At 42.0% G+C, this 56,219-nt stretch overlaps 2 protein-coding genes across 2 annotated transcripts; both read left to right on the plus strand.

Annotated features, from left to right (window-relative positions):
* The first annotated feature begins 828 nt into the window (after positions 1–828).
* On the plus strand, positions 829–4,435 carry LOC105916600 (aromatase). The gene is given in 9 exon segments (NM_001309992.1): positions 829–1,074; positions 1,154–1,304; positions 1,387–1,541; positions 1,625–1,789; positions 1,868–1,982; positions 2,062–2,170; positions 2,256–2,418; positions 2,666–2,907; positions 4,123–4,435. Coding segments are annotated over 9 exon segments (1,554 nt in total). The 5' UTR covers positions 829–878; the 3' UTR covers positions 4,381–4,435.
* A 10,760-nt stretch (positions 4,436–15,195) lies between these two features.
* Positions 15,196–42,218, plus strand: tnfaip8l3 (tumor necrosis factor, alpha-induced protein 8-like 3). Its single transcript, XM_012851163.3, has 2 exons — positions 15,196–15,576; positions 41,123–42,218. Exons 1-2 carry the CDS (start codon positions 15,531–15,533, stop codon positions 41,683–41,685), a joined length of 609 nt encoding a protein of 202 aa, XP_012706617.2. The 5' UTR covers positions 15,196–15,530; the 3' UTR covers positions 41,686–42,218.
* Positions 42,219–56,219: the final 14,001 nt, after the last annotated feature.

Below are 56,219 nucleotides of genomic sequence, written 5' to 3' on the forward strand. Positions count from 1 at the left end.
CCCCCAAAAAGCAAAAAAAAGAATAGAAAGAAATTAAAGACTTTAAGCTGTTTAGTATGTGATTGCACTCAAAACTGTGGAAAAAAGATTCTTAAGGCAACATCTGAGACAAATACATGTAAAACTTTTGATTTTCTACACAAATGTTTGATAAAAGTGCCTTTTTTAGTCCCATTTCGACCATATTGACAAATATATAGCTCCTAATTTAAATGATATAACTTTGTATTTTGAGTGTTGCATTGGATAAGTAAGGAAACAGCTTATAGAAAGCTCATGCTCTAGTGAAATGTTATGTGAATAATGTTTTAAAAAAAAAGAATTCCTGAAATGGTTTTCAGGATTTCATCGGAAAGCTATTTGAACTCTTGATCTGACGGCACTCAAAGCCACAGACCTTGTAAAACAAAAAGTGAGGATCTAGTTAACCTGAACTTCATCATTCCTGCCTCTAAAGAAGAAAAGCAGCTCTTAATTTAGCAGGGCAGATAAAGCGCTCAAAATGGCAGCGATAACACCGGGGTTCCCATATGCTCTCCAGCCAGCTGTTGAGTGCAGGATCGCATTCCTTCGACGTTCAAAGGACGTCCGATGCTTCTCATCTTCGAGATGTCAAACAAAAACTCACGCCAACTTGCACCCGCTCAACTAAGACCTGTACGCCCAAGGGCACCGGCGCAAATCCAGCTTCTCAAGGTCTTCTCTGTATTGTTTACCATTTTTCCAAAGATGTTGTGGCTTTTGTTTTACCCTGACCTGGCTCGTCACCAGCTCAACGCGGCTATAAAGGGAAAGCCCAGACAGCTTCCATCATTTTACACTCTTCGGGTTTTGAGGAGCTACGCTGAGATTGCTTTAAACCTCCTCCTTTTTTTTTCATGGATTTGATCTCTTCCTGCGGTGGGACCATGACTCCCGTGGATCTGGATGGCGTGGTGGAGGACCGGGTCTCCATTGCCTCAAACGTCACCGTGAGCCTGTCACCTGGAATCCCACTTGCAACGAGAACGCTCATTCTGCTTGTTTGTCTGCTGGTGGTGGCCTGGAGCCACACGGAGAAAAACGCCGTGCCAGGTAGGTTCGGGTTTCATTTGTTAGCCTCAACAAGGAACTACACAGAAGCTCCAATGTCCTGTCGTCTACCACAATACAGGCCCTTCGTTCTGCCTGGGTCTGGGTCCACTCTTGTCTTATTTGAGGTTTATCTGGACCGGCATCGGCACAGCAAGCAACTACTACAACAAGAAGTACGGGGACATTGTCAGAGTGTGGATCAATGGAGAGGAGACGCTCATACTCAGCAGGTTGGTTTTCTCCGTTAACTTCGAATACGCTGCACCGAGTCTTTTTTACATTTCACAACAGCTTTCCCTTCCTTCCCATCAGGGCCTCGGCGGTTAATCACGTTCTGAAGAATGGAAACTACACCTCCCGTTTCGGTAGCAAAAAGGGACTCAGCTGCCTCGGCATGAACGAGAGAGGCATCATCTTCAACAACAACGTGGCGCTGTGGAAAAAGATACGCACCTATTTCGCCAAAGGTATCACCTCCGAGCTTCAAACCAGCTCTGCAGCGTGCAGATAATTAACGCGGCTGTAGATCACAAAAGAAATCCTGCTTCAGCCCTGACAGGTCCCAGCCTGCAGCAGACGGTGGAGGTTTGCGTCTCGTCCACGCAGACCCACCTGGACAACCTGGACAGCCTGGCCCAGGTGGACGTCCTCAGTTTGCTGCGCTGCACCGTGGTGGACATCTCCAACAGGCTCTTCCTGGACGTGCCCCTCGACGGTGAATTTCGCCCGGCACCTCACGACACAAAGCGGTGGTGAAACCGAACACGCTAGACTAATCAGTTGCTGTCTGCAGAGAAAGAGCTGCTGCTGAAGATTCACAGATATTTCGACACGTGGCAGACTGTGCTGATCAAACCCGACATCTACTTCAAGCTAAGCTGGATCCACCAAAGACACAAGACGGCAGCGTGAGTCGGCGTGCCGCCATATGTCCATCTCCAGGGGTTGTGTTTGATCATAAGGCACCATTTGTTTATCTTCTCACAGCCAGGAGCTACGGGATGCCATAGAGGGCCTCGTGGAGCAAAAGAGGAGGCAAATGGAGCAGGCAGATAAGCTGGACATCAACTTCACTGCAGACCTCATATTTGCACAAGTGAGTAACAAACAGGTTTCCAAACAAAGAATTGACACCTTTTTTTTTAAAGTTTCTTCCTAACCCCTTGTGTGTGCCTTTTCAGAACCACGGCGAGCTGTCGGCGGAGAACGTGACGCAATGCGTGCTGGAGATGGTGATCGCGGCGCCGGACACTTTGTCCATCAGCCTCTTCTTCATGCTGCTGCTCCTCAAACAGAACCCCCACGTGGAGCTGCAGCTGTTGCAGGAGATAGACAAGGTCATAGGTGAGCTGCTAACAAACACAGGTTGCAACTCACCCATTTTGTAGTCGTGCATTGCAAAAACTATAAGCACCTGATGTTTTTGCACATCAAATTATGGACCTGGTCTCAATTTTTTTAATTACAGGCTGTTAGATTTTATTGTAAAGCTCTCTGCACTGAATCCAGACATTTGTTTCAAACATGTATGATTATTTTTGTACCAAACATTGTATTACATGAGCAGTAAAGTGTAAAAGTTTCTTTGAAGGTGACAGAGAGCTGCAGAACGGGGACCTTCAGAAGCTGCAGGTTCTGGAGAGTTTCATCAACGAGTGCCTGCGCTTCCACCCAGTGGTGGACTTCACCATGCGACGCGCCCTGTCAGACGATGTCATAGACGGCTACAGGGTCCCGAAGGGCACAAATATCATCCTGAACACTGGCCGTATGCACCGGACAGAGTTCTTCCACAAGGCCGACGAATTTAGTCTGGAGAACTTCCAGAAAAATGTGAGTGGGGTGAGGATATTTCAGAGCACGAGCATGCACCAGGTCCAAAAAAGAAAATCTTTAAGACAGCAGTAGTTGGTATTTGAGTTTAGTTGTTTATTATGTGTGATTGAAGGTAAAACTTTATTGTTGAGCTCTTGGATCCATTTGGTTTAACCAGATTAAACCCCACGGCCGAAGATTGAGGAAGGCAAATAGGGAGACCTCTTCAACATCAGTCTGCAAAGTAAATGACAGCGGAAGGAAATTCTACGGAGTAAGATAACTGTCAATATAAACGTATGTCTAGGTGTCTGTATTTGTAAATGTAAGTCAATAAACGTGAATACATTTAAGATTTGTATTTGTTCCTTGTTGTTAACTCATACATATGTGTGACATCAGATGTTTCATCTGTGTGAATAGAAGTTTAGAAGTTACAGATGCAAGTTACAAAGTTACAACTTTGTATCGATAGAAGTCACAAATTTACGAGTAGAACCCCTGATGAAACGATTACACTCCTTACCAGTTGGTGGCGATAATGACGTGTGACATCAGATGTTTCATCTGTGAGAATGCAACTTCTCTTTTCTCCGTGTTCTTCCTCTTATCGTTTAATGGTGGCTGGTTAACAACTTTCAGGTGCATTACCGCCACCAACTGGAAGGTGTGTTACAGCTTCATCAGCGGTTGCAGATTCATGCTGGTAAATGTGTGATTGATGCTTGTATTGTTGGCAAAGTTGTAATTTTGTAACTTGTATCTGTAACTTCTAAACTTCTATTCTCATAGAGGAAACATCTGATGTCTTAGGTATGTATGAGTTGACAACAAGGAACAAATACAAATCATAAATGTATTTGGTTTATTGACTTGCATTTACCAATTCAGACACCCACACATACGTTTATATTGACAGTTATCTCACCCCATAAAATGCTCCTCACGCATGTGAAAACCAAAACCGGTTTTAGCTTTTTTACAGATTTAGACTGGCAGCATTTTACTCACCGTTGTAAGAATAGATTTTTTATGATGACTATTGATTATTAATATTAGAGCTGCATCTTCAGGAAAACAGTAATACTGCATAATGACAATCTGCCTGAATGATTGCAAACGGCAGCGTTAAGTCTTGCAATTTCTTTACATAAAGAAAAACAACTTGATGAGGGTTTCTAGCCAACTCTCTGCACTGTCCTCCCCCTTAACACGCCGCCTGTCCTCTTGCAGACTCCTCGTCGTTACTTCCAGCCATTCGGCTCAGGCCCTCGCGCCTGCGTCGGCAAGCACATCGCCATGGTGATGATGAAATCCATCCTGGCGACGCTGCTCTCTCAGTACTCCGTCTGCCCCCACGAGGGCTTGACCCTGGACTGCCTCCCACAGACCAACAACCTTTCCCAGCAGCCCGTGGAGCATCACGAGGAGGCCCAGCAGCTCAGCATGAGATTCTTACCCAGACAGAGAGGAAGCTGGCAAACACCTTAAATGCACCATGACTTTACAATTAATGTTATATAAATATGCTCTCCATCACTAAGGTTTTTTTCATCGTCTTATGACTGTACAAAGCACTGATGTTTCATTTTATGAGTCATATACTGTGTGTTTTTGCTTATCTTGCTATGAACTGTACAAAATGTAGGTGTCTATATGCTAATTCTGAAGTAAATGTAAATTATTATGTCACGGTTTTGTGTTTATTTCTTCCCTTTGGTGGTTTTACCAATATGAAAATTGACATGTAGCAAAGGGAAGAAAGAAACGCACCATTCATGCCACTGTTCGAAATAACACAGATTTTTGTATAATAAATATTTATCAATAAAGCAAAAAAATGAATACAGATGAAGCTCCTACACAGAAAGCTTTTTTGCATCAGTGATTACAGAGACGTTCAGTCTGAAAAAAAACAAAAAAATATTAAGAGTAAGTGATGTAGGTAAGGACCACCTACTGATAAAAGAAGAATCTTACAATTTGAAAAGCCGTATTACAATTTTTAATTTCCTTTTTTTTTTTTTGTATTTCAAGATATTGATCAGGAGAGGGTGCTACAGCACCTTCTAAAAGGCTGTGGTTTCATCCTTCAGCTGCTCCGTCTAAATAAAGTAACCAATCTGTTCATTATGCTCAATTGCTCTTCCTCTGGGCAAATTTCACAAGCAGATGCTTCACTTACTTTTTCACTCTCTCGCTGAGGAATTGAACAAAAACAACCTCAAGAGCTCCTCTCGAAAGCTTGCTTGCTGTAGGACGCCCTTAAGATAATGAGAGGGATGAAGGTTTTAACTGCAGAGCAGAGTCCCACTGGAGATGTCAGTCGTCAGCTGTCTGTCAGGGATGCAAGACAGCGAAACATCCCAAATAGATGAGTGGGCTCCATTCTACTGACACAAAACCACCTGAGACCTGCTTTTGCTGATTAAAGTGCGTCGAGGAAAGAAAAGACACACATAACTGTTTTTTTTTTTTTTTTTTTGGAGCTAAGGTTTTTGTTTCGTAGGCTGTTGTTGGTGTCTTTCTTGCATGTTAAGTTGCCGCCGTACATCCTTATCCACCGCAAAAACCAGGATCCTCCCGTCGGGTGAAAACAGGACCACATCAAAGAATGAACTCCCTCACCTCTGTAAGGGAGACAAAACTCATTAAAATGTAGAAGAAATAGGCATCGCATTAAAATACAAATGAGAAATAACCACGAAGGCGGATAAAGAGACGTCTTTTTATGCATTAAAATTGTGCGGAAAAAGTAACCCTATTGCTGTGGAAACGGTGTGTAAAGTACAGAAGTAGTGTAAAAAAAAGAAAAAAAAAAACATGATGTGATTTAATTTCCAACCTGTTCACACCTACTGTTTGAAAACAGCAGCAGCTGCTGGAGAAACACCGAGCCGAGCGCCAGGTAGGGATGTCACTGACTTCCTGTTAATTTTTGACAGTTCCTAATCTGTGTTTTGTTGTGTTTCTCAGGCTGTTTTTGCTCTGCTGAAGTATCTTGACACATACTGGGAAGAATGACCACAGCAGCCACAGGTGAGGATGAGCAGGATGCCGTGAGAGGCTCATTTAAGTTGGAAATTAATAGCAAATCTGTGCTCAGCGGAAGTGTTTTCTCCTGACACAAAGTGACAAATGTGTTGACACTTACTGAAGGGTACAGAAGTGGCTTCAGGCGGAAGACGTGCTGAAAAGATCACATATTCACAGCAGGGCCCAAAAACAGTCATCTGTCATCACCGTCTATCTCTCCATCGGTCTGTCCGTCCGCCGGTCCATTGTAGAACATGGTGGTGGTGAAAGCATGCTGTGGGAATGCTTTTCTTCAGGGGGGGCAGGGAAGCAGGTGACAACCTGTTAGGGGCTGCAAAAGGGATTGGGACAGAAGTTCACCTTCCAGCATAACGATGATACAAAACGTCCTGCCAGAACTATAATTGAATGGTTTCAATCAGGGCGTATTAAAAGTGATAGAATTGCCCAGTCAAGGTTTAAATGTAAATCCAATTGAGAATATGCAGCAGAATTTGAATTTCTTTGTTCACAGAAGCTCTCCATACAATCTACGTGAGCTATTTTGCAAAGAAGAATGGACAGAGGTATGTTAATACAGCGAGTTGGGCAGAGCTGATGGAGACGTACCCCAGAAGACTTGCAGGTCTAACTTGCGGCGAAAGGTGGTTCCGTCGAAAGTATTGACTCATTGAGGCTGAGTGCAAATGGCCGCCTGAACCGAAAGCCTCAAATTGCTTTCTCAGTACAGAAAATAAGACAGAAGAAATTCTTGAGCGTCTTCAGCGAGAATAATGGGGACTAAAATGGAAAATAACAACCCAAAATGCGGCTCTCCACTGATGGATGCCAGACATCTGCTAAATAGATCTGTGGTAAGATTTAGTTCACATGCACTGCTGGCGGTGTGTGCCCCACTTTAGGCAACTCTTTTAAGAAGGAAGTGAAAAACGCTTGTGTTTTCATTTTCTTTCGGCTGTGCTTTTTTTGTGACAGAAAGATTTACTGCATGCAGTCTCATGTTGCATTTTTTTTTTCATCCAGGTTTAAGATGTCTGTAAAATATCTGTATTGCACATTGCTGAACTGGATTTCACTTTGAATACAGAAATGTATTTTTTTTTGTGTGTGTGTGGTTATTGGAGGCCCAGTGCTGTATATTTTCATCTAATCCAGCTGCCTAATTGCAGATTCATGGAGATTGGATAACAGATGGCTTTTAAAATAACTCCTGCCTTACAGCCCATAGCAGCAAAAAGTTTACACGGTCCGGCCTCCTTCTCTGATTGACAATCTGATTGATTACGCTCTGCTAAGGACCCACTCGAATGCAGCCAGCAACAAACACGCACCCACACATTATTTTCAGCTCAAATTCTTAAATGCCAGCGGCCATACTGTCTCTCTGTTTAAGTCCCCTGCTGGATTAGTGCTTCATTAAAAAAAAGGAGCATTGGTGGTCATGGAAACATCCAGCAGAAAGGAAGAACTGGCAGTGTACTCATCTCCCGTCATCGTCGCAGTGCTGTCACTGTGAATAGTACCTCCTACAGTCAGCAGTGACACTGTTTTCCATGATGCTCACAGACATTTGCCTTTTTGCATGCTTCCCTACTTCCCCGATGATGTGTGCGCCGATTTTCTGCACATTTCATAAGAAACTGGAACAAAATATCTCACCGAGCTCCAGTCCTTCTCATCAGGCTGGTTTGTCTGAGGAAACGCAGACTGGAAAGGCTCTTTGCCAGTTAGAGAACTGGATCAAAGGCCAACTTTCACTTCGTGGGCTTTTTATGGAGCTGACTTGCCAAAGTCAGCTCATTTGTTTCCTGCTGAACAACGGAGGAGACTGGTGACACTCGTCAACCCAGCGTGATTTTCTCTGTGGTATTTTCTTTTTTTTTTTTGAAAAAACAAGGCAGTGGAGGTTTACAGAGTTAAAGATTGCCCTTAATAATCTTAAAATGCCTCTTAATATCTAAATACAAGATATAGCAGCTTTAACGGCAAAAATCTGTTGCCAAACCAGACTTTTCTATATAAGTGAATCTGTAATCACCTGAATCTAAGCACCTGTAGGTGTTTGCCAGAGTGGGCTTGTATATATGCTCAGAAGTGGTTGTGAGGACCCATAGAGCTGCCCCCCCAGAGAACCGAGGCAGACACCAGGGAAACCAGAACCCCCAGACACCCAAAAGGACCCACAGAGCAAAGGAGCCTAAGAGGAACTAACACATGGAAAGCTGCCTCCTCCATCCCAGGGAAGAGCAGAGAGGAGCCCCAGAAGAATGCATTCCTAAGAACCCCATTAGTGCTGATGATGAGTGTTCCCTAAAAGCATAGATTTAGTGCTCAGCTAGTAGGATATACACAGAGTCCAGAAAGACTGCGGTGGGTCCACTGATAAAAATCTGTTTTGGTTCCATATTTTTTGGTTCTCCAAACAAACAAAGGTACGGCAGACAATCATTGTGCTGTTCTATTTCAGGGCATGAGCAATGTGTGCTTCTATTCAAGTCCAAACAGCTCTCACATCCACTCTCCATTTCACATCAGGTCAAAGGAGAATGCAGCTTTATTGGCAGGATCAAAGAAGCGCAGCTTGTTATTACTGCCATTTTATTTTTTATTTTTTTATGTTTCGCTTTTTGCCTCTGTAGTACATGAGTCAACGTGACATGCAAAGAGACACCAAATGCACGCAGAGTCAAAGATAAGTGAGCCTCGGGCAGTGGGAAGCAAGGCTAATGCCATCTGGTCCCCAGTGTTCACGCTGAGCAACAGTCCGCTCCACACCTGGGACGGTGGTAATGGCTGTAAATTCTGTCGGACCACCGACTGAACTCCCACCTGCCCCAACACAACCAGCCTCTCTAACAAAAATTAATTCATGTTGATTAAAAAGAAACCCAACACAATTGATGTTGGCGGCACCAGAGAATTATGAATGGGGGGGGGGGGGGGGGGTGCAAAGGGGGAGTCCAGAGTTTTTATAGGAGGGTCCAATGGAATTTGACGCAACAAATAATAATAAAATAGATATGAAGGATTTACTGATCCAAGGCTAATGGGTAGATTGTGAAATGAATGCTGCTGACTGCTAACTAGCTGCTTTTAATGATTCATCAAATATAGGCTTAGACTTAGACAACTTTATTGGTCATTTTGTATGCACAAAGTGTGTACAGAATGAAATTTCATTTGCACACATCAAATATCAAACAAGAAGCTCAAACTAAGATCAAACAAACCACAGAAAATCTCTTTACCATAGTGGAAAATATAACTTCATATATAACAAAATATATAACAAAATATAACATCATCCTGGACCCTCAACTTTTGTTTTGTTATTAGGATTAACATTTTGGTTACTAATACTGTATAAATAAAATGGTACCTGTGTTTTATTTTGAATAAACCTGCATCTTTGTTTAATTTGTTTATATAATATTACATATTACACTTATTGTTCAGAAAAATAAATTAATTTAATTAATGGTAAATTTGTGATCTGTTGCTATGTTTTGAATCGGCAGAGAAGATGCGTCAGTGGAGAGGGAGGTTCACATTTTAACTCACTGTGTTATGTGTTATATTTTCCCAGTTTATTGCGCAAATCCTTTTTCTGTCAGCAGAGAATTGGACTGCAGGAACGAAAAGGTAATGTAGTGATCTAAATTAACTTTTAATGAGTTTAGCTACTTCAGGAATAAACGCTTTGATTTTCACTGAACCCAGCTCCACATCATTTTCACATCTTGATGCAAACAAGCTAGAAGCTCCCAGAGAGGGTTCCTATTGTTTTATTAATCATAGCCAGAGCCTTTAAGTCTACCTGTGCATTGTGTCAAAGTCCTTCTACGCTCTGTTCCTCAGAGGAACCTGCTGATGCTCATAAGAGTAAACCTCCACTTCATTTATCGAGGGGGGAATAAGAGCTTTTATTGTCACTGTGTAACCATAATACAATTTTTAATAATTATAGCCCTGTTCAAGTAATGAACAAGACAGGTTGACAGCCCTGGACTGCTAGTCCACCCCTGCCTGCACGCGTCGTTGTACCGTTGTGATGAACATGTCCACAAATTACCATTTTTTTCAGCCTTCTTTCTCTTTTGACTCATTGTCAGATTATGGTGGGGTGTCTATGTATAATAAAGCTGTCCATTTTGATCACTCTTCCCAGTGGCTTGTAACTAGTGACTGGCCAGCGGCCCGAGGGGCGCACAGTTTGTAATCCGACCAATCAAATTGCCTGATAATGGAGCTGCATATCCATGGGAATGCTTTTTCTTTTTCTTTCTACAGAGCGTGTGACGCAGATCCAGGGCCAGTTTTATAGACACGAGAGCACACAGAGCAGGCAGTGAAAGCTGCAACTTGATCTGACTTTGGATCAGATGAACAACCAACAACAAAATGTGAATCTAGAATCAGCAATAATGCTGGACTCGGGAGGGGAGGCTTAAGGGGGAGTCATGGCCCTTTTTAGGGGATGGGGCAATACAACCCCCCCCCCCCCCCCATCCCGCCTCTGTTGATGATGTCCCAGCACTTTTTTATCGGTTATGGTGGATACATTTGGAAATATAGGTGCTTGTAAAAGATAGTGTTGAGCCTGTAGGGGTAATGAGGGCCCCATCCCTGCTGATACTGGGACACATCACCAGTGCATAGAGGCAAAGACAGTTCTAACCCTTTAGTCTACACTGCAAAAACGGAGCTAAAAACATGTCACATTTTCTTGAACTTAGTGTATTTGTCCTTGATTTGAGCAGGTAAATAAGATGATCTGCCAATGGAAGGAGTATTTTGACCCCTAAAATAAGATGATTAGATATACTGCACTTGAAATAAGATGACAGAGATGAGTTGTTCCTATTTTAAGTGCAAAAATCTTATTCCATTGGCAGATTATCTTATTTGTGTGCTCAGATCAAGGACGAATACACTTAGTTTAAGAAAATTCGACTTATTTTTGTTTCGTTTTTGCGGTGTATTAAAAGAGTGCCTCCAAATCTACAGCAGTAGAGGAACACCCATGGATAGAGAGGAAACTCCAGAAAGAGCTGCTCACAACTGCAACCAAGAAGTAGGCACTGAAATTGCAACAATATTATATTATCACTAGAAAGAAAGTAACATCAAAACCAAAAAACCTTCCGTTTTAATTAAATTAACCCACACAGTTCACTGCACCGTCTCCCGGCATTCTACAAAAATGGCCGAACAGGGTGGAGTGAAACACTCTGCGGCCAGGAGGGAGGCGGGGTGTGAGCTGGCTTTTTACATTTGAAGAGACGGCACCAAAACCAGTTGCTCTCACATGAACCTCAGAACGGGTAAAAAGGGGCCGTGGGGGAACAATAACGAGGAGTTCAGACCAAAGCACTGCTGTTCCACTTTATACAGACCACAAATGAATGATTTAAATGAGAAATGGAAGCCATTAAAAAGCACGATGTGTCCCCTTTAAAGGAGCGGAGTCACAGATGAAGCTACATTTTATGACCGTGGTGCAAAGCCCTCGCTGTCGTTTCCTAAACCCACTTTTTGCCTCATCCCTTCTGGCAAAAGGTCAGAAGTGAGGCACACCAGGAACAGGTCTCCAGTCCATTATGTGGCCTGTGACATCAACGGTTTACGTCAACATAAAAGATTGAGATGGTTTTATGTCATACAAAATATCCTTTGGCACTAGCAGAAATAACGTCAACTGTTTCACTAAATCAAGGTCTTTCAAAGCTATTTGACTCTTGAAGCCTTCCGGCCTTCAGAAGTCTGAAAGACACTTACATGTTTCCTAATGCCTTGAATATTAGTTGCATTCTGGTGTGTTTTCAGCTAATATAAAACATTCCTCTATGAATTATCCAATGACTTGTTCTTGGCCAAAGGAGAGAGAAAATGTCTTTCTTTCTTTTTGCCTTTGAAAATCGGTGTCCGCTTCGTAACTACAAACTGATGTCATTAAAGTCTTTACAGAGGCTCAAAAGGAAGGCCTCTTCCTCACTTTAGGTCACCTGGCAATAGCTGAATCTCCCATACAGCACACTTTTCCTGCAGTCCTGACCAAATACTCCCTTCCCTTCTTCCATTTATCCCAACCTCATCTGCTACACATCAGCTTTTCCCAATTAATTCTGATTCCCCATAATTCCCCATAAAAGAGATATATGGATTAATTTGTAAAATGCTTCCAATGTAAATACTTTGAAATTTTGCCAGTCAATTCGTAGTTATGGTGCCTTGCAAAAGTATTACTATAGTTTTTCTACATTTTGGTATGTTTCAACCAGAAACTAAAACCAAAGTACATTTTATGGGGATTTTATGTGAAAAGCTGACAAAAAACAGTGCATGATGTTGAAGTTGACAGAAAATGATACACGGTTTGTTTTTTGTTGTCATTTTAAGTCCAGGTGTATTTGTATGTAGTCCGCTGGATCAGTTCTTTCTAGCTTTAACCTTTGCAGCAATTACAGCTCACCTATTTTTGAGGCATTTCTCAGCTTTGTACATCTAGAGGCAGAAATATTTGCTCACTCTTCTTTACAAGACAGTTTAGAATTGGTCATGTTGGCTGCAGCGTATTGATGAACAGAAATTTTAAAGTCTTATTACATTTTACATCACATTAATTAGGCCATTCTGGCACGTTAATGCACTTTGATTTAAACCAATCCACCATAGCGCTGACTGGACAGTGTTGTTGTCCTGCTTCAAGGTGAACTTTCACCTCAGTCTATTGTTGTATTTGTTTTGTTTGTTTTTTGCAGCATCTAAAAATACTTCTTACAATGACTGCCCTGTATTTACCTCCAACCATCTACAAATCAAGTCTTTCCAGCTTCCCTGGCCCTGCTGGAGAAAATCCTCCCAACAGCAAGGTGCTGACACCATTGTGTTTCACTATGGAGATGGTGTTTGCAGTGTTAGTTTTTCGCCATACACATTTTGCACAAAGGTCAAAGGGTTCAGTTTTGACCTCATCTGACCATGTTTGCTGTGACCCTTTCATGGCTTGTGGCAAGCTGCAAACGAAACTTATTATGTCTCTCTCTCAACAATGGTATCCTTCTTGTGACTCCTCCATAAAAGGCCAGATCAGTGAACACATGACTAATAGCTGCCCTGTCAACAGATTCTCCCACTAGGGCTACGGATCTCTGCAGCTCCTCCAAAGTGCCCATGGGCCTCTTGGCTGCTTCTCTGATGAAGCCTCTTATTGCCTGGTTTAGGTGGAAGATTATGTCCTTTTCAGTTTAAATTGTGATCTGCACTTTTTTATTTTCAGATAATAGGTTGAACAGTGCTCTGGAAAATGTTTAAGACTCTGTATGTTGTTTTATAACCTAATCCATAATCTTTGGACAAATAGACAAGCGATCAAAAGTTAGCACACAGCTACAGCTGCTTCAGATAGAAACCACTGATCAGGCCCGAAATCTGGGAGTAGTGATGGACTCAGACCTGAACCTCCAAAAGCATCTAAAGACAGTTACAAGGTCAGCTTTCTATCACCTGAAGAACATTTCTAGGATTAAAAGACTAATGTCTCAGCAGGATCTGGAAAAACTAATCCATTCGTTTATTTTTAGTCGAATTGATTACTGCAACGGTGTTTTTACAGGTCTGCTAAAAAGTGGATCAGACAGCTGCAGCTGATCCAGAACGCTGCTGCCCGCGTCCTCACTAAGACTAAGAAAGTAGAGCACATCACCCCAGTTCTAAAGTCCTTACACTGGCTCCCTGTATCTCAGAGAATAGACTTTAAAATACTTCTGTTAGTCTATAAATCCCTAAATGGCTTAGCACCTAAATACATCACAGACTTGTTATCAGTGTATCAACCATCCAGACCACTAAGGTCTTCTGGCTCCAGCCTACTCTGCAGAACCAGAACCAAACACGGAGAAGCAGCATTTAGTTCCAATGCTCCGCTTATCTGGAACAAACTTCCAGAAAACTGTAAAAAAGGCTTAAAGCCTGAGTTCCTTTAAATCAAGATTAAAAACACATTTGTTTAGGACTGCCTTCGACTGTTCTAGTTAAACTGTTTTACTGAAACATCATTAGTTCAAGTTTGTAGTCCAACTGTTTTTAATGTTTGCTTTTAGTTTCTATTCTTCCATGTTCTGTTTTGTTTCTACATTTTATTCCTACTTGCTTTTATTCTGTTTTATTTTCCTATATTTTAATCATGTAAAGCACTTTGCATTATCTCTGTATTGAAATGTGCTATGCAAATAAATTTGCCTTGCCTTGCCTTGCCTAAAGCTGTTGGTTCATCAACAAACCTCTAAGTCTTCGCAAAGCAGACAAATCTATACTGAGATTCACTTAGGCATAGTTGGACTCGTACTCATTCGCTCAGTAAGACATAACCTCCACTCTGGGTCTCCTTTTTTTTTCCAACCCTCTAATCATCCAACCCCACCTGATGAGCCTCGGTCTGCTGATCCATCCACTACCTCGCCCTTTCTTTACCAGCGAGCACACGTTGCAGTGACATGGGCTTCGCTATCTGCCAAATATTTGGCATAATCTAGGAATGTCAGAGAATGTCTGTATGAACTAAATTGACAAAATACTTTCATGCGACAGCAAACAGGCTTAAATCGGAGGCAACCTGACTTTCGCTGAGTTTTTTTCTGAAAACGTTTCGACACCTATCCCAGGAGTCTCTGTCAATTCTGGCGGCTCGTACCAGAACGGCAAACAGAAAGCCTGTTTACCGTTTGCGATGACCCGGATGAATGAGAATGTGCACAGGCATACTTTCACGTAGTTTCAGAAGAAAATCTGAACCTAAATGGCGTCTCAGTCAACAAGCCATTAGTAATTGATGCAGTTTTTCAGGCATGAATCATCAACTAAATCACAGTCTGCATGGCATACAGGTGATGCAGACATCTCTGAACGAGTCGGTGGTTATCCGATGCCAGGTTGACCACGACAAATACCACATTCCTGATTTTAAAGCATCCAGCTCTGAAAGGTCATGGGATTTTTGCCGCTGCAGTTCCATTTCAAGTCTCCATGAATTAGTCTTTCCCATTGCTGTGCGGAAACACAGGCAGTACTCTTACCCAGAGACAGAAAGGGAGGGAGGGAAGAAGAGAGAAAGAGGAAGAGACAGCACTCCCCGCATACAGAGAGAGGTTAAGAAAAAAAAACACACAGTTTGAACGGAGGGAGAGGATTGTGAGAGCCCCGAAAGAGAGGAGGAGGAGGAGGAGGGACAGAGTGGCAGGAAAAAGGGAGGGAGGAACGCAAAAGGGGGACGGACAGAGAGTGAGTGAGGGGAGGGAGTATCAGAGATGGGAAAGTAGATGAGAAGGAGAAGTAAAGAGGGAAACTGAGGGAGCGCAACAAAAAAAAAAACAACCAAGGGGACAGCTCAGCAAACCAGGAGCACTGCTCTCACAACTCCGAAGGTCCAGGCTGAGAGAAAGAGCTAAGCTCATCAAGAGGCAGACACCAGAAGTTGTACTTTTATGTCTCCTTTTTTCCCTCTGGGTTAAGAATCACACAGCACTCCTTCTCTGAGAAGGAAAGGGACCAAGACCGGGAGAGGACTAAGAGAGCTTCTGCAGCCTCCGTGCGTCCTGAAGGGGAAGATGGATTCAGACTCTGGAGAGCAAAGTGACGGAGACATCTCGGCAGGTAAGCTTCAAGACTCGTTTTATAGTCATCCACATGAGACCCAGTGACATAAACTCATCTCTGTAGTGTATCTGTTTATTAAGAAAGTCAAAAAGTTCATCTTTAGTTTTTGTTTTCAGCCTTTTTTTTTAGTTTTAGAAGTGATTAGAAATTAGAAGATGCAGCTTTTTACAGTTACCAGCAGCTTTTCCCCCAGGAAAAAACGACATAGTTTGAAGGTTTTCCCAAACTCAGGCGACGCTTTCTGAGATGTGGGAGAGATGTGCTTTGATGCTGGTGACAGGCACAGCCTGTCTGAATGTCTGGATGAAAGCTGCCTCAGTCACCACCAGGAACAGGCAAGCTCTGACACGTGCAGCCGGTTTGTTCATCAACACGTCCTCCAGCTCCAGAACGACTGCAGGCTCCCCGAACGCCTGGCTCCTCTGCCTGCTTCCTGATGCAGCCCAGGCTGTCAGAGGAGGAAAGCGTTTGCAGCTGATCTCCGAGGTGGTTGCACGAAAAAAGCCAGAGGTTTATGGCGTGAGTGCCGAGGGCAAAAGTTTACAGCAGTAATGAAGAAAGTTAAATATTAAACATTTGGTTATCCGAACTGTGTGGATCTTTACTGGATTTGAAGAAAAGGCCGGATGCAGCCAAGGTGGAGAAATATTTTGAGTTTGAACGTTTTGAATGAAATGGTGGTTTTTAAACCACAACGCCGTAAATCACGGGACTTGTCACCATTAGAAAGTGAAACATCTCTCCCCTCTTTCTGCACACGCAGAGCTCTGTGAGCTTTGCTTATTCTCCTCTAATAATGATTCAGTCAGACCATGGTGCCACTGAGCAGTGTTAGGAAAGACGGTTTAGGGGTTAAAATGATTTCCTTCTTTTATTTATCGCTTCAATCATGTTGATGTCGGTGTGGCCGGTTTCTTGGACAACGTAGCGCTTTCAGTATTAATTATGCTCGGATGAACCATCTGTCTGTCCATCTGGACCTTTGTCTGTCTGTCCATTTGAAAGGGGAGAGGAACCTGAATATATGAGGCTTTATTAAAGCTCGTCATCGAGAGATTGTATAAGAGTCACACAAAAACAATCTGTATTTCTATTTATTTTAATTTATTTGTAGACCACTACTCACTAATAACTCTCCTAATATTAGGGAAGCTGCATCTGTGGGCTGAGTATGGGGCTTACCCCTTTGAAAAAAAAAGTATTTGGTGAGGGCTGTAGGGTGGTGGTAGATTCTCCTCACTGGAAAAACAAGACTAGTCATCACCTGAGGGCAAATGAGAGAGATATCACGGTGAGATTCTCCAGCCAGCTGCAACTCACCCACATCACCACTCTTAGTGTCTGATAAGCGCTTCAGAGTGGGGTTAATCCTGAGTTTGAGAGCGGAGGAGATGTTGTGGCCAGCCTGCACTTCTGCTCTCAACCCCATTGAACACTTGTGGGATCAGCTTGGGCGTGCTAGTGGTGACGGAGTGGCCAATGAAACTAAATTAGCTCACTGGCGACAAAACGCTGGTTGAAAGGGAGGACGGTCGTCCCACAGCAGTGTTTGATCAAGCTGGTGACCAGCATGCTGTAAGGAGGAGGTTCCAGGTTGTTGTACGGTTCTCTCTTGCACTATTGAGTTCCCTGTTTATAAATGAAGGAGATCTAAAACTGGCAATGTGTCTTGTTTATCCAAACCTTTATCACCCAATGGATAATGCTGAAGAAGAGTCAGTAGCAGAATAAGCTGTTTGGCATCGACAGAGATGATCCGGCAAGTTTCCCACAGCAGGTTTAATCCATGAACTCGGCTCTGCCGCTCCTTCCACAAATAACTTTTCCTTACAAATGTTGCACCATCTAGAAAATACAGACTTTTCTATGATATAGGACAGGGATATCAAACGTTTAGATGTGTCCCTGGTCCAACACACTTGAATAAAATTAGCTCCTCGGTGTGCAGGCAAGTTCTCCAGAGTCCTGCTAATGACCTGACCGTGTGTTGAAGTAGAGACGCGTATAAAAGCTGCCTGACATCAACCCTCGAGGGCTGGAGTTTGACACCCCTGGTATAAGATTTATAGCCATTGAATAGATTGGAGTTGGTATGAATTTATCAAAGAATAATTCCAGCATTTAGTTATTATTCATTCTTGCATGTAATTTTTTGTTTTGTCCTTCATGGCATGCAGATTTTGTTGTTTCCGTCACTAACTCGATGCCCCCACCACCTTCTGCAGCCTGCTGACACCTGAAACATTCGGCCGTTTGGCTTTTCTGTTTTGCCCAACATTATGAGAAGCCCCCACCTTTTAAATACCTTCTGGAGGCGCCGCTGCATGTAAGAGCAATAACTTTTTGCTAGTTAGCTTTGCTGTTCATGCTGAAAAGGGCTCTACAGGCAGGATATTTTTTTGCAGATCAAGAGGCATCGAGAGCCTGACTCATTCTCAGAATGCATCGTGTTTTGTTCCTGTGCTGCAGTTCCTGCTCTTCACTTAGGCTGTCAGTGAAGGGAGCAGTGGTGTGGCTCAATTTGTCCGCTCAAATCCCACAATGAAACCTGAGAAGCGTTTAAAAACCTCCTAAGAACCTTATGTGGAACCTCTTTCACACTCACACACTGGCAACACTTTTCTACTGCGATGATTAGGGAGGTGTGATTGATCTCAGCTTCACGCAAGAATTCCCTGTTCCACAGCATCAGTAGCAGAAACGCTGAAGGATTTAGTTTCAGGTGGCTCTGACTCGTCAGCCTTCAGCTCTGGCCTTGAGTCGCTGATAATTGCTTTGAGCAGAACATTTCTGTGCTGAATTTATTTAACCCTCACATTTCTGTTCATGAGCCATAAATCAAGGTTTATTTTCTCTGAGCATGGCAAACGACCGTGCTGAAACATAGAGTGTATGGAGAGCGTTTGGTTTATTCAGCCGCTGATTGAGCTTTTACCTGGATCTCACAAAGTTGTTTTGAGTACAGCATGTCAGAAACGGGTTATGGTGTTTTTAGGGAACATTTAGAGGTTGAAGTCATGAGAACGTTGGTGCTGACAAAAGGGAAATGTGGTTTTGATCACCTGAGGGGAAACTGGTTTGGCTACGCATCCATGCACATCCAAACTGCAAATAAAGGTGGTTGACCGTGTGTGCATGGCATTTTGTTGTATGTCAACATGAAACTTGCTAGGCAGTTCTGGCAGCACAGCGTGAATCTACTCACTCTGTCAAAAGAAGCGTGGGCTTGGGTGTAATGCACTCCCAGCTCAGTGTAGATAGAGCCATGAGCTACTTCCAATTTATCTCAGCCATCAAAATGTATCCCTCAGATTTTCTATCTGTGCCGGATATTTGCTTTGTTTTTTGGGTCCACTGCAAACTACAAATCAAAACACTGGCCTCATCTCTGAGATGTTCCTTTATGACATACAGATAAATGCAAAGAAAAACTATTTCCATGTTCTGTAAAGGGAGATAACCATTTTCCACTTAGAGTATTCAGGGTAATCAATACCCATTCCTAGTGGTGAAGCCATCTATCCTATAGGCTCATCCTTTGGCTGCATTTCCCATCTCCAGCCCCTAGCCTGTGGGCGTCATATCCAGCCATTCCTAAAAATTATAGAAATTGCACCTCATTCCATGTTAGGTTGTGCACCGTATTTTATTTGATTTTATTTTATTTGTGCTCAGCGCAAACATCGTACACAGCAATGTAGTCCAAAACAGGAAGTACGTCCTGCAAATGCAGGGTACTTTACAAAAAGGACCACAAAATGTACTTCATTCTATGGAAACAAAAGTGGAACAAAGAGTGACAAGTTGCCAATGAACCATGAGGTAATGATGAAGTCCTTTAGTAAAACATAATATTCAGTAAAAATGAAATATTTGTCATTTACATGGTATCTTGCTCTAGCACCAAAGCAAATTGTGTAAAGTGATTACAGTATCTAATATCTATCTGAATGGTCCTGTTTGAAAAGGTTAATAAATACAATTTCTAATGGCACTTGCCTAAAATAGTAGTAGCGCATTCTCTTTGTACATCAGTTGAAAGTTTAGCAGTTTACTAGCCCTTTTCTCTTAGAACAAGAGGGGCACAAAGTGTTATGAAAAATATGTTGGTCAACGTGGTCCGTTGTGTTTTAGGTTAATACAAGTAAGAGAAAGACAGTATGGTTTGGTTGTTATGCTAATAAGAGCAGAATATTACAACAATTAGCAAATGCCCCAGTTAGTCAACTTACAACTGGAATTCTCCCAACTCTGGTGTGACGTCAGCCCAGTTCCCATCTGTAGCCTAAGACAAATCAAACACAGCATATGAAAGCAGCCGCTTTCCCACAATGTAAATTTAATGCTCTCTAATTCATATTTTAGACAAGAAACTGTGTTTATTGTTTGATTTCTAAAAGCAGTCTCTTATTGGAAAGTCTATTAAATGGAAAATAAAAATGTCCAATTTAAATAAGATTGAGCTTTTAAAAAGTCCCACTTTGGTTAATGCTGGCATCTGAAACTTTCCAGTAGTATTACCTAGACTAACTAGCAATTGACAAATATCCTGCGGTGAGAGGTTTCGAGACCTCTGAGCATTAGCATTTATTAGCATTAGCAATAAATCAAATATTAGTTCTTTACTTTTTTTCAAATTGAGAGAATCATTACCTAATCAGCTATTTGACTAAATGACACCAGGAGTTTATCAATAGAAAAATGCAATTAGCATTAAAAACCATTATGATTGGCAAAATGTCACTCATAGTTACTTGAAAGCCAATTATTACTTAGTCCTTAAATTGTTTTAACCTTCATATATCCACCCATTAGATGAATGGGGGCTAATCCCTCAAATTAGCATTAGCTAATTATTTGCTGTTTTTTAAATGTTAGGAATATGTAATTAGTATGTTAATTAGCAGTTAGCATTAGTTATTAGTTCTTATTAATCAACAAAATGCTGTTAGGAGTCATTTATCAGTTACAAAAATTTTCTTTTGGATTTAGTTTACATTTCATTTGTAACAAAAACAAATACGTAGTCCTTTTTGTTTTGTGTTAACACGCCTTTAAATTTAAGAACACCTTAGAAATTTTCTGCATTTGAGTTGGTCGGTGACCCAGAGGAAGACCCAGGGCACGCTGGGGGGGGGGGCTGTGCTTCTCGACTGGCCTGGGAACGCTGTGGGGTTCCCCCAGAGAAGCTGCTCACAGTCAGCACACCTGACCTCTGGTAGGTCTGAAGCCCACACAGACTAGACATTACATTTCAGTGATCCATCAGGATGTTCCGATATCCCCAGCCTCTGGTTTGAAATCCTTTGTAGTTGTTATATCATGTTGGAGGAGAGTGAATAATCAACCCACCACCGATTTTTGGTTGAGTCATCATGGTGATGCGACTCTTAACACCAAACCCCAATCAGCCATCTGTGAAACTATTTCCAGCACTTTGTTTTTCTGTTAGTTTTTCCAGGGAAAAATTGTGTTGTTGAAAAGAGAAGCTGCTTGGCTGTTGTAATAATAGATGTGCGATCCATAAGGGCTCAAGGGTTTCTGATGTGCTTCTACTACAAACTCTAACCAAGAGATGTTGTTTGATGACTCAGCTAAACTAAAACTGTAATCCAGCTGATCCCACCACTCTCACATGTTTACATACTAACATACAAAAGCATTAGAAAAGAAAAAAATATTCATACACTTTAAACTTAGTCCCATTTTTTTACGTAACAACCATAAACTTTTATAGTTTTTTTTTTGTAATAGAACATGACACACAATAATTAATTAGTGTGAAGTGGAAGGAAAACGACCAAAACAATTGTTTTTTTTTTTTGTTGTTGTTGAAATAAAATAAAATAAATAAAAATCTGAAAAGTTTATGTCCAGATACTGTATATTGAGCATATCTAGACGGGGAGTGGTGGCCCAGTGGTTACAGCAGGGCATCTGTGTCCTGGAGTGACCGCAAGTTCCTTCATTCAAGACCCACAGACTGCCGCTCTGGGTCCATGAGCAAAACCCTTAGCCCCAGATTGCTCCATGGGTGCCACACAGTGGCCGCCCACTGCTTCCTGAAAGGGACGGATTAAATGTCAAGGACAATTTTGTTGCAATGTCAAACAAAAATTATGGTTATTATTATTTTACTTTAGCAAACTTAAATTAAATCTAGTGTAACCAGTTGCCTTCACACATCAGCTTATTAATAAATAGAGTCCGCCACAACCTGTGAATGATTTAATCTCAACATAAATACACCAGAAGAATATGCTGGCAATATATAAGATATGGGTGGCAGCATCATGCTGTGGGGATCCTTTTCTTCTGCAGAAAGAAGGAAGACGGTTTGAGCCGAGGAAAAGATGGATGAAGCTGGAAATAAGGTGGTCATGAAGGTGCAAATGACTTGGGACTGGGGTGGAGGTCCACCTTCCTCCACACACGGTTTGAGCTGCAATGTAATGGTTTAAATTAGACCATGGTCATGTGTTAGAATAGCCTGGTCCAAGTTCAGCTCTAATTTTGTTAAAGAATCTTCTTTAAGTTTGCTTGGACAATACAAACGTGTGCCACCCTTTTCGTGTTTTTATTTGTAAAAAAAGAAAAAAAAAGAAAAAAGTTTTTAAAAGTATTCATTATTTTTCTTCCATTTCACTTTTCACGGTTTTTGTTGGTCTTTCACATGAAAATCTCAATAAATTACATTGTAACTAGCAACCTATTTGGTCACAATTTCATCTATCCTTGACTAAACATGTCATGTACAGAGTAGCTTCTGCTTTGCGACGGCCACGTTGGCCAACTAGCTACATGGTTCACACATGAGAGACGGCTAAAATAAGTCAGCCCTGCATGAACTGCAACACTCCTGTATGCCCTACTTCCAAATGCACTCTATACTCTTTACTTACTGCTTTGGTCTTGTGCTCCACAAACACATGCAGCCCTGACTTTTCCCTCCTCTGCCTTTAATCTGGCCCACAGATGCAGTCGGCACTAAAACCAGCTGCACATACACGTCCACATTAATACACATAGGTTCAAGACACCGAGAGCCGGGTCTGGAAAACTGTAACACTATCTGGGGAGAGGGAAAAAAAAAAAACGGGAGGGAGTTTAGCTGTAAGTGGAAAAGACGACGCAGGAGAAAGTGGTTATCCCATCGCTGCAGCAAAAAACTACTCCTACAACTCCCAGGTCACTGCAAGAACATTTTTCCCTTGTACGCACATGCCTGCCTACATGCGCTGACACAATAACTCAGTGACTTTTTATAGGGATCGTGGGACATTAGAGAAGTGATTAATCCCCCCCTTGGCAGAGCTCTTATTAAAACATGATATTAAATTGTGTGTGCTATGATCTGCATGTGTTAATGGAAGGCTGGTTTGGTGCCAGTGGAGAGTTGGGCCCCTGCAGACGTCTGGTCTGAATGTCTTTTGAATATGGTCACAAAGTTTGAGATGTGCTGTTTTATGGTTTCATAAAAAATAAAAAAAATATTCCCGATATATTTCCCTTCAGGTTCAGTTTTAGGTTTCGGCTTAGTGACGTGTTTGTGGAAAGCCGCTGCCATCTGGGTTTGTCTCAGCTACCTTTTCCTAAAATATACGCTTACTACGGCGTATCCAGATGGCATCAAGCTAAAATTGTTCCCTGCAGAAGGAAGTTTGTCAGAAAACACGTTGAAGCGGGAGGCGGTTCTACGCACGGCTTTTCACGCTTAACTCACAAATGAGGTGAACTGTGCTGATCGTAGCATTTTTTTTAAGGCTGTGGTAGGAAGAAGTAGAACGACTATGAACAGGTTCAGCAGTGTGTCAGCTCAAGCTGCTTTAAACTTGGTGGTTTTAAACATTCTTTGACAATAAAAAGACTCTGTTCCCTAGTAACAGCTCGGATTTAGTTTATCTCTCGCAATAATTACGCTTAGTCCTGAGCAAAAAGCACCAAAAGATAGAATGTAGTCGCAAAAAAGTAAGAAGACAAAAGTAGAAATGTGTGTGTGCATCTGGTTATTTATATGAGTGTGTGCGAACCACAGCTATTTCCTGGTCATTAGTTAGTGGTAAAAGTTGGGAGTAAGAGTGCTTCGGCTTTTACACTACAGCGTGTCAAGCAGACGGAGGGCCATAAAGGCCAAAGCTCACAGTGTACACAATTTTATGACTCCAATCAAAGCAAGAGCAACCTTTTAATTTAGGCTCGCAGACAGCTGAGACTCTGCCCAATTTATTGGTTAACCTTTGCCTTCTTAACATTTTCAACTCCATGTTATTTTCTTCTTTGAGGGTTAATGTAGTTGGTTTGCTACTGTCCTGGTTAGTTTGTCTTTAAATAACAGCAAAGATTATAGGTCAGGAATCCTGGAAGCAAATTACTTTCGGGAGGAAGGACAAGTGAGTTATAGATGTCAGTGGTCATTTGTCATTTTTGTGTAAGAACCCGGTTAAAAGTGGGCAAACTAGTAAACAGGAAGCGAAAAGTCTGAGAAAAGTTGCCAATGCTGGGATGATGGTGCGTGTGAACCTTGGAGCACTCTCTGCATGCACATCTCTCTTTGTGTGAATGATGCCTTCCTATGCTGAGACTGGGCTTTCTGACAGCCTAGGAAAAAAAATAAATTTGCTTCCTTGCCACTCTGTGCTGTGGATGTATGGACAGGGAGGAAAAGACAGAGAATTACCACAGCCAGCCTCTCGAACAGCTGCAGACAATGCTGAAGGTGGTGACAGTGTTTTAGGTGCAGCCTGAAGTAAAGGACAGAGAACGTCTAAATACGGACACGGGACTCCCCAACCTTTCTTACAAACTAAGGGACATTTTCAAATTTGCTGAATAATTGATAATATAACGTTGTAGTCTTTCCTTTTTATGAAAGCTATCTCAGCAAATCCTTCCTCCTCTTTTTTCGTAAGCTTCCCATTGTCACAGGGGAACTTCCATCAGTCTTGACTGAAAGGTGTGAAATGAAAATGTACACAGTGCCCGCTTTCGCCCAGTTTGCCTCGCCCTGTCTTTTTCTATATAATATAAGCCGTTTCTTTCTTGAAGAAGCTTTGCGTCTGGGTCTCAGGTCTGTGAGACTTTTGCCTTTATCGTCATCTGTTGGGTTTTGCCGGGTCTCGGTTTCTCGGTCATTGTAGCTCCCTCTGTCACCTGAACATCAGGCACATATTTGTGCCCGTCTTTACAGAGACGTTTGTGAATCGAATATTTCAAGGGAGTCTCCTTGGTTGGATTCTTTGCTCAGCTGCATTTCCAAATCATCGCGTGTTGACAACTAAACGGCAACAGAAAGAAAGAAAGAAAGAAAGAAAGAAAGAAAGAAAGAAAGAAAGAAAGAAAGAAAGAAAGAAAGAAAGAAAGAAAGAAAGAAAGAAAGAAAGAAAGAAAGAAAGAAAGAAAGAAAGAAAGAAAGAAAGAAAGGAAAATGCGTCGTTGAAATCATTGCTGCACAGAAGCAAATCTGTCATTTTCTCATTTTGGAGTCGTGAGCATTTTTGACTTCCACCAACACCCACATAGCAGGAGTAGTTTTCCAGAGAGGCTCCCAGAGGAGGGAAGCCGAGAAGTGGGATCGCCTCCAGCCAGTTCCCATGCCCAGCTAACCAGCTAATTGTTGGCCTGACTCTGCATGCTATGTGAACAATAGCGTACAGGAGGGAACTACATCTGCTGAAGACATCAGCCGCACAGGTCAAAGCACTGGATTCACATAGGACCCTCCGGTCCAGTGCCTGAGCCCTCGCCGGATGTCCTGGAAAACACTTCCCAACCTCAGCAGCCAGACGGCTCCCCCTGCATTCACAAAAAGAAAGAAAAGCGACGAAAGCTTCAAACCAGCCAATAGGTGCAGATCTAATCGCTGCTGTATCTCTCCTGCCCGCCCCCCCATCCCTCGTTTCTTGTGTCTTCCTGCATCCGGCCTGTGGCACATTAATCAATCAAACTTCTAAATGCCTCTTCCTCCTTTTGCCTCGTCTCTCAGGCTCAGCTCTTCAGGGATATGGCCATTAAAACTCAGAGACAAAGAATGAGATGAGGGACGACGCATTAAATAAGGCCCAGCGCCAGCCAAAGGCGTTCTGTTCTTGTGTCCTTCCTGATTCAGAGGAGCTCCTAAGTGACTTCACCGCCGGTCTGTCCCTCACAGACGAGACGTTCAGACCACGCTCCAAATAGACACAGCTCTCTGTTGTGTGACTTGCTATTACTTGCGAGTTCATTTCATATACACTCATGTGCTTTTTAAGTCTCTGGTTATGACAACTCTTAGTTACGTAAGCGTCACAGAAGCACCAACCGCTTCTAAATCATTTCTGGGGCAGCATTGCACGGTGATCAGTGGAAAACGAAAAATAACTGTCAGACCGGATACGACGAACCTGCAAGCACAGCAAGATTACCCTGACTACCTGACATTCAGCTGCAGACCATGCTAAGGTTACTATCTGCTTCTGCGCTTCCTATCTGCACAACACTAAAGGGCTATTTCAAAGTTTGCACCTATCGGCACATTGCGTGAGGAGCCGCGTTCTCATTTGCATAATTCCTATAAAAGGATAATTTCCTCAAAGTCAGAGGTTTTGCATACACAAACACTGAAATGCTTTAAATGAATTTAATCAAATTAGCCCAGGTGATGATGTTGTGGGTACCGGTGTGTAAAATCCTTGGAACAGCATTCGTGTTAAAGGCAGGCACGGCTGTGGACGTATTTTATCGAGGCAACACCTCAAACACACTCCTGCCCTGTTTGACATGGACAACTCCATGCCAGCGTGTAACCTAAGTAAGCTTCATTTTATTCACATAACGCCCTTCATAAAGAAAGCCCACAAAGTGCATTAGCAAGGCATAGCATAGTAGTATAGACATAGTGGAAATGCAAAGCCATGTGCTCGTTTATGAGGGCGCTGGGTTCTGTGTTTTATCCTGAAACGTGTGAATCAGCCACAGAACAAAAAGCTGGCTGGCTTAAGCTGCTACGACAGAGTCATTAGTCAGTAGAGCACGTCTTTTTACCATCATGCTCTGAAAGACTTCTCAGGAGCAAAGAAGCCAATACCCCTTTAATATCATTTGCAGCAAAAAAGGGGAAACCTTGCAAGCCTGAGAACACCATCCCAACTCTACCTACCCTACCGCTGAGGCGTTTTCCTGTTGTGTAAGTGTTTTACTGCAGGGGGACTTCACAACATCCATGGCATCAAGCAGGGGAAAAAAAAAACGTGTGGAAACATTGAAGCAACATCTCAAGACACTGGTCAGGAAATCAAAGGTTGGGTAAAAATGGGTCCCAGGGAGTCATAGAACCGAACTTGTTCCAGCGGAACGAGGACAACAAAATCAACGTTTTGGAGTTGCTATCCCGAAGCCCTGATTTCAGTCCCTTTGATCATTTGTTGGGCAGAAAAGGTTTTTGTTTCCAAGTAAGGCAACCTACAAGCCTGTCTTAGTGACACCACTTCTGTCAGGAGGAACGAGCCAATATTATGAAAAGGAAGGCTACACAATAGATGCGACCCAAGTTCTGCAGTCTAAGGGTAACCGTACCAAATATTAACAAAATGTATGTAAACATCTGTTTTTCAAGAAAGTTGAAAAGAAATAGTATTTTTTTATTGTTCTGAAATTTGAATCCAAACTGTATCCAAATGTGTGTTTTTTTTTTGGGGGGGGGGGGGGGGGTTGGACTGAGGAACTCAGGACATCACATCAAAGTGGAGCGACGCCGGAGTTGAATGAACGTTATTCTCCAAACCTGTAATGAGATAACGATGAAAATGAACGACAACGGTAATAGCTTAGGGACCACTTTGGGACAACATTGTCTTGCAGAGGTCAGAGGCGCTTCTTGGTTCGTTCTGCTGTCGCTGACCAGTTCAGAACGAGAAAATTAAATTCTGGGTCTGCATACAATACGTCGAAATCCTGCACACAAAACAGCCACAAGAAGCTTGTTCAGGGCACAACAGCCAGACAAATACAAGTTTTTTTAATCTCGTGCCCATTCATCCCCTTTCTAATGCCACCCTTGGTAACTACCCATATGGCCCATATCAAAAAGAGCCATTATCACAAACAGACAGTTGAACCCAGTCGTGTTGAAATAGGAAAATGTAAAAAAAATAAAGGATTTCTCTGAGAGTTTTGTTCCATAACAGTCAGTATGAAAGAAATGAAATAGCAACCTTGACCCCTACAGAGACACTGTTAAAGGAGTTTTGCCATCCTCCTTTGATTAAACATATCTATTCCGATAGGATCTACCTGTGGACTTTCTCAAAATCTCAGCCAACAACTGAAAACCAGTAGGAAGTTTTGGGACACATGTGTTTGACTCCCATCATCAGCCGCATGAATGATGTAGAATAAAATTCGAGCATTGGTCAAATCAACGACTCCACTTTCCCAAGCAGTTTCAGCACAAGGTGAAGGTTCAGCAAACGGCAAAGACGCAATCTGTTGCGTTTCGTCTATTTTTCAGACATCGGAGGAGAAGATTGCCCGTGTTGCTGCAGCACCATCTTTTGCAGCCCGGATGAGGAAAAATAGCAGAAGGGACAGTTTGTTCTAAAGATCAGATATTAGAAAGACATCATATTTACAAGCACACTGAACATAGCCTTACGGTTTCTGCTCTAAATAAACAAGCCTGGAATGAACATATGCGCACATCTTCTTCAACCACGCCTGGAGCAGCGTGCATTTTTTGCACCTGACCGGCGTAATTAAAATATTGAGCTCGTTTTTTAAAGATAATTTTAGCGTTTCTTTTTAACGGTAGAAGGAAATGAAACTTTTTACTTCTCAAAACTGTTTGAAGATGTCACTGTTTTAACTTTTTCGGCATTTCTGTACCAGAGAATTAGGTTCTACGCAAACTGATACCACCATCACCGCATACGGTATAAACTTTTTATTGAAGCATACAATCAGTATACAATTTTATGTTTATAATTTTGCAATTAGCTACCTTTAAAGCAAACTTAGGGACTCTAGCGGGGCCACTGCAAAATTCTCATATTACATGTAGTCAGAGGAATGATGTTGGTAAAACTGAAAGATTACCTTAACCTAGATTCTGGCTGGGGTATGAAAAGCTTTGAGTTTACTCTCTTACCATCTAGCAGTTTATTTCTGTCCTTTGTCCTGATGCTGTTGCTGATGTTTTCATTTTAAAAACACAGCATCTTTTGTCTCTTATAGTTTCCACAAATAAGAAGTAGGCTAAGCACAGAAAAATATCACCTGGACAACAAATGGAATACAGCAAAAAAAAAAACGTATTTTTGCCTTTTTGGGGTTTTCTGCATAGTTAGCAGTTTAAACGAGCACCGGGAATCTGTGAGGATTTCCTAATTCCCCAATTTCTGCTCTAAATGATCTGAATCTATAAAAGATTGGTAACCTTAAAGTCCATGACCCCACTTCATTCAGATACAAGTCATTTAGATTTTCATACTGAGTCATTTATTAACCTTAAAGCTCTAAATGCTCCCCTACATCCTGAACAGCTGTTAATGGCACGGTGAAGGACCTCTTCCAGCACAGGTTTGCCCTTTGGAAACTGGCACATGGTCAGACTACGCCGGTCGTTAAATAATACATATTACAAGACTAAATTGTACTGTGCCGCTGTCCCCGTGGTGTTTCTCCCGGTGGATAATATTTCTTCCCCAGCTTAATCGTCATCGCTTACTTTTATCTGGAAACCAACGCACACATGCAGCACAGCAGACTGAGATTGTGCAGGGGCGGTATGTCTGAGTCATCCGTGTGTCGCGTTGTGGGAGTCAGAAATACCTTTTTATGGAGCCTGTGCATGTCCAAAGTGAGAACGCAAAAAAAGGACTGCAAAACACAGGATTTCATCCCTTCTGGTGTTTTTTTTTTTTGTCACATATGAAGGTCAGTATATAAATTACAGTGTTTACTACATATTTATGTTCCTCAAAGAGGCAGCAGAAGAGTAAAGCTCTTCAACGAGTCAGCAGGCTTGAGACGTAGATTTAAAAATAAACGCCTCTCATCCAGTGCTACCAGCTGGCACAGGCCACCTCCTCTGCTCCCTTCCTAAGTCCACTGGCCTCCCAGGCCTGTTTAACACTTACCCAGCAAGCTATTAAAGCCCCGTTTAAGTCTTGCTGAATGACCCGCTCCATTGTTCTCCCAGAGCCTTGTAAATCCAGTCAGAGAGGCTCTGCTGCAGCTCCTTATAGTAAACCAAAGGCAAAGGAAAGAGCCAAGGCAATGCAAGTGGCGGTTCAGCTATCAACCTTGCTCACCTCCTCTGTGAGGAGCGGTTTTCCCAGTGGCTTTATGGTTTCTATCACCCGTTGAAGCTTTACTTTGTGCTCTGTGAATTTACACTTCACAAACAATCGCCCTCTAAGACTTTTTGTCACAGGCCGATCCCGCAAGTTTCTTACTCGTACAGGAGTATAAATGCTGAAGGTCACCTTTACGACGCACCTCAGGCCCAAGGGGAAGTAAGGCAATTGCAAGAAAGGGAAAAAAAATGTCCGGGAAATTATAGCTGTGTTGGCTTTTACGGGGTCCAAAGTATGACCCGGTACTCACTCATTTTCGAGCGTTGCATTTACAAAACAGAGCTGCCTGTGAATGGAAAATTGGTTGCAGATGGAAAAAAAAAAAAAAAAAAAAGTGTACGCGGAATACTTTTGATGGCAATAAACGGGTTTCGAAGAAGTGTTGAAGAAATCAACAGTGGTTTTTTCTTTTATTATGGTTATCAAAAGAGCTCTCTTCCACCTTCCTGCACTTTGCAAAAAAAAAAAGGGCTTTCTGTCAGCAACCATTGCTGTTTGGCTGTATGAAGTAATACGTTTTGGAAAAGCAATAAGCGCAAAGCTACTGAGAAGTACAGTCAATACGGGCCTAACTATATTAGGCATAGGCTTATGAAATGAATGTCTATGAACCTCTATATCTCTGTTGTAAGCAGATGGTAGTGTGCCGTTTGATATATTAGTTTGCATAAAGCTAAAAAAACGTCCCATGAACCTGTTCTGGTGGTGTAACCATGTTTTGTCCATACTGCAGACTTGTTATCAGTAGCAACCACAACATCTCTTGTGTGCGTGTGTTTCTGTTCTCTATCTCGGGACAACGGTTCCGTCCATACCCAGCTAATTATTTTAGGGTAGCGGCAGGGCATAACCTGAGCTGGTCACAAGTTCATCACCGCATTCAGACGCCAGAAAACCAACCAATCCATTAATTTACACCAAAAAAACAATATGAGCAATTTAGAATCTCCTAGTCATCAGAAAATACACGTTTGTGGACTGTGGGAGGAAACCTGAGAAAACCCACACGAGCATGAAGAGATAGTGCAGACTATTCCCAGAAAGGCATCACTTGGGACTGGACTCTTATTGTACCACCAAAATATCCTGAGGCCCATCAAAAAAACAAAAAAAACAAAACGATTCATTTTACATGTATGACTTAGTCAAGAGCACAACTGCAGAGGAGGATTTCGTCATGTTAGAGACCAAAAGTCAAAATGCAAGCTCAAGTTTGCTTTGTTTTTACCATTTTCCACTGCATTTGTCATAGACATACTTGTTGCTTATTGCTGCTTACCAGACTCGGACTTGAGTCACGCTTGAGTAACAGAAACAAAGTGTTCAGACAGGACTCAGGACAACAGTCTGTGGCTTACATACCATCACCTCTGTCTAGAGGTGGAACTAAGCCACATTTCTAACCCACAGACCACTGACAGTGCAGTGCAGATTGTTCTATGAATGGGTGAATGTGATTCATCAGCAGGGGGGACTTTGCAGAATGTTTGCTTTTAGTTCCTCCGATGGTCAATCTGGTTCTGATGTTCAGAATAACAGAAACTTAGCACACCTCCATCAATTTTAGCATTGTTACTAAGACACCTCTGGCTTTCTCATCACACTTCCTGTTCTGTTCAGACAGTTTTGATTCTCTTCACGATTAAGGCCACAGTTCTCACCACTACGCCACTACTACAGTATTATCACAACTCCAACTCAGCTATAGCAGCAATTACCTAATAACAACTGTACTTAAGCACATTCCCTGCTGCGCCGTCTGCACTAATAAGATTCACTCACATCTGCTTTATAGATACAGAGGCTCTGCTAGTTTCTGATTAATTCAGCTAAGAATTATCTGATTGCTTGGGAGGATTCAGACAGCATTCCCAGACCATTGGTAGTTCTTTAAAAAAGAGATGAGATGTGACACCAAGGCAAAATTAATGCAATCAGCCTGACTCAGCAGAAACCATACTGCTGTTTTGTTATTTAGGCCCTTGAAACTTTAGGGCCCCTGGCTATTGCCTGTGGTAAATTCTACCTCTGACAAATTTGGAAAAGTAGAATAAATCTATGACATTCTTAATTGAATCAAAGTTTATATAAACATATCAAGTTTTTAGTGCTCCCCAGTCACATTCTTGAATAGTGCCATGTTGTATTCAAAGCAGGTTCAGGTTTAGGCTACTTTTTGCAGATCATTTTTCTGTCTAAATGACAATTATTGGGAAATATGTATGGTTTATTAACGGCTGCAAAACGTTTTGGACAAAACGTTTTATAGAATTTTGTCTGCAGTGGAAAAAAGTGACCAACCTGGCCACATGGAGAAGAAAGTAACACAGTAATTATTCCCTAACTCTAAAAAATGCCCCAGCAGATGCTATCATTAGCCCATCCCTAAAATGTTTTAACATCCTGACAAATACACTCTCATTGTTTCCTACTAATAGTGGCTGTACTAAATATCCAGTTGTCCTGTATTAGTTTTTGTTTTGTTTTTTTTGTTTTTTTGTTTTTTGTTTTTTTTTCTGCTGTTGAGGTATGAAGCAAAAAACCACCTAAAATAACTAACATTCACAGACTCACGCTGCCATCCCGGTCAGACTTGTGTGCTCTGCTGCATTCCGGCTGATCATTCCTCCCGGCTTTGACTCGGTAAAGGCCAGCCGGCTCATCTCAGCGTTAGACGCTGGCCCCCGCCAATGTCTCATTCCTCTGGTTACTCTGGAATGAGACCAACACAAGCCTTGGGGTCTGATCCCCATTTAGCACACCAGGGTGCTAAAGATAAGCAAGTGAGTTGATGTTTATCTTTAAAGTTTCAAAATCAACTCAGTCAAGATTGAAGGAAAGCCTTTTATTTATTTGGGGGTGACTTCATGAATAATAGAATAATCCTCCATTCTTTATCCAATACAAATTAGCTTAATCTTTGCTGATTCGTCTCATTTTAGAAATAATTATTTCAATTATGCTACAATATAGGGGATAGCATTGACTCAATCACACAGCTGAAAGTCATTCATCTGAGATTTTGAAGTGGGGTCGTGTGAAGTAGTCATTATTTTACTACAGAAACAGTGACTCAAGTCTCAGAATTAGACTTGATTTGCACTCAAGATGCTCTGACTGGTGATTTGGGACTAGAGTCTCTTGACTCTTTATCTCCTGTAATTAGGGGGTGAACGTAGACCATTATGTGTTAAGCCACAGAGAGCTTAACCCTCAAATATATTTAAAAACAAACTTAGCTAACCTTTTACATCGTATTCTCTAGAAGTTCAGCTAGATTCAGTCCAACAAGTGAGCTTCTAGCATTTCAAAGTAAAAAATACTTCCTCTTGTTCAAATCATTCAAAAATACAACACATTTTCTCACTACATTGCAAGTTGTTCTTTTTTGCAATAATAATAGACCTTTGGAGAAGTTTGCGCTTCAGACTTAACGGAAAACAATGAAAAGGCAAACGGAGAATGTGGCGTACAGATGAGCTTGCCAATTCTCCAACTCAGAAGAACAATAATGAGAAAAGCCTACAGCCATTAATGGTAAAGATGTGGATGATCTGAACACTGCGATTCACCGGGGCTGTCCTGTTCCAGTTATCTTTCCTTCAACATAAATGCTTAATTATATTTCTGCTGGGCTTAATATTAATAACATCCAACAGTCTTTTGCAAGTTCAGATTCAGGTTTATTTCAAACATGATCAAACACATTTACAATATTAACAAGTCATTTCTACACATATTACATTTCGTTCGTCCATGTTCAAAAAGGAGACGGCACAGATATAAACTGATTTATCCCTACCGCATTGCAAACATTTCATTCAGCGCTTCATGCTGAACGAAATGTTTTTGTTTAAAAAAAAGACCACTGCATAACTTCAATTCATAGCCTATAGTGATGCATTGTCACATGCAGACCAGGCGGCGTACACCCAGTGAGAGGATGTTTGTTGGAGAAATGAGGCCTGACTGAGCAGCTCTGACTTATCGTCACTGGTCAGGGCTCAATCAGTTTGGGAAGATGCTGGGAAAGAAGTCATTTGCTTATTGTTGCAGCACACAAGAGTGTAAATAAGAACAAAACGTTACTTTCAATGGCTTGTTGAATTACTCTGTTGCTGACTGAATTGTGACAGCTCAATGACTTTTCATTAACAGTTAGCTCAACATCCGATCTCACTCCTCATTCACATCCCAACGCTCACCAGCCATCAGAAACCCAAGGCCTCCTCCTGGATACGCTTTAGGCGTTTTTTTGGCTCAGATGGACACTTTTTTTTTTTTTTTTTACAAAAAGCCACCTTTTAGCAGAGCAAGTCTGGCTGGTCTCCACGGTCCACACTGGATGCATGTTCTGACGCAACGCAGCAGAAACTGTTGACTCAGGCCTCTGAAAACATGAGGCGGAACAAAGCGCGACTGTCTGGTCAACAGCCACGGGCAGAGAACAGCAAGCACCTCGCTAATCCTCATGTTAAAGTCAACTTTTCCAACTCCCAAAAAACACTCTTGTGTAACCACTTTGATGGGGCCCGGCGCTTCTGCAACTGCCCCAACGTCGGAGGTGTGCTTCCACTAACTTATTCCCGCGCGCTACACTTAGGGCCTACTTTATTTTAACGCTTTAGGACCAGCGAGGCAGTAGAAATAACGAGCAGGTAGCAGAGAAAGTATGAGAGAAAGGAGGAAGACGAAGAACGGGGTGGAGGGGGGGGGGGGACACTTTTCTGGTCATCTCTCTCCTGACAGCTTGGACTCTTCTCTAACTCCTTCTGACACTCTGGTTCATGCATGTCGTTCATCACAGCCTCTGGGTGACAGGCTGTATGCGAGTGTGCGAGAAAGCTTGGACATCTCGCCGTCTTCATGGGCACTTTCCGTAATCATCCACCCTCACTCGCTCCGTATCTTTAGCCAGACTCTGAATCACCCACCTCCTCGGAGGAATAATTGGCCTGTTTATAGCCTCTCTCACTTAAGACAGAAACAAAAACTCTCTGCAGTCATTATCTCAATGCGTGTTGATTGTAATAATCAAAGGCTCGTTCTGATAAACAAAAGGTGAATGTGTTTAGAGAGTGAACGGTCCCACAAATTGTTAGGTTTTTCAAATCCAAAACGGCGCCGCAGCCGTTGCTGTGTCAGGTTGGACAGCGAGCTGCCACCTTTAGCAGGGTTTCAGACATCTATCCTGTTGGGTTTCTGAATATCAGAGGCTCCCTGGAACAAAGAGCTGCTTGATAGGAACAGGAAATGACAGTGACAAAGAGAGCCTGTTGATGAGAGGCGCAGATCTGACTAATGAAAGCCAGTCACATACCCTGATGCTGCTATTCAAATATCATGGAAACCAGTGTGTCCTTGTTGTGATATTCCTGTTGATAATTTTGCTCCCCGTGCATCGCTGCTGACACAATTGGCTATTTTAAGTTCAGTGAGAAAGAGAAGCTTACTGGGAAATTTCAATAATTTGTTTAGAGATGTCCTTCTGGACTCTTTCTCTTCTTTGTTATGAAAGTGTTTCTGATAAAAAATAAATAAAATGTTTACAGAAATGGTCGTGCAAAGCCGAAATTAATCTATTTCCTCGACTGATGATGTGGCTACTGGGAGGCATATTTGGTGCACAAAAGCACAAAGACGGTGCAGGGAAAAATATAATGGTGGTGTGGCGATTAAACAAATATGATAATTGAAATATAATGAGTTTTTTTATTACTTTTTAAAACATTGATTTCTTAACTGAATAAGTGGGGAGTTGAAATTGCCTCTGAAATATTTGATAATATAATATCTAAAACAGAAAACACAGAGCATCCTCTTTGACCACTTAAAACCCCAATCAAAATGGCAAAAATTACTAGTTTGCCTGACAAACAAACAAAAAAATCCAACACTCATCTTTTGGAAATCCCTTACGATCCAGTAAGCGCTGAGATTCTATACATCAGTTTTAGTCCATAAAACCTTCATATCCATATTTGACTTAGTTTAAAGGTGATATTTACATTTTTAGGTCTGGAAATATTTATCAAATTTCCCACAAGTGGCATAAAGCCATTGTAGAAATTTCTAAAGAAAGCCAGTTGAAATTGTTGCTGTGTTTTTTTCAGGTATGTATTAAGTGGAGAATTGCCCACAACGGGCTTCTTGTATAGAGCGAACTTTGGTTGGATGCATACAGCTCATATCATAAATACCAGTTGGGGCTTTTGTCAGGCTTGGGTGTTGAATTCATAGTAATAAAATCCCTTTGAATTGTTCAACACATCAATCACCCACATGTCTCACCACATTTTACCCTGAGTTGTACTTTATCAAAGCTATGTGGACAGTTACCATGAGACCATTATGAATCCTATTGAGAGTTCTGTTTGGGAACCGCTTTTCAACTTGGTTTCCACACAAATTGGCACCATACAGAAATATTGGGCAATGGGCCATTTGCTGCCCCTGCATTTATTCTGCGCGGCCCCCAGCTTCAATTTAAGAATAGTTTGGCCATATCTGACTAATTTCATTAAAATATATAGCGCACTGTTCTTACTTTAGCTTTTCATTGCCTTAGTCCACAAGCCCTGGAAATGAATTATGGAGGAGCTTTAATTATGGTAATATTCATTAATAAAAACAACAATGTCCTTAAAAAAACTCCAGGACTGAAAACTATTTAACTCTGTCAATACAAAACAATCTGTCAAGACAGTCCCTGCAAAAATCAAAGGATCATAAACAACTGCAGTTTTTCTAATCCATGTCTTATCGGAGTTTTAAACTGGTTATTCTAATTTGCTGTAGAAACTAGCTGTGCTACAGAGCCATCACTAGCTTTTAACAGAAACAGTCCCACGTGCACAACAGTGCTACAACCAGCAACATCTTCTATTAACATCTTAGGTGAAACATGCTATTTCTTTGCTGCTGCTTGTTTAAAGATATTGCAAATTTCTATCCCTGCGCCAACCTCTGTGGGCCGGTTTTATGCCTCCCACACAAATAAGGAGAGATCTTAAGGCCATGTCAATACGCTTTAGTTATGATCTCTGCTGGTGTTTTCCTAACAGGAGAGACGTCCTCATAAATGATTCTCCCCAGAGGTCACTGAGTAGTTTTGGCCAACAAACCTAATCAAATAGCCGCTGAAAACTAAAAGTAACGAAACATGATGCAAACGAAATGGGGCATAAAATCAACAGCTGGTTTATGTCTCACCAAGCCGCGTCATTACGCCTATGCTAAAACAAGAGGATGACCTATTTCCAACTTTTTTAATTGCTGCTTTTAAATCACATCTTATGCAACCACAAACTTGAAATTAAAAGGATAAATTGGAGCGTTTGGATTTATATTTGAATGTGACTGTAAGGAATTAAATCATTTTGGAATTAACCAGACTGGAAACTGATTGAATATGACTGAATATGAACATATTTTATATTTACTTATTTATTGCAAGAAACAACAACAAAAAAGATGGTTAAGAGCACCTCATTGTTTTGAGGACGCATGGTGGTGATGGTGGTGGGGAAAGGAGGGTGAGAGGGTGATGGCGGGGGGGGGGGGGGGGGGGGGTTGACTGTAGACAAAGGCATTAGCCTTATTTGTTGTTAAATGTCATGGTGGGCTAATTGTATTACATGAAATGTCATTTAGCTTCAGACCGACAGATGAAATGTCACTTCTCTAGATTCATTTGAAATGCCACGGATTAGGTTTCTCCCTGGTGTGGGGCACCCTTCAACCTCTGCTCTGCATTTGTATTTCTATAGCAAACACCCCGATGAAATGATGGTGGTGGGAATTTAAAACAGTCCAGTATCTGTCTGGGTTAAATGTGATCCAATGACCAAAAAAAAAAAAAAAAAAGGATGCCTTCTTCCTTGAATTTGGACTCACCGAGGCTCTAAGCTCGATCAGCAACGACGTTCGCCCTCTTCCTCCTCTCCCGGTATTTAGAGGAATGCGTGGGGGAGGAAGAGGAGGTTGGAGATGCGCCCTTGGAGCAGGAGAGAAAAGCGAAGCCTCTTTCCTTGCCTCTAATCATAAAAAGACGTTATCTGGTGTGTAATTTGAAGTTGGGTGGCACCTAAATAAAGCCCCACTCCTCACATTCACACCAACACATGGCAGCCTGCCACCATCACTGCAAACAGGGAGCCTTTTATGTCTACCTCTCTGATAAGCTGTGGATCCAGTGGAACTCAAAGTAATAATTTTTTTTTGGACTTGTTAAAGAAAGTTTGTAAAGTGACTCTTATCAGCTGTTTGATGTAATCCAGAGCCGTTAGCGATTCCTCCCAGAGACAGGAGACTTAACCACAGCCTGCGCCAGGAAGGTCGCCGCCCTGCCGCAGAATGCGGCTGCACCTCGTGGTGTGCGCTCCTCGTCGCAAGTTTGTTTTATCTTGTATGAGATTTATTTACTGTGAGGTGAGCAGCTGTTCGTCTGACTCTTGTCCGTCGTTCATGCCAAAAATGAACTCCTCAAGAATTGTTTTTATTTTACTGCCATGTTCACCCAAACCTTGTTAACAGCATCCAGCTGTATAAATGTGCCACGGGAAATTTTCCGTAGCAAAGTCATAAGTAAGTATTGCTCCTGTGTTAAAAGAAACATATGTATTTGGGAGTTTTGAATGAAAATCCACAACAATGTTTGGCCAACTGGATTTCTTGTCTTTACATCAACTCAGTTCCAAAAAGCCAGTTTGTCCATATGTATTTCAGCTGGTTAATGCAAACACAGTGAGCACTGAGGGGATCAGTCAAAGCTCATAGCATAAACATTTAAAGGGAAGCACTGTGTGTTTTGTTTGCACTATGTATTGAGAAAAGATAAGTGACATTGCTCTAAAGATTAAAACCAGACAGGATTACTGGGTACTTTCTAGAACCTGCAGGGGTCCTCCTTAAACACACAAGACACTCTGAGGGGGAGACTCTGTCATGAATACACTAACCTGGTGCTCTCTGCCACTTTAGTCTCCATAACTAACAGAGTACTTCCAGTTATATATTCCTGGGAGATACGGCTTACTTTCTCAGAACTGGCCAGGGTACTCTCTGAAATTTACAGGGTACTTTCGGAGGATCAGAGTGTACTATTGGTTTACATACATTCTTGTACCTGTAGCCTGAAACTTGGAGGTCGGGTATTAGGACTTTCAGGTTACTTTACAGAATAAAGGCTACTTTCCTAAAACTTCCAGGTTACTTTCAAGAACATCATGGAGATACAGTACTTTCTTTATACTTTTCAGAACATACGGGGAACTTTCCTGGAACATCCAGGTTACTGTCTCATAACTTACTAGTTAATTCAATTCAGTTCAGTTTATTTATTAGCACCAAATAATGACACATGTTGCCTGAAATTACTTTCCCTTAAACTACAGGATGTTTTTTGGATCAGATGTGTTATGAAGGGGGCTTGTAACCTACGTTAAGTGTCTTGAAATTGCTTTCTGGAACAGATGAAACCTTTTCCCAGAGCTCACAGGATTCTTTTGGGGAATGTGCTATAATATAATGCGACCTGTGAGTGGGTGCTTTAAAGGGGACATGTGCTTTTCAGTTCTTTCTTTTCACATTAAAATCATTCAGTTGTGGTCTATATAAAGTGGAACTTCAATGCTTTGATCTGAATTCTTTGTTATTTCACCCCCATGCTCCCCCTTTTCACCCCAGCTCTGAGGTTAGTCTGAGAGCAGCTCGTTCTGGTTCTGTCTCTTTAAATCTAAAGGAGGCATTTCACACCCTGCCCCCCTCCAGGCAACAGAGTGTTCCACTTCACCCTTTTTTTTCTGCCATTTCTGTAATGAATTGTGTGGGTTAGTAGTACACCCAACAACTAAACATTTACACTTACCCACTTGTAGCTTCGGCATCCTTCAGCTTGGACTACAAATGGTAACAAAAAAAATTTATTAAAATGGCGGATTTGCTAAATTGGTTAGCCTGAACTCCATGACCTTGTTTAGCAGTTCTGCAGCACATATTCTGATGTTATTGTTCAAAAAACGCAATACGGAATAGAGAAAACAAGAATTATTGATATATATATATATATATATATATATAGATAGATAGATAGATAGATAGATAGATAGATAGATAGATAGATAGATAGATAGATAGATAGATAGATAGATAGATAGATAGATAGATAGATAGATAGATAGATAGATAGATAGATAGATAGATAGATAGATAGATAGATAGATAGATAGATAGATAGATAGATAGATAGATAGATAGATAGATAGATAGATAGATAGATAGATAGATAGATAGATAGATAGATAGATAGATAGATAGATAGATAGATAGATAGATAGATAGATAGATAGATAGATAGATAAAAACCCAAAACCGCATTTAGGTTGATATCTACGCAGCACCTGACTAAATTAAACTTTTCTGCATCCTAGAGACTCCAAATGCACACCAAAATGTATTTAAATTCCAGACAATTAACTCTAAGCTCTGGAGGTTTACCCTATGAGTCCAAGGGTGTGCAGGTTCTGTACCAAAAAATAACTCTCCAGTTTGGTCCAAAAAAGGTTAAAAAAACAACTGTTCTTCTATTCTGAAGCTGAAGACGTTTCACTTCCCATCCAGGAAGCTTTCTCAATTCAAAATGTCTGGGGTAATGTGGAGTTCCAAGCTTTGTAGACTTGCTGGCGAGGTCTCATTAGAGCTCATTAGAGCTTCACCAACGTCTCTCCAGTTTGGGACAGAAACCAGAAACCTGTAATTTCTTGGAAAGTAAAGAATCCCTCAAGTACTGCTTAAATGCTGTGTGGTTTCTATAAGCAATCAATTCCAATTCAATTCAATTCAAATTCAAAAATGCTTTATTTATCCCAAAGGGAAACTAAACGTTGATGTAATTCATTTTGTCAAGGAGTTATTATAGATATTGATGGCTGTTGGAAGGAAGGATCTCCTGTAGCGGTCCGTTTTACAATCAGAAGTAGACCTGCACATTTCAGAAAGTACTAACAAGTTACCTCATCATACAGCCAGGTCCCTGCAAGGAAGATGCAGAAAGTAATCTGAAAAAAAAACCACTTAGTTGCAATGCCAGAATCATGAACTATGACAATATGATCAGTGTTTTCTATTGTTTTTTTTTTATGTTGCTGTGAAACTTTGAATTAACTTTCCATCTTTTATCGTTGTGTCTGTCGTCTTGTCTTGTCCTCCTTCAGTACAGGAGAGCTTTAACTCCCGCTCCCTGGCCATGCAAGCCCAGAAGAAGATCCTGAGCAAGATGGCGACCATGGCGGTGGCCAACATGCTCACAGATGACACCAGCAGCGAGATCCTAGACGAGCTCTACAAAGCAACCCGGGAGTTCACCAAAAGCAAGAAAGAGGCCCACAAGATCATCAAGGACGTGATCAAGATTGCCCTGAAGATTGGCATCTTATACCGCAACCACCAGTTCAATCCAGACGAGCTGGACACAGTGGAGCGTTTCAAGAAGAAGATGAACCAGGCGGCCATGACGGCGGTGTCCTTTTATGAGGTGGAATATACCTTTGACAGGAATATCCTGGCGGAGCTCCTGCTGGAGTGCAGGGACCTGCTTCACACCCTGGTCGAGGGCCACCTGACCACACGCTCGCATGCACGCATCGATCACGTTTTCAACCATTTTGCCAACAGGGATTTCCTGGTGGAGTTGTACGGGGACGGAGAGGAATACAGACTCTCTCTAAGGAAAATCTGTAATGGCATCAACAAACTGCTAGATGAAGGAACGCTTTAACCTCGCGCACCTCTCCTCCTTCACCTCTGCTGCACCTCTCCCTGCTGGTGTGTCCTGCTTCTTTCCAATTTCCTTTTCATCTGCCCACCCCTGGCAGCAAGCATCCCCCCCACCCCGCCTTCTCCTCGCGTCTCTTGTCTTCCTGTTTCTTCCGGATCCATTTTCCTTGAGGTTTCGGTAACATCCTGCCGCTGTGGTTCAGTGAGGGAATTTCTTTTTCTTTTAAACTGTCTCTTCACTCAGTGAATCATTGCTGCAACCCTGGGACACCATGTTTCACATTGTGCACATCGTTCCCTTTGTGTGCTAAAGTGTACGGTACCAACGGCCAAAATGCTGTAGTAGGATGTCTGGATATGGAAGATAATCAGTCGTAGTAATCAATTTCTGTGGGTTTTGAATGTGTTCAGATATATGTGATTTGCTTGAATAATGTTGCTTACTGTGTCGTCATGTTTTTGTTATAAGTCTGTGTCAATCTTCTCAAAAAGGGTGATAACACTTGTCTTTTATTAAAGATTACTTTAAATCACTATTGTGTGGTTATCCATCCATCTATTCATCTATTGTTCATACCTGATTTGCTTGCGGGCTTGCAGGGTGTCTGGTGCCTTTCTCAGCAGTCAGTGGATCGGGGGGGGGGGGGCAGCCTGGACAGGTTCATCACTCATACCTGAGAGCAATTTAAAGTGCCCAATAAAGTGTTGTGTGATTGGACTGCTTGGATCCCCTCAACACCTTGGCTGCACCTAGAAATTCTGTCCATAAAAGTTATGAACAGAATCGGTGACAAAGGGCAACCTTGGCGGAGTCCAACTCTCACCGGAAACGAGTCCGACTTACAGCCGGCAATGCGGACCAGACTCTGACACCGGTCGTACAGAGACCTGACAGCCCTTATTAAAGGGTCCGGTACTCCATACTCCCGGAGTACCCCCCACAGGATCCCCCAGGGGACACGGTCGAATGCCTTCTCCAGATCCACAAAGCACATGTAGACTGGTTGGGCAAACTCCCATGCCCCCTCAAGAATCCTGCTGAGGGTGTAGAGCTGGTCCAGTGTTCCACGGCCAGGACGAAAACCACACTGCTCTTCCTGAATCCGAGATTCGACTATCCGACGGACCCTCCTTTCCAGAACCCCTGAATAAACCTTACCAGGGAGGCTTAAGAGTGTGATTCCTCTATAGTTGGAACACACCCTCCGGTCCCCCTTTTTAAATAGGGGGACCACCACCCCAGTCTGCCAATCCAGGGGAACTGCCCCCGATGTCCACGCAATGCTGCAGAGCCGTGTTAACCAACACAGCCCCACAACATCCAGAGCCTTAATGTACTCAGGGCGAATCTCATCCACCCCCGGAGCCTTGCCACCGAGGAGCTTTTTAACAACCTCGGCAACCTCAGCACCAGAGATGGGAGAACCCGACCCAGAGTCCTCAGGCTATGCTTCCTCAATGGAAGACGTGTTGGTGGGATTAAGGAGATCTGGTGTCCACCAGCGGGTTTGAGGGTTGCCGCCGCGACATGCACCGACAACCTTGCGGCCACAGCTCCGACTAGCCGCCTCAACAATAGAGGCGTGGAACATGGTCCATTCAGACTCAATGTCCTCCGCCTCCCTCGGGACGTGTTCAAAGCTCTCCCGGAGGTGGGAGTTAAAGCTCCGTCTCACAGGGGACTCTGCCAGACGTTCCCAGCAAACCCTCACAGTACGTTTGGGCCTGCCCGGTCGGACCGGCTTCCTCCCCCGCCATCGGAGCCAACTCACCACCAGATAGTGGTCGGTGGAGAGCTCCGCCCCTCTCTTCACCCGAGTGTCCAAGACATGCGGCCGCAGGTCAGATGAAACGACAACAGAGTCGATCATTGAACTGCGACCTAGGGTGTCCTGGTGCCAAGAGCACATATGGACACCCTTATGCTTGAACATGGTGTTTGTGATGGACAATCCATGACGAGCACAGAAGTCCAACAACAGAACAACAACCGAGTTCAGATCAGGTGGGCCATTCCTCCCAACCACGCCCCTCCAGGTCCCACTGTCATTGCCCACGTGAGCGTTGAAGTCCCCAAGCAAAATGAGGGAGTCCCCAGGAGGGGCACTCTCCAGTACCCCTTCCAAGGACTCCAAAAAGGGTGGGTAATCTGAACTGCTGTTTGGCGCATAAGCGCAAAAAACAGTCAGAACCCGTCCCCCCACACGAATGCGGAGGGGGGCCGCATTCGTGTCTACACATGCAACTGTACATAAGGTTATCTAATACAGCATAGAAAGTGAAAACACCAAAACCAACAAATAGCTGACTTGCACTAGTCCATCTCGCCTTCCTGGGCAACATCCTCAACGCACCATTATATGCCAGTTTAAGTTTATGCATACTGCTTTGCTTAAAACGTCTCCACAAGTGGGCAGCATGGTACAATATGCTTTAAAAAGTGACACTTTCACTGAGACAGAACACATTCTAAACTTGCATACAAGCATATTATCTTGGGCCCCGCATCATGACAATCCCGCTACCATGCCTGACTGTGGGCAAGGCAGACATGCGTGAATTTCTCCAATGTGAGATCAATAAAGACTATCTTATCTTAACTTATGCTCCTCACCTGGTCGCCTGCTAAACTTAAATCCATCTGAACCAAAGAAGTTGGTCTTGGTCTCATCAGACCACAGGATGTGCTTCCACAATTTCACTTAGGGGTGTAATCCCTTTTGTTGCCAGCCATTTAGACATTAATGGCTATGTTGAGTTATTTTGAGGGGACAGCAAATTTACACAGTTACACAAGCTGCACTCTGACTAAATTATATTGTTTCAAAGTGGCATATGTTCAGTGTTGTCGCCTGAAAAGATATATTAAAATATATTCAGAAAATAAGGGTTTACTCACTATAGTGAGATAATGTAATTCAAAATTTATCCTGTACAATTCATCTTAAATATAAAATATGCTGGTTGTCTGAGTGTGCAGATCCTTAAACTAAAACTTTTATTCAATTACCACATGATTCGCTTCCTCGCAGAATACCACATCTTCACATGGTGATACTTGTCCGCTCAACACAGCAATAATTGCCCACTTCTATCAGATCGTGGGGGCAAGTCTTGTCTGCGGCACAGATTTTCCAGCAGATTTAGTTTTCTTTATTATTTTTTTCTCAAAAGACATTTCCACATATGCTTGGACTAACTCTGATGCTGGAAAAGTAACTCTCTCTTTCTTGCAGGTCTTGGGTCAAAAACTGGCTGGTTTATGGAACTATCCATGATTTCATCCATTTTCCATCTATAGAAAAGCAACCCTAAATCATAATGTTGCCACCACCATATTTCACTGTTGCTGTTTTTGTTTTGTTTTTTAAAGCTAATACACAACCACAAACTTTGATCCGTCAGTTTAGTCTATTTTTTCCTGATTGATGCAAAGTGCTGCACATAACTGCAAAGTATAAACATGCACTAAAAGAAGAAAACAGATATAAATATGACATAAGAACAATATAAGATTAAATATAATAAAACTAAATTGACAACAAACAAAGTCAATCGAAGTCTGGCGTTGAAAGCCAAAGAACAAATTGGGTTTAAAAGTAGGCAGTGAATCAGCCTCTCTAATGTGCCAGACTAGGTTATTCCACAGCAGAGGAGCAGCAGTAGAGAAGGCTCTGCCCCTGAGCTTCCTGCTTGACCTTAAGAAGCTGCTGGTCCGCCGACCTGAGGGACCGAGAACGTAAGAAGGCATGAAGAAGCTCAGAGAGGCACAGAGGGGCAAGATAATTTCAACATTTTAAAACAAAAATAGGAATCTTACAATGAACTCTGAAATGCACAGGCAGCCGGTAGAGTGAGGCCAGAACCGCGGGTGAAGTGTTTTCCTTTTTTTAAGGCAAACGGTTAAAAGCCACGCAGTTTTGAACCAGTTGCAGACGGTGGAGGGAGGACTGACTCACTCCAACAGAAAGTCCGTTACAGTAATCTGAGCGGGACAAAATAAAAGCATCTTTCAAAGAGTTGCCAGGAAAGGAGAGGTTTCACTTTGGTCAACCGCCTTAAATCATGAAAGCAGGGCTTTAAAACTGCTCTAATTTGAGTATCCCATTTAAAATCAGTATCTTGAAACCCAAATAAGTAACAGTTAAAATAAAATACACCGTCAGGTGTCCCAGTTTACCAGTGGTGGTCTCACAGGGGCCACTCGGTCCAAACACTATCACCTTTGTTTTCTTTTAATTTAAATTTAAGAAGTTTAGGGCCAGCCAAGCAATAATAGTCTCCAAGAAATCCAACAGAGCTTTGATGAAATATAGGTCTATAACCAGCCAACACAGTGTGATTTAGACCAGCTTTTTTTAGAAGAGCCACTTCTAATTTCAAATTAATGAGAATTTTTATATAGATATTTTTTACCTGTTATTCTTAAGTCAAAACAACTTAATGCTGAAAAAAATTTAAAAGCTTTTTAAACAAGGTATTTTTTTTTTTGGAATCAGGTTGTTGTGGCTTTTTACTTTAGTTTTTTATAAATTTGTTCCTCTAATAAATTGGTTTGCATTTCACTTGAATTTTTAAAAAATAATTTTCACATTGTATCCAGAAACAGTTTTCATATATTAATGATGGTCTAATTTAATTCTATTCACAAAAATCTAACATTTCAACAGGGATGTGTAAACTTGATGCACTGTATAACCGATGATCCTGATTCTGCAGTAGAAATGTACAGGAAAACAGTGATTTGGCTCCCCAGGTCACTTTTATCAAAACGTCTCAAATTCAGGCCAAGGCTTTGGGGCCCTATTTAAAAAGCATGTTATCCAGGGTGTACATGCAAAGTGACTAGAATCCTAGTTGTGCATGTACTTTAAATTATATACAGACCATCATTGTGGACATAGAGAGCTAAATGAAACGGCACAATCAACAAGGAGAAGTGCACATATATAAAGCAGAAAAACAAAGGAAAGCAGCTGAAGAACAGACTTAGAATAAACTGACACTGACAGTTGATGGATTATTTTAGGATTTTATTCGGCTACAAACTGAATAATGCACAGTTAATAATGTGTTGCTTCAGAAGATATAGCAATCAGAAGATATTGCTCACAGTTTCCAGCTTTGAAAGTGTCCCGTTCCCTGTAAGGTGACAAAATTGGCTGTGTAAGAAAACAAAGACGGACAGGCTCTGACAAGTTGTCGACTGCTAATGTATCTGATTTTCAAGCACATAAATCACCATGTCGATAGGTCCAGAAAGACAGATCTTTCAACGGAAAAGTTTAAGTTTTATTAGGTCTGAAGAATAAATAATTAATGGTCCATGAAGCCGCTTCTTTCCATCCCATTTGACCCACATGCAGGCCAGGGTAAAGATTTAGTTGCGCATTAGGAAATGAACAGGGGGGCAGAGATTCCTGGTTCATTAGATGCCCCCCGCTCCGTTCTGCTCCTGACTCCAGGAAAACATATTACTGGTGGCTTGGTGTGACTCCAGCTGGATAGCTTTGGCAGCCGGCAGAGAAAAACGTTCAGCTTCATGTCTGCTCGCAGCATCGCAGAGCAGACAGACCACCCACCTTATGCCTTACCCCCCGTTTGCGCTCGCACAGACATGCATGCACATTTGATGTTATTTATGCTACTGGAGGGTAACACTGATGTCATTAACCCTAAGCTTAATTTACTTCCTTTAACCTCTGCTCTTCTTGGCTCATCCTGAGACCTAATGAATAACAGTCTGAACGTGCAGGAAAAATTAAGTGTGACATAAACTGTTATTAATGATCCTCTGTGGGAAAAAGAAGGACCCCACTTGCACACAAATATATTCCTTGAATTTAATCCTAAGATACGTTTTCTATCGCAATGGTTTCAGTAGCTGTTGACTGCTTTTTGTTCAGTTTGTAGCAATGTTCTCTGTTTACCTCTCCTAATTTCTCCTAATGGTGTTTTTCATGTTCTCCATGATGTTCATGAACACATGGATGTTGGAATCAGTGGCTTGCATGGATGTGAGTAGAGTAATGACCTGCAGGTCCAGGATGACAAAGAATGTCTGCTGGTATAGACTTTAGCTTCCCCCTACAGCGTGAGGTGGGCACTGCTACAGGAAGGGTAGATGTGAGGACAGCCACAAGTGGGAGTCATAATCATTCCCAGAGAAAAATCCCTCACAAACAAATTAGGTTTAGAAATTTAAATAATGCAAGACTGGCTGTGTGTGCATTAAAAAAAAAACATCCAAAGCACACATATAGTCATCTTCAATAAATGACAATATTATCTAAATGTTTGTTTATTTCAGAGTCAAGTAATATCACTTTCAAGTATGACCAAACTGCAGACAAGAGCTCGGGATCAGCATGATGGAAAGTTAAATGAAAAGGATAACAGAAACTTACAGAAAGAACGTGAGGAGAACGGGACAAGGAGCGTGGGCTGCGTACCAGAAGGAACCAGCAATGAGCTGAGCATGGATGGAGAATGACACAGGATCCAGCTGAGCTTCATCAGGGGAATGCAGAACAGCTGTGAGAAGACAGAGCTGCGGGATGGAGACTAATTAGTACAGAGAAACACAAGGAGCTGAACCAAAACACAGAGAAATCTATATATTGATCTGATCTATCTACCGATCGATCGATCGATCGATAGATAGATAGATAGATGGGTATGTATGTATGTATGTATGTATGTATGTATGTATGTATGTATGTATGTATGAACACAGAATGATGTTCTCAGGCATTTATTATGGCAAAATTTTGTAATTTATTGAAAATGACCACAAAGTTGAACCCAGACATTTATGTACAGTCTACAATATATATATATATATATATATATATATATATATATATATATATATTCTCTCACTGTCTGACAGTCTTGATTCGGTCTAGGAAGGACCCAAATGCAGTGGGGAAGTGATCAGGTTTTAATAAAAAATAAGCAGAACCTACAATGAAGAACAGGAAAGGCAGACGAGCAATGGGGAACATGAAATCAACTGAAGAAACCAGCGTTAAAGGAAAACAAAGCAAAACTGTGAGCCTATGCACTGCGGGTAATGATAGACTTCAGATGTGTAAATCAGGGGATATGTGGAGCAGCTGAGAAGGAAAGACTAATTAACACAGAATGGGCTGAACTGGAGCACAAAGAAATGATCAACTCCAAACAATAAGGGAAATGTAAATAATGTAAAAACAACAAATGATCAAAAGAAAAATAAGAAAATCAAAACTCAATGAAACACCCTCGGATCATGACACTCGCCTCAAATCAGACTAAATATTTTATGTTTTAGGTCAACTATGATTAGCTAAATATTAATATCTACTAAACACCAGAATAATGAAATAAGTATTATTTTGCCTTCTTTAAATTCAAAAGTTTTCTTGCACTAAGATCCCTTTTCCTTTAAACAATTTTGAAAAACCCAAATAGTGATAGTGATGTTGGGTCTGTAAGCTCCTCATGGTCAACATTTAATTCAGCTGTAAATGTATTTTAAGGCCTTTAAAACACACAGCTTCCTTGTGTGACATCATATAAAAATCTAAATAAATCACCCAAGATATCAGAATGACAAATGGAGACTTCAGCAACCCTGGTTTATCTATGGACACCATTGCCATATGCCTGAAGTTGCCAGTTTCATCTCTCCAAACAAATATACACAGGCATAAACACAATAATCTTCAGCCATTATGCTGTTCAGAAACAGATTGGTTGTTTAACTTAATATTTGTATCAACCCCAGAACAAAAGCCAAAGACCTTGAGAAGATGCTGGCTAAAGCTGGTCAGAGAGTGTCATTAACTGCAGTCAAACTACTCATTTATCCACATCAACTAGAAAGGCTTCTCAATGAGAAAAATCCCCAAACCAACATAAAAAGTCATTTTGCAGTTTTTCATACTATGTGTACACAAAGACAAATACCTTAAATTTTTGGAGACAAGAGCTTTGGTTTGATAAAACTAAAACTGAAGTGTTTGGAGATAATGACTGCTGTGACAATGGAAGAAAAGGGGTAGCTTGTTATGTATTTTACAGCAAGAGGGACTTGAAGGTGCACTTCACAAAAATAAACGGCATCAAGAGGGAAGAACATCATGTGGTCATTTTGAAGCAACTACTCAAGACATCAGCCAGGAAGTTGAATTTTGGCCCTAACTAAAATTGCCCTAAACGGACAATGACACAAAGCATAAAGCCGTACAGTGGCTTAAGGACAGTTACGTCCGTGTTTACAAGTGGACATCATAAAGGCCTGATCTCAATCCTGTTACAAAAATCTGTGTAAAGATAAAAAAAAAGCTGTGTGCTAATAAGCTGTGTGCCCACAAATCTGACTCAGTTACACCAGTTCTGTTCAGAGGAATGTGCCAAAACTGCAGCACACTGTTGTAGGAAGCTGGACAAGGACGTGCGAAATGTCTGATAAATGTTACACCGTTTAAAATGCAATTCGAAACAAATACTAACATAATCATGTAAACTTCTGAGTTTTAACAACATTTTTAAAACATCTAATTATTCTGGTATTTGGCAGATATAAATTATTTTGTCCTAAAATGAACAGGAAACATTTAGTCGGATTTAAGACTAGAGAAGACTGTGAGAAATAAATATATTTGTGGATAACACATGCAAGTTTGTAATTCTTGGAACTCAGCTAAACTGAACCACAGATATGAAGAGAAAATTAAAGAAACATCAGAGGTGCTAAAATGTTGTTTTTCTGAACTATCTCCTAAAGTCTACACTGCTAAACACTAGTAACTACACATAATCCTCTTCAAAAGGAGAGACGAAGTCAGTGAAGCGTCTATTCAGTTCTCCGCCCGACATTAGGGGAAGAAAACAGCTCACCCAAGATGGTTTTTGCTTTTTTTATACAGTTAATGGTTCCAATCATACTGAAGGACACACTCTCAATGAACGAAGCAATTAAAGCAGCAAACAGTAGAGAAGAGCTTCCTCTCAGACACCACTTATCGCTTTTGCTGGCCAAGGCCGCAGGTCCCCCGTCTGCAGCAAGTTGCGGTCCTGTAGTTCGCCTACAGATCAACATGCTGGTCTGTCGTATGTTTGCCTTTGTTTGGTACGGTCATCTAGATTGATTGAAGAGTACGTTTAGAAAGCTTTACAATACAAATCTGTTCACATCTGGATAAAAAAATTGTTTCTCCAGATTAAAGAAAATTCAGATAATTAGAACCCTGTAAAGGCTTACCGTCTCTTACCAACATTTTTACTCTCGTTATACTGAGAGCACCTCTGCAAGGCAGGGTTACACTTGCTATGTACTTTTTATGAATAATTGGCCTCTCATGGGGTCCTAAAAAGGTGGTTCCCTTGACAAAGAATGGTCAACACCAAAGCTCCCTGGCTGTGCCTTTAGGTATTTGTGTCTTAAGATGAGGATAAGGAAAGGATGCAAGGCAAGGAACGCAAACTAAAGGCAAAACAAATGCAGATTGTTCCTAAAAGAAAACTGCCATCGGAGCAGAGTCTAACTAGCAAACAATAAACGGACCAGGCTGAGGAATCTGTCAGCACTGCACTGATCCAGCTTTTACTGGCAGGTATCTTTTCTTTAAGGTATTACCTGCTGGTTCTGATTATGGCTAATGTTGTTTATGCGATAACATGCACAAAGTCCTTTGTCTACGTTTTGTTGAGATTTCTGCAAACGTTTTCCAGACGTGAAATAGAATATGTTACAGGGCGCTTGACAGAGGCTGTAGTTTTGATTTCCTCATAAAACAAAGAACTTGTGAGATTATCTGCACTGATGCAGCCAACCACATGTCTCTAACCTTCATCCGATTTCTACCAAAGTAAAGATACGTTGTATAAAAGAAAATAATTTTTCTCAATGTGCTTCTCAAACTGGAGCTTTTAGTAGTGATGCATTTAAATGAACAGAGAAGAAAAAGCATTTTTTTTTCTGTATCTGACATACCCATCATTTGCAAAGTGTATCACTAAGTCAGTGACAGCTAAACAATGAATAAGACTGCAAGAGCACTAGAGAAGTGACAATAACAAGGATCTAACAAGCAACGAGAGAAAAGCAGGACCCCAAATGTGGCATGGTTAAATAACAATGTTACGGCTGGGGTGTGATGATGAGCGACTGAGGAGAAAGCAAAACCAAGTCTGAGGCAAAACTACACCGAATCAATGGAGCTGCAAAACAAAACCTTTAAAAAATCCAGTGAGCAAAGAAATAGGATGAAATTTTATAAACCCTCCATCTGTAAAATAATGGGACATCTTGCTGCCGCCCTCCAAGCGCTGAACACTGAGACTGAGCTGCTGGGGTTTATTGGACTCTTTCTCTACGTCAGACAGGCCAGGGCATCTAAATCAGGCAGGTGGGAGTCAGGTTTGGGTCGGGCAGGTGGAGTAACTGGGAGAAAACAGACAGACAACAGCATAATAATTAGTGGGGTTACACCACAATCTGACGCCGTGCAGGAGGAAGACCCGTCCTTATACGGCAGCTGCTGCGGATCAAGGTGATGAAGTTCAGGTGTGATGGTCACAGCTTCACAGCAGACGTGACACCCGCTCACTTTCCAGAGCTCCATATGCTCTGAAGGAGTTCAGATGACAACCTGGACCATCGCTGCTGACCCCTCGGCCGCGGCTTACAGCCTGTTTGTGACACCGCTTTCAGGAAAGCAGTACAGATTCATCAGAACATGGACGGACACACTCAAAGACAGACCAGTCCTCAGATTCTGTAAAAATTGTATCTGCCAATCACTTCCTGGACTCTGTACCCTGCTGGTTTTTGCTATATATATGCAAAATGTTGCTTCATTGCAACATTTACTGTACTTTTTAGCTCATCACTGCAATTACCTTTTGTTGTTGTTAGGTCATTTTCACTCTTTTATGCCCAAACGCAATGCCGCCGTGCGCATGCTCCTGTGTATGCATGATGACAATAAACACCATTCTGATTCTGATTTAGGACCCCCACAGTTTAAATCACTGCCTGAAAAACCGTGCCAGATCACTTTTGTAGGCTTTAAAGAAAAACTGTGCGTTAGCCGATAACGGAGATGTTAGGACTGTTGACGACCCCCCCCCCCCACCCCCCCGGGAGGTCACATGTGCGTTCCCCACCGCGGGACATGTGACCTTTCTAAATGTTGTGGAGGAACACAGGAATGCTGGCTCGTTTACCGCAGCAGCCTACAGGTGGTAAAATGTTTAAATGGAACCACTAGTAAACCCGTAAAAGGTCATTATGGAGCTTAATTAGGCAGTGCCGTGTAAAGCATGTGAAGTGGCATTTCACCCACAATTACACATCATTAATGAGCATACACTTCTTTACCTCTATGCCTCCGCTGAGGTCTTTGAATAAGGGGGGGAAAGCATGGACATCTAGTGGTAGAGCCACTTCTACAGCCACGGTTTTCACACAAAGCGCTGATATCTGCACCGCAAATAGCATGCAAACGAAAGGCAGCTCCCTGATTTTTCTGCCTTTGAGGTCCCGGCAGTCCCCCGACCCCCCCTCTCCCCCCCCCCGAGACTGATGAAAAGAGGAAATATTTTCTCCTTCCATCTCTGTCCCGTTTCCCAGAAGAAACCTCGTGTTTGGATGTTCTCAAAACACAAGGTCAGAAGGCAGCTATAAAGAAAGCGAACGGACAAACAAATACTGTCATCGGTGTGCTGCGCCACTTCTCTGTGTAAACACAAGCCCGGTTCACATGCCCGACAGAATCCACGATCATTCTCACAGCTTTCTTCCACATTTAGGAAATCTGCCAACTAAATGGTCGCTACGAAGCTTTTGTAACTAGCCACTGAAGCATAAACCACTTGCTTTTTCAGTGTATAGATCTATCCGTATGTACGCTGAGGCAGCTGAAATATGTAATGATACGACAGAAATGCAACGTTTGCACACGTTTTGTCATGCAAACATGAGTCTCTTACACTCCTTCAACCTTATCAGCAGAGAGCCCCGACCAAGGCCAAAGACTGAAGTAGGACAAATAATCCAAAAATGTCTTCCTGTTTCTGTTTATGCATTTAATTCCCCTCCTCTCCACTGTCAGAATATATCACTGTATGCAGCATTCACACATTGCTATGATGGCCACTCGATAACATACACACATTTCCGCAGGCAGTCATTATGTGACCCGCATTATGTACGACCCCTAACCATTCTCCCAGCTCAAGGTGACAGTGTAGGGCCATGCGTGTGTGCCGGTGCATAAAAAAACCTAACTGCTCAAAATAATCCAGAAATTAAACAGTGAGCCCTGCTTGGTCGCTCTGATCCACGCGGATCTGTTTAAATGGTTTGGACTTGGATTGAACAGGCATTCTGCAGCTCTGCTACGACATCTAGTGGTCTTCACGGGCTGCATCATAAGTTGTTTTTAATGAATATTCACAAATGTATTCACACTGTTAGGCAAAACCAATTATCGGCCTCTGTTGTTTAGACTGTAAAAAAATAACACATTTCCTTTAATAGGGCAGCAGTCAGTCTACTGTAGCATTTCACAAGGCTGGAACCGTACTGACAGATCTATGAGTATTCCTCTTGAGTCTTTCCTGTTATGCTAACTTCTCTTCCACTTAACATGCATGTTTATTCATTTCTGGGGCATGTATGCTGGGGAGAACAGCACACATGACAGACTTTCTGGCTGACTGCCTGAAGTTTATGTCAGTTTGTCATGCTTTTATTTTGAATATCACTCACTTGTCTCTCTTTGAGGGGAACTTCCTGAAAGCTTGACTCCCTGGCTCCATCCCAATCCGTCTAACAACAGCTCCTAGTGGCAGCTCCTGGCTCCTGTTCCCTGACCTTTCACGAGGTCAACAGTAAGAACTCTATCGTGGGGAAGGAAAGGAGCTTCGGACAGACTTTACCTCCGACGTCATTACATGATGGAAACGCACATGGATGATGCGAGTCAAATACGGGCCTACAGCCTTCTGAAAATTAACTACTTGCTTACACTCCAGGTCACACAAAGGATTGTGGGATTCCTTGCAGCTCCTTAGTGTCGGAGAGGGACATTGCGAGATTCCTATGCTAAATTAGCCATGAGAGGAAGCATACAGTCTCCTTTTCCTACCTCCTTCCTTACTGACTGCACTATTGGAAAAACACTTATCATGGCAGCCGCCCTTCCTCTTTGGCTAAAGGCTCCTTACTCGGGAGTATTAGGAATGGAACCCTTGAATCCAAACATGAGGCCTAGCTAAGGGCTCAATCCGAATACCCTTATAGAGCAAGGACTCTTTAGCCAAAATGGAAGTGCATCAGTGGTCACCATGATAAGTGCATAGGGAATAGTGCAGTCCGTAAGGGAGGTAGGAAAAGTAGCCTGTATGCTGTAGGCTAGTTTTGCCTAGGAACCTCACAACGTTCCTTACCGGTGCTAAGAACCCCATAGGTATCTTACAATTCTTTGTGTGACATGATGTATCAGCACAGCCCTCTTCACAGCAGTCCGAAGCTCCTTTCCTCCTCACTATAGAGTTCTTAGTGTTGACCCCATGAAAGGTCAGGGAACAGGAGCTAGGAGCTAATATTTAGGGTCTTCGGATGGAGCCAATGCCTTCACCTGGAGATAATTCTCTAATCATCCACCTCACTGGAGCAACCCCTGGGCTAAAGATGAGGGTGGAAGTAGACAGGAACTTTAATTAGTGTGATTTTGACTAAGTTGGTTATAGATTCTGTATTAGTTAGCATTCAGATGTATGTTGTGTACATGAATAAGTTATTAGTTGTGAATATAACAGCTTATTTGTAAATAGATGTTTTAGATGAGGCACATTGCATTTGTTTAGTGGTGAAGTTTTTGATCTATTTAAGTTCTCAGGCAGTTCTCTTCGTGACCTTCATGCGTTCTTTCCATCCCGTTTAAGGGTTCGACAACAGAAAACCTCTACAGCGATCTTAAAAAGATTTTTTTTCCCTATCCTTAATCATCAATTTGAGTGGTGGCAGGAAATACTCTGGTCCTGGTCCAGCCTTGTTCTCACTGCTGGCAGCAGGTTTGTGGGAGTGATGGCCTAATGGTTTAAAAGCCAGGCATTTACATTATAGAGAGGCTGCAAAGGTTGGTGGTTTGAAACTCAATCTGTCATTCTGGGTCCCTGAGCAAGACCTTTGACCACAGATTTCTCCCCGTGCATCACTCAGTGTTCGCATCACAAATTTCCCCTCTGTGGGACTATAAATGGAAATTATTTATTTAAACGAAAACTATCTGTATGTTTGGGTGAGCAGCTAATTTCTTGCAGGTAACATGTATCATACTAGAAGGGGATGTTTCATTGTCTTTCCAATTTTGAAAAGAAAGCAAAAGAAATGGGCCTCTTGAAGCAGAAAAATCAGGGTTTACCCAAAGCACGGTACATAGTTTAATTTATCATGTAGTATTTAGCAGTGCCAATATTTGCAGTGCTGGCCATTTTTTAATTAATAGTTTCTGAGAGTGGGCTGGTCTCTCTGTGAGA

Source organism: Fundulus heteroclitus, chromosome 4 (assembly GCF_011125445.2).
Source record: "Fundulus heteroclitus isolate FHET01 chromosome 4, MU-UCD_Fhet_4.1, whole genome shotgun sequence".
Classification (NCBI taxonomy): Eukaryota; Metazoa; Chordata; class Actinopteri; order Cyprinodontiformes; family Fundulidae; genus Fundulus; species Fundulus heteroclitus.

Excerpts from the sequence above, each read along its gene's own strand:
- tnfaip8l3 (XM_012851163.3), top strand. The coding sequence starts at position 15,531 with ATGGATTCAGACTCTGGAGAGCAAAGTGACGGAGACATCTCGGCAG. Across the intron at positions 15,577-41,122 it reads TGACGGAGACATCTCGGCAG|TACAGGAGAGCTTTAACTCC; the intron begins GTAAGCTTCAAG and ends GTCCTCCTTCAG.